Raw genomic sequence first — 72,089 nt, 5'->3', positions numbered from 1 at the left:
TGCAGCAATAACTCGAGGTCCTGCAAATTTAATTACCTTTCACTTTTTAACAGGATGTAGTCCACTTCAGAGTGATTCATCTTATTTGATCTTTCGGCTTATCAAGTGAAAAGCACATTTCCTAATCATCATTGCAATTTCACTTCAGAGTAAGAAAAAAAAAAGTTTCTTCACTGATGATGTAATTACCTGCTCATTTTAGCAGGTGCATGTAGAGTTCTCCACAAACAAAACTATCCCATTCCTCCTAAACCTCTTTATACCCATGGAAGAGGCTGGGATATCCAATTTGTAAGAGAGGTTAAAGATGACTTCCCACTGGCTGGTCCAAGCACAGAACAGGTGTCTCAGTTAATCTGGTGAGCAAAGCCAAGGTAGAGGTGGCTGGCCCCTTCAGTTACAGCTGTGGAAAGGACAAGCAATGAAAGAAGGCACGACTGCAGCTCTGTCGCAGCTAGGTTTGGATGGCAAATGAAGAAGCAGCCTGAATAAAAACATTTTAGGAATTTGTAACGGGAACAGCCAACCACCTCGGAAAGCAACAAGCGCCAATCAAATGTTTTACAACTACCAAAAGCTGATAAGTGTACTTCGGCTTTTACTGCCTCAGTTGACTTTGTTGGGGTTTTTTTTTTCATCTTTTATTTTGCTTGTGCATTTTCTTGTGTGCGCAGAGCAGTGGAACATGATCAGAGCAGTGTGACATGCGTTTCTTCTTCCTCTGTACACCCACATGCATAAAACAGTTGCTCAGTTGACATTACCCAGGAAACCAGTCACGATAAACTCTGCAAATTAAGTATCTGAGCGTACAAATGATTGACAGCCTAATTACAGTGTCTATATATACGGCTCACTGGGACTGAAAAAACAGTCTCTGATCAGACCGGCCGTTATTTATGATGGCTAAATGCATCAGGTGCTCCTGAATTCATACGTAAACAACAAAGGCCTTCAAGAAGTTAAGATACACTTTCATTTGTCTCCTTTTATTTTTTTTCTTCATCTGCACAAACAATTTCCACCGCAACATTCACACTTTAGTATATCCTGGGTTTATGAACACAAACTGAACATGTAGCCCTCCAGCTCCTGGGGGCTCTAGAAATATGAAACAAGTTGTTTTGCATTTCAAAAGTGGAAGGAAATATATTTAAGGCAATTTGAGGGAGTAAGAAAAATATATATTTCCAGGAATTTCAATGATGACAACCCCTGAAAGCAGAGGCAACGTGAAGATTTATGAAAGATGGCTTTTATATGTATTTTTAATATAAGAAAAAAACTCTCTTATAGAGCTTTAGCCACCCATTTCGAGAGTTTCACTGTTGTTTCATCATTTCCAGCGGAGATCTAACCTATCTTTGTAAGCTCCTAACGAGGGCATTCTCAGCAATATTATCTTGATGCAGTGTCGTCATAGCTGAACATGCTCTTGTTCACTAAAAATGTTTTCATCCATCCTTGAAAAGCTCCCCCTTTGGCTATAGCATAATGTTTCATTACTTTAGTGTAATTTTCATTGGAATACGTTGGGCAAAGTATGCAGGCTTAATTCGATGCAGCTATGGTCTCTTTTAGTCTAAAATTGAATTTCACCTACCTTCAAAGACTGCGAACACAATTAAGTTTAGTTCTTTGCCTTGCAAAGGGATTTTATTCTGAAGTGTCTTTGTTTTGAATCTCTATTCCAAGAAGTTAATTGCTTTCTCGGCCAGTATTGTTCAGCAGTTTATAACGGCAAATTATCACACCTAACTTATACTTTCAGCCACCATCCTGCTGCCAAACACCTGACTGGAAGATTAAATTAAAACTTGTATTTTTAGCACTCAGGAGTCTGTGTTAAGAGTAGATTAATTGATAAATGAGATATTCTTTTATTTTGCGACTAAATGTTTCCACTAAACTTTGGAGGCAAAACATTTCAAGGGGTTCTTATATTTGCTCTCCTTTGTAATATTCAAAACTGCTAATTTAAAGTGAAAGACATCCATTAAATAGCAATTAATGATAGTTTTAATTCAACTTTGACTTCTACAATTGTTCTTTAACTCTGAATTTCCTTTTATTACTTACTCATAAAGAGAAAATAGATCCAATTTATATTCCATTTATTCAAGAGCACATACATGAGGAAAATATTGGCTTGCCCTCAGCAAAAGCTTTATTAGATTAAATTTAGGGGTTATCACATTACGGTAGTTCCAATATCATCCAGTTATAATATTGTAGCCTACTGTACCATTGTTACAAGAACAAGTTCTGGTCACTACAAATACGTGGTTAAAGGTTTTTTCCTATTTCCTGACAGCAAACTAGTGTTAAGCCTGTGAGGATTAAGGGTAAAAAACTAAGTAAAACAACGGGGAGTTGATTTTTGTAATTACACAAAACAGCCAAGTGTCCAGCCAGTTGGTCTTTGCAGGCGGAGTGTCCCTCTTCAGCGCCCATCTGTGAGGGATGCAGACAGAATAAGGGATGGGGACCTTGGGAACTCTGGAAATGCTGAATCAAATCTGAACTACCAGCTGCAAGAGAGCATGTGGTGGCCAGGGTGTGAAAGAAACATGTAGTCAGAAAAATCACTCTCATATGCTACTATGCCAAATTTCGCACACATTTCGCATACATGTGTGTGTGGCTGGGACTGGATTATTTTATGCGAAACGCAATAAACTTTATGAAACAGGGCTCTGAGCGAAGGCTGCGCCTGTGTCCTCTAAATTATTGAGTTCAAAACAAAATGTGCATTTTTGCGTTCATTTGCATTCGATTGAGCGACTGAATAGGGGATGACCGATCAAGTGTCTGTGCGTGTGTGTGTGTGTGTGTGTATGTGTGCGTGCGTGCTTGTGTGTGTGTGGGGAGGAAGGAATTGGCTGCTCTATCATCTCCACCCAGACACCACTGGGATTTAGACTGAGAGAAAGTGTAGAGCAATGGAGAGACAAATCACTTCTCTTGACCTTTGAAAGAATAGCTACACACAAAAATAATCCACTGCGGAGTAGGGTGTGTGTGTGTGTGTGTGTGTGTGTGTGTGTGTGTGTGTGTGTGTGTGTGTGTGTGTGTGTGTGTGTGTGTGTGTGTGTGTGTGTGTGTGTGTGTGTGTGTGTGTGTGTGTGTGTGTCTGGGGGGTGGGTGGAGGGTTGGTAGGTGGGGGAATCTGGTGATAATGTGGGGTTTTCCACTTTTGCTGCAGAAAAGTGCTCCTCCACCATACTGCTGGGGGAGATAAGACCAGAGAAATGGCAGCTTGAGCCCTCCTGCCGGGTTCTGCACTTACACTTGATTTGCGTGTGCTTGATCAATTGGTCTTAGAGCTCGGATTATTATGTAAGAAATCATTTATCGCTCCAAACTGACCACAATGCCACAGTGTGCCGCAAACGCTGGAATCAGCTGGAAGATTTGCTCCAGCCGGATCAAAGTCTTCCTCTAAGTGCTTTTGGCTGCAATTTTTTTCTCCAACCTAGCAGTTCATTGAGGTCTTGAACGCTGAGATTTCCACTTTATGTGCCTTCATTAAATTCTAACCAGTGCTATAATTCTTCTGCCTGAAATTCAAAAGCTCTTCTTTGTACTTTTTTCCCTCCCCATCAGTGAACGCGGGGATATAGCCTGCAGTGATGTGCGAGCTGTGTTGCCGTATTATGGGCCCTTAACTTTTTCATCTGCCAGAGTAAAGATGTTAGCGTGATGGACTAGTAACTGGTTGGGCCTGTCATTGTGGTGTGCACGGCGCCCTGATCTACATCTTTCTAGACTTCAAGTACTTTTTCACGCCCTGAGCAATTATGGGCTGCTCCACAACAGTATAGTGTGCCAGGAAGAAAGCTGAAGATGTATTGGCGAGAACAGTACCATTTGTGCCAGTAAATTATTCATCTGACACATTACTGTAGAAATGATTTAGATCTCTGTCTAGATTGCTTGATTCGCTTTCACCTGTAACAGCTAAAATCTGTGCTTTCATGAGCTATTTTTCCCCGATGTGGACTCCCCTGCAGGAGACGACGTCATTAAGAAATGTTCTTTAATTGTTCACATTTAAGTATCAATCTTTTTAGATGCTGTGTCTCAGCCAGTCATCCACCAAATTATTTCTGTCTCCGCCGCTTGTACCCTGCCACTGTGCTCTTTTCTTCCAACTTATAGCTCTGCTGCATCTTTGCACATCGTCCCCTCTCTGCTCCTCCAGTTCATTATGTGGGGAACCCCCTCTGAGTTCTGAAATGGGAATTATTATAACACCCACTGTGTGTTACCGCACACCCGTGGAACACAAGAGAAGCACCCCCGATGGATTTAAGTGGCATCTCATCACACAGAGAAATTAATAACTGGCGCCAAGACTCAAATGATATATGAGGTTGTGAGAGCACGTCATCTTACACAAAGGAGCGGTGTGGCTGCAACTTCAGATTTCAAGGGGAGAGCATATACATGCCACTTTATAATCACAAATAACAAATGAACATTAGGGTGTCTGGTAATGCAGCCAATTTGTCTTTCTGAGGGTCGCTAATGGCGCAAAACACTCTGACTGAAGTCACCAGAAAGAACTTTGGATTTTCTGGCACTTTCCATTAAAAATTGAAATGCAATCAGTGTTGTAATCTTCGGCTGCAACTCTCTGCAGTCAATGGTGCTGAAACAACAGCCAGCCGGTTTAATATCGATCAATCACAAGAGACCGTGTTCGCCGGATGAAACTGCTGAGACAGAGAGATGGAGGCAGGTCCTGCCGGGGGTGTGTGGCACACACAATACTTTATATTCCACACGGAGACAAATGTGGATCGATGGGGGGACTGACTAAATGTCCCCCATAATCTACCTTTACAATTTTAGCTCCAAATATGATCAGACTACTTTGAACTCTACATGACCTATAAGTACTAGACTCCCTCCCATTACACACATATATGCACACGCACACACACACACACAGAGTCATCCCTAATGAATACGATGAATTATTGCACTGATTTTCCAGTGTTTGAAGTGAGGTTAGCAAGAGCCACAGTGAAGCTGTACCTCATGTCCTCTCAAGGCATGCAAGGACAAATACTTTGGGTTTTGTGATATTTCCACACCATGTGTGTGTGTGTGTGTGTGTGTGTGTGCGTGTGCGTGTGCGTGTGCGTGTGCGTGTGCGTGCGTGCGTGCGTGCGTGCGTGCGTGCGTGCGTGCGTGCGTGCGTGTGTGTGTGTGTCTGGGAAAGAGGAAAGCTCTTAGAGACCCGTGCACACATACTGCAGTCCCCCTTCATCCCATGATTCAGTGTCTCGGTAAAGCCCAGATGTTGTAAACAGGATTTATGTCATTTAATTAAGCTTTTGCACAATTACGTTTATTTATAGCCGCATGAAGTAGGCAATTGGGAACTCATGGCCGCATGAGCCGTACAGAGAGGTCATAATTTCAGTCCTTTGCCTCTCATTGTTCCAATGATATGAAAAGGACGTGGAAGAATAGGTGGAGCACGTGTTTTTTGTTTGGCTGACCTGAAGATTTACATGTACATTTATGCTGTAAATTGAAGGCTAATTGTACCTGGTTTGCAGGTCAGTTTTGGATTTTGTCCTGTGTTCAGTTTTAGAGCATGGCTTATTTAAGAAAGTTGTATTGCTGTCACACTAAAAGCTATGGAAATGTGGGTTGCTAGAAATGTCTTCTGATGTGTCATCATCTCATCTTGTTCCACATCTCACATTCTTTGCAGAGGCAACATGAGGCTGATATGTCCCCTAATGGAGATGCGATGTCCTTCCTCCGTCACGTTGCGGTCAGATGTTACAGTGCCATCTATTGGCCTGTCAAAGCAGTCCTCGCTCTGGCTGGTTGGTGCTTATGCAGAAAGGAAATCACAAGTGATTCTGTGTGTGATGCTTGCTTGTTTTAGCAGCAACAAAGGCTCTCTCTGACAGGTGTCCTCATCTCTCTGTCACACCACATGACGGTTTTTGAGTGAGCTACTCAAAAAAATGTTTAACAGTCCCAACAACAATGGAATCGTGATGTAAGATTATCAATATAGATACTTCCTTTGAATTTAACAGCATTTGTCTGTCATTACAATCATTTTTTCCAAATTTAAGAGATTGTAGATGAAGTGTACATGGTGTCATTTCGGTTTCAATTTTAAACAGACAAAGCATGTCCTGTTACAAATTCCGGTTGCAACCTCTGACCAGCAGAGGGAGCTTCAACCACACTTTTCCTCCTTCTGGGGTGCTCAGACATGTATGGAGGTATGCAGACAGGCAAGACAGACTTTACACGTTTCTGCCAGCTGTCTTCATAGCAACATTTGTCAAATAGCGGTCTTAAATATACAACTGAAGTCGGACAGCTGATACGTTTCTCAAACTGTGTCCTGTGCCTGCGAAGGTATCTTGTAGCAATATGTATTTTTCTTCTCGCCACTCTACTTACACTTCTAACATCTATTTGGAACATTTTGACCTTGATCTTATAGCGAATGGCAGAATCAATCTGTCTTTCTCTTCGCACCACGGGCTGTGCCCCAGTGTTCTAAGAATAGCCCTCTGTTTGCCTTTTTTGTTTGTGCCACATGCCCTTTCATCAGCCCTCCTGAATGGGATGGGACATGAAACTCAGTTCAGACATGCAACAGGCCCCCGAGGCGTCAGGATTGAATGCAGAGCTTTACTTCTCATTATTGGACTCCATAAAGAGGCTTTTTGGGTGCCACTGGCCTGTGGATGTCAACACAGAAGAGCAAAGCAAAAAGTAAAGAGAAAGAAAGAAAGCATCTATATCTATTAACTCATTATTTTATATGCAGGACATAAAGTAACTGCAGTTGTATTTGCTCAGGGCTGTTCATCAGTCATCCATGTGGCCGGCCATCAGAGATGTACATCTGTCTCTTGGAGTCTGTTTCGATAGCTTTATTACATCTCTGAGAGAGACATGCAGCCTCTGTATTTTCACAGAATTCAGTATGTTATGAATTCATAAGTTGCCATCATTGCAGATGGTGAAATGGGATAAATAGCAACAAGAGTTTCATTCACTGCACTACAGAAGTCAGTATCAAAAGAATTTCGTTTAGGCTGTTGTGTGAGACAGTGAAAGGAGGGAGCAATAAAAACAGTTCCTGTCTGGCCGGTAATGACAAAACCATACCTCCTCCTGCAAAACATAATCTTAATTTCCTTTGGAAAAAGAAGAGAACAAGATTAGGAACCTTTGGCCAATTCAGTCGTGGGTAAAGCACATATTCTTGTGAATTGTCCTGGACCTATATTTTGGTCTTTAAAGCCCAAGGTGTGCAAAAGGCCAAAGTCATAGTTTCATGTGGAGCAACTGTGCAGCCACAACAACAACTGTCAGAGTCTGTGTGTGTTTGTGAAATCTGCAGCTGGTGGAACCTCAAGCTTCCATCACAAGAGCTTTTTCAGCCACGTGTATTTCACTCTGAGCATCAGAATCAGGATCATCGGTGAGGCTACCTCACATACCACAAGCTCAGTTAACAATTTCAACACTGGCAAAAGACAGGATGAATAGAAGAGCAAAAGCTGCTTTATATAAAATAAAGATGACATATCTTATGGCACTCTCATTTGTTTTACAGACAGAATGAACATCATTTTTGCTCTAATGGCTCGTCCCAGATTTCCTCACCTGCAGTGCCCTTATTTTTCACTGTAGCACCTAATCCGCCATCATTCCTGTGCTTAACACAAAATAAACCCTCCTGCAGTATTGCTTTAGGCAGCCCAAGGGAGCTGCTCTTGCGAGACCTAACTTCATCACTTTATAAGTAACACAGATTTTACACCATCCATTCCAGCAGAAATGTGCATATACTGTATAAAGCAGACGCTCACCTCTCGCCTCTGAGCACTCTGCTGATGTATAATGCAGTCTATATTGTTTTGTATTATTCATGCTTTAAATTCTTAGTTTTGTTTTTTTCCCTCTCCTTTAGAAGGATAATTTCCTCATTATCAAACAGGCTTCAGAAAACAACGGAGGTATCACTTTCGGTTTGATATAGTCCAATGCAGCTGTGGTGATCAAACAGCATGTTGGTGCCAGTTTAGAGAGCCATTGTGTTCATTTATTAAAAGTCCACACTGTGATGTTTTCAACAGTAGCAGAAAATGTCTCTTGATCTGCAAAGGTCTTTTGTTTTGGTTATGCTCTTTCATGTTTTCACACTGATGAAACGTTGCCCTAACGCTGCCTCCACCTTCCATGCTGCATGTATTTCGCAGTCTGTTCCCACTCAAACAGTATAATAAAGGGCCCTTTATGGCAGAGTGCCCTAGCCTAGAGATCCGGACGTACAACTAATAATTTGAAATTTTCTTGGCAGGTATGTCTCGCTACCATCCATTGGAGCTAATTAAATATGCCAAAAAGTCATGGGGAGCCAATTAAATATCCTTGTAGATAATGTCTCTGGGTGGGTTTAACAACACAACGACACCGAGGTAGTGTAATCTGGATGTAAACATTGTAGATGGCTGCAGTTGAGGATTAACAGCTGTTTGAATCATCTTCAGCATTAATTATATTAAAGATTCTGACCTTTTCTTCGAAAATGGAACATAAAACAGCACTTAAATAATTCCTTTGAAATAGATGTACTCGCTGTTTTGCTGACAGATTATGGCAAAAGTTTTATTTATGCTTCTGCACAGCACCCTCTGCAGTTGACTCATTTCTGTCGCTCTGAATACCTCACCTTGTTTGTTTTTCTTTTTGGTTGTGGTGCTAACCAACTGGATGCAAAGGCAGTTTTGATAGGCAGCCGTTGGTGTCGCCCTTTGGATGGGGAGGCCCTATGGATCGTTTTTCAGACAGGGGTCTGATCTGCCAGGCTTAGGAGCCCCTCCACTCTCTTGTAAGTGTACAAGTTACAGTAGTTTTTGAGATAATGTATCAGTTCACCAGGTAAACATCTAAGTGGTGTATTTCTGTATCATTTGCTGACATACCAGACTTGATTCATGGCCCGTGACTCCTTGCATGTCTTCCCTCACTTCTCTCTCTCCAACCATTTTCCATCAATAAAGGCCACTGGAGCCACAAAATCTGAACAAAAAAACATGCTTTTTCCTAAACATAACCAAGTATTTTATTATTCATCTAATCAAGTAGTTTATAACTTAACTCGCAGAAATATGCGATGCCTTGTGAATGATAATAGACTGGTTAGAACAAAATATGACAAAGAAATATGTAAGTCAAATGATCAGATATCAATAGAACACACTCAAGCTCAATCAGAAATGGTGCTGCCTAACCCTAACCCTAGCCCTAACTAAGTAGATGTGATTACCGAACTTATCCAAGCAGCTGGTTTCCTCTTTTTTAGACCCCAGTAACCCAGTTCCTCCAAGTATGACATTGTTGTTTGTTCATAATTAAATTATGAATGATTACATTTGCTGCATTTGCTGAAGTCATAAGAGTATTTCTTAAATACTGTATCACTTTCAAAAATGGTATACATTGTTTCTTTGTTCTTTCTTTCATTTTCTGTTCCTGTGGTGCTCTGGTAAGGGTGAAGCCTGTCTTTCCTTTTGGGGAGGAGGCAGGCTTCACCCTGAACAGGTTGACAGGCCATCAGGACTAACACAGACAAATAAGCATCCATGTTCACTATTAAAATCACCAATTTACCTAACATGCAAAAGTCCATGTGGCATGGGGGGGAAACATGTAAACCCCACTCAAAGATTTGAAATGAGGATTTGCTGATGCATATCAACAGTCCAATCCATCATACCACCCTGTCACACAAAATTAATTTAGTTTATTTCAAAGAAGTCTAAAGGTAGAAAAGTAGTAGGCAGTCTAGTACGCAAGAGGTTTTAACGTTTTTGTTTAGCTTCTTAGTTTAGCTTCTTAGCATTATTTGCATCCATTCACCATCAACACTTTGAGTAAGAGCTTAGTTAAACTGGAGTGGATGCAGATCTGTTGCTCTAATTAGGTTCCACATTTATTTGGGGCCATGTTATAATTTTGTACAGCAAATGGTCTACATAAGACCTTGTTATGCACAACATTAGGATAACAGATCTTCTATTCTCTCATGAAAAAAATCAACATTAATTCATTACAGAAAAGTAAAATAATTCAAGTTATGCCACACACTCAACCATGTTTTTAAAAACATAAGTGAAGGTTGTGCACTTAACATCTTACTTATGTAAATTTGGGTTATGAAAGTGTAATCAGAAAAAAAATGTACTTGAATTATTGAAAGTTCACAGTGCATAATAAATGTCCCTTGTGATTTTTCTGCATTATATCATTCAATCAATTTTACCCATGCATGAATGCAAAATCAAGATTTTACTCTTGTATTTGGTTTAATTGAAGCTCATTTTAAACCTTAATTAATGACAAACTTTCATATTTCTTTTTTTCTTTTTCTTTTGCATACTTTCTACTGTAGAAACTGTTTAGGGTTTGGTGTTAAGTACTCTCATGACGATGCTGGGGATTAGAAAACATGTATTTGTGTGGAGACAGATTAAGTCATATTTACCCGGTGAGGTTGTCATTTTTATCACTCATACATGGAGTATATCGTACCACACAATCAGATGTAGCAGATGCATTTTCCTTTCACTAGTGTCTCCCCACTGAGTTGAAATTAGTGCATGTCAGACTGAAGTGTGGTGTTTAAGTATGCTCATGTAAGACGTGTCTCAAATGGAGAAAACTAGTGAGATGGAAAAAAATTTGAACAAATCAACATAGGAAATCTCATGGGAATAACAACCAAGAAACAGTCCATGTGTTTATTGATCCATGTGACCGTAAGTTATGAAATCTGCGTTGTATTCTTGATTAGACACTTTCTTTTGTAAAACGTCATACTTCACAAAATAAGAAAACATTGTTTTTTATCTTACTACATTCTGTGACAGCTTCAGTCACATCCGTATTTAACAACTACAGTAAATGTGTACTTTTGTTTTCTAAACCCATCACAACAGAGAGAATAGCCGTTCGCTCTCAGCATCTTGAACCCAGGGTCACACGCATACATGAAGACAGCCTCTAAGTTCTACCAGCAGAGAACACTTCATGGAAAGTTTTGCATCACAGTAACGTCAAAAGTCTGGCATGCAAAGAAAACATTTTTAAAAACATGTTCTTGTGGACAAGTCTATCACCCGAGTGTGCAGATATTGGTATCCCAGGTGCAAAATAAATGGATAATGTGTGTGAGAACGGTTCCTTGTTAGACACCGAGGAACTCTGCATGGGTGGAGAGGCTTAGGGCCCTCTCTCTATCTTCTCACACAAATCAATATAACTTTAGTGAACATGGGAATTGAAACCACGACACGACACGATTGGTCCTTTTAACTGCAGTGACACCCACACAGACATCTACCCTGACGTTGACTGGCAGATAACACAGCAGGAAGTCCCAAAGGGTGGAACCTTTTGGAAAGAAGTTGTGGCAGTGGGAAATCAGCAAAATTACTCAAAGAGGTACAAATGCCTATATCTGGGATGCGTGACATGCCATAAACACAATTCACACTTTCTTTTTTTTTTAAGCCCAACCACAATCTTAAATTTAAATTATTAAATCTTTTGAACCTTAACCAGATAATTTTGGTGGCTTAACCTAACCAGTAAAATGTGTTTCTGAAACCTCAGGAGCTACTATGCACTACTACTTACACCACATCTCCTACTGCAAATTTGGCTTGTAAAAAAACAATTGAATGGACTCTGGGAAAGTCCTAATATGTGATGCTTTGTGAATGACAATGGAGCAGTAAGAATGAAAGAAGGAAATAAATAGTTAGATCAAGTTCTGTAAAACATGGATAGAAGAACCTGAAAATATCCCTTTTCTGCACACATGGGTAACAGTGTAGTTCTTACCTGGACAAGAAAATCTTGATCTTTTCGTCCTCCTAAGGTGAGCATCTCCTGTATTACACTGTTATCATGTCTTCCTCGTTGGAAATCATAACCTTGCAAGATGTCCTGAATTTGACCATGGACAAATTCCACAGTTAGTGATGTTGTCGCAGACGACAGAAGGCAAATTACAAACACAACTTAAATTTAGTTTGCGCAGCTTTACTATTCCACCAATGCTGAATAACCTGCACAGATCCGTTTTTTTATTTTTTTTATTTTTGTACACAGAAAAAAAAATACCCTAAAGCCAGATGTCTGAGTCAGACAACGTCACCCATGATGTGTTTGAAGATTTGTTCAGCTAGACTATGTGTGACAAGCAGGTCACCAGTAAGCCTTGAAGACTGGCCTCTGAGAATTCCCGCTTAAACAGTACGCACTGTTTTTCTTTCTTTTTTTCATATTTAGCCATGCAATAAAGTTGACCTTTTTCATTATGTTACTTTTAAATTATATTGAGAAAGAAAAGAAAAGAAAATCGGGACATTTCCTGGTGATAAAACTGTAAATATTTTAGCATTAAGCATTTAACATTAAGCTCGTCACAACCTGCTTTTATGAGGGATATTGAAAAGCAGCAAATAAAAAATATCACGGATTATTAACAAAAAATTTAATTAGTTTAACAGTTCAATTCCCATATGGGTTATCTGGGAGGTTACATGCAGCTCATGCTACTGGCAGTTTTATAACCAAAGTTTCTGGTCACCATATGCACAAAAATAATGTTATGAGCATGATAACACAAACTGTTGTCCTATCTTCTCCATGGGAGCACATAGTGCACTACTGTGACAGTCTCCATTGAACATGTCTTTGGGGATGCTCCATTATTTACAGTGTGCCTTCCTGTGGCCCCGATGAGACATGACAGGACCACAGGAAGCTCATGAATTAAACAGAAGGGCCTAAAAGCACAAGGGGAGGGTACGGGGTGATGGGGAGGCCTGAGGACACAGAAGAGCACCGGAGCTGCAGATTGCGGTGCACATGTCGAGGCAGCCTGGGGGGGATGGAAGGAGACAGCACGGGCAGTCAGGAAGAGGGACACAGTGATAGAAAGGGATGAGAGAGAAGATGAGAAGTAGTCCAAAAACAGAAAAACTGAGATGGGATTGAAGGGATTTTATCAGGCAAACAGAGGAAACACCTAAAAGAGCAAAAGCAGAGTTAATCTAGTCAGCGAAACGCTACTGCATGTAAAATAGAGGAGTAAAGATGATGTCATGCATTCAGTGGACAGTTATTGGGGTGTGTGATGTCTCAGCTGTTGATAAAGTAGTCTGGGCAGTGAGCAGCTTCTGGCTTCTGCCTGCATGTTCAGATGGATGGGATAACCTCATTTAGTCAGTGACTCATCACCTGATGCGGCCAACCAATACGCAACGGCTGAGGGCTATAAAATACCCCACCATGCACTTTATTGCAATACCCATTTTATTTTAGTGAGGTGATAAAATTAATCTAATAGACAATTGAAGTTAAGGGCACGAATGTTGAATTTTGAAGTTTAATTCCAGACATTATTTAGAGTTTATCTAAATCCCCACTGTGCTTATTCTGTGTACATAATAACACTAAAGGCTAACACCTGTCTCAGGATTAAGCCATGACGATACAAGTTTGCGCGTGTTCAGGTTGTGAATGCAATGGCCACTTGCCAAAGAGTACCACTCTATTATGCCTTTCTCTCACACACCAGTGTGTTTTATAGATCTGACATTTGTAAGGAACTTTTTACAGGAAGTGCCTTTAATGACAAGCCTTTTTATTGGCCACCAAGGAGCTGCTGTCCATCTCTCATGACATCCCCAGACGGAAAAAGGAACCGCCCAAACCACTGGTGCCAGGGTGATATCATCTAAAAATCAACCTCAAGAACGGGCGCCGAGCCACACGGTGCATTTTCATACAGTGAAAGGTTTTCATCGCTCACTTTGCCTTTTATGCTCTGTACTTTTATTTCGCCTGCATGTATTGATCTTGCAGAACAAGCTAAATTGACTTGTCATATAAACAGAGATGTTGTAAGCATTGTATGTATGTATGTATATATATATATATATATATATATATATATATATATATATATATATATATATATATATATATATATATATATATATATATATATATATATATATATATATGTATATATATATGTATACATATATATATATATAATATAAGACGCTACACGTGCACTTTATTCTTACACAACCACTTGAATTACTCCTGAATCAACATAAATATTCACAAATATGTGACAACATATTGACTACCGGTATATCAATTATATTAAGATATAATTACATTAAAAGGGAAAATCTAGAAAAAGCATATGCATATTACAGCAGTGATCAAATAAAACCATATCTTTTTCTTAATCCTTTATAGATGTCACAGACTCTATAGCAGTGGCATCCACAGGATGCTGTGGTAAGTGTTGGTTTAGAAAAAAAAAAGAACAGATTCTGCTCAAGTAGTCACATGTAGCAATAATCACTTTGCAAACTCCACTCCTACCAAGTCTCTTTTGTTGAAGAGGCTGTTACATTTTAATATGAGAAGATGTACAGAGTTCCCCTTTTTCTCTGGACATCCCACGCTTAAAGTATGACTGAGAGGGCCATGTGCTCTCTGTCCACCCACCCCCTTCTAACCACCACTCAACCCATATGTGCATTCGAGTAGCAGCTGCAAAATCCCCCACTTGCCCTCTGAAAAGAGAACACGACGAGCAGCCCACTACACTTCAGCAAGAGAAGCACGGGTCAGCCTGAGTCTGGCAGCTACTGTGGGTGTCAAAGAGAAAACAAGGGAAAGGGCTTTTGATATGTGTTGTTGTAAAAAACAGTAAACTGATCACCTGCAATCAAAATTTATGTCACATGGAAATTCACACTCTTTTCAGATTAAGTAGTTGCATCAATCACGTGTTTGTGTAGTTACTTATTAGGAAGCACGACAGTGGCCCTCCTTCTACAACTCCTCCACTGCAGTGCAACGTGAACATAGGCACATATTTAGCAGACGCCAGAGGAAGTCGCAAGCAGCACCTGCTAGTTTATTGTTGCACAGTTATACCTCTCTTTCACACTGTATGTTTGCATACACCACAATCATTTGGTGAGTGTCAATTTATAAATACGCACTGAATCTAAGATCAAGACCAGTTGCTTCTTTTGGTTTAATCCATATTGCACAAAAAAAAAAAAACTTAAGTTAGTTAATTAAGTGGACCACATAAAAAAGGGCAAAAAAAACATCTAAATTCAGAGTCTAGTTTAAATTTTTGTTGGGAATGTTAAGTTGACATCACTGACTAAAACCTAATGATAGATAACACAAATTATACTCCAAAACATAACTTATGATTTGTGCAGAGTCCTGTTCATGTTACCCAGAGGAATTTTATGCAATTTTGATGCATAAATACTAATGTGTTCACATTAATAGCAAATACTACAGTGTTTTTTTTAACTTTCTTTTCATCATCTTGAAGTATGAGCCGTTAAACCTTAAGCACATGATCAACATTGGCAATGTGATGGCAACCTCTCCCAAATCCCATGAAAGCAATGATAGCAAATCATCTGCCAAACATGCTATCAAGCCATGTGATACTCATTTTTTTTTACTCTATGTTAACCTAGTGAATTATTCATTTGAGTCTGAAGTGACTACAAGTATCTTTTAATTGAGAGGGCTTGACCGAGAAGGCAAGTAGGCTTATCTTATGCACTGCACTAATTCAGGAATTTAGAGCCACTGTTGCCAGATTTAGTGACAGAAACAACCAAAGAAAAAAAGAAAAAAAAAAGCCAGTGAGTTAAAAAGAAAAAAAGCCACAAACCACTTGAGCTTATAGGTCACTAGCTAAGAGAAATAAACCACCAGAGCTATTATTATTTATGGGCATCAACAATCACAAAAGAGGTCATCATTGATTAAAATTAATAAAATGATATTTTCCTAGCTGTATGAGGTCACGTGGAGCACTGAACAGCAAGAGAAATGTTAAGATTTAGTAGTAATATTTTCTGCAATATACTTTATCTTGTTCGGGGAAGCAAAGGGCTGAACTGATCCCCTGGCAGTGGGTGAGTCATGAGATACAACCTGAATACCTGTCTATATGCAGAATATAAGTAAATATTGATTCAATTATTCAATTTTCATTCCTCTGAAGCAGCAGGAGGAGCTTGTCAATTATCTGTTAAAGAGTTGGGTAATTTATTGTAGCCAGATAGTCTTTTAACAGAGTCTTTGCTGCATATCATCCACATTTCTAAGTCGTCACCAATGTTAGCAAAGTTGCTATAGACACTCCTTCAGTCTCATTACTGTTTATCTATTTCTCACATTGACAAAAGGTGGGAATTAGAGGAGAAAGGGGGGTGAAACTGGGGCAGAAATTAACACACGGTCTAAAACTACTAGGGCTAATTTTGGTTGTTTAAAAAGGCAAAAAGATTCTGAAGAGACAAACAATAATGCCCCCAAAAAACAACAAACAAGAAATCCCCCACAAAACACAACCCATGAGTTCTGATATTTGTGACTCTTGAAAATTGTGGGCCTGCAAATAACACACGCATAATCTAATGAACGGATTAGATGAAGGAAGTCGACATGCATGTGACCTTATTCATTGCTGTTAAACGGTTGCTTAAAAGTTTTCATATGATGGCACTTATTTAGGACACAACCACACAGGATGAATAAGTGGCCCAAACCTAAACCACTGTTGCTGCCTCACTCTGACCACATTGCTATGAAGTTGAATAAAATAGTACACCATTTGTATTTATCTTTTTATTTCACCCGAATGTTGTCAGACCCTTGAATGGTCATTACTATCTTTCGTTTCTTCACAATTGTCATTCTGGATTTGCTGTTACCGTAGCAACTTTAAGAATGAGGAGATCTTTGAAAAAAAGACAGAAAAAATCTATTGTCATTAAAGAAATTCAAGGGAGGACATTTTTCCATTTTGCGGTCTTTAAGGGCAATGCAATGTTACAATACCAAAAACATTAATATGGATGAGATCCCAGTCAGCCTACCGTGGTACTCAAATCATGACTCATTCTCATATCTGGCATTACTGTTATGGTGAAACAGAGCAGAACAGCCCGGGTGCCCTAACGTTCTCCTTCACACTCTCTTCCTCCTCTTGGCACTCTGTCAGTGCCAGCCCCCTCTCATGCTCTAACATGCATGCAGCGATGCAAAGAAGACAAAGACATGAAGGTGCACACAGGGGTAGATAAAACAATAATATACACTTTGCAAGTATGAAGGAACTCTTGAATTCAGGTTTGGACTAAATGATTGAACCTCGACATTTATAAACTCTGGTTTGTCATACTCTGTTACTTATAGGTAAAGGGTCAGTTCAATTCAGATATGGCCAAGAATAACTGATCGACTGATGAGCAGGTATACAGCTCGTCTTCTTATATCATTTGTCTGCCAGGGGAAAACGATTAGCTTCATCCTGTCTGTAATCGCATTACATTCAGTCTGGGAGGATCCACAGGACACGGTTACACCGCCATGCAGAGATAGAGGACAATCACAGTTCCCCAGTCCTCCAGATAACAACACCATATAAGGCCAAACAAGGACTGGGAACTACTGAACCTAGAGGCAATGAAGCTTGAATCGTGTCCTTACAGTAAATGTAGAGGCAATGATGAAAAAAGGCCGGGCTCTTGAAACACTTAACTCACACTGTCAAGCACTACTTATTAAGTGTTTGGCTAGTGTTAGTGGAGCATGTTTTTTGCACATTTATCTATTCATTTAAGGTAGAGACTGTGTTATGATCTTTCAAATCAATGTCAGCCTTTAGATTTCACACATCAGTGACCTCCAGTGTCAGAGGATTAAGGGAACCCTGTACTTTAGTGGAGAACACAAGGTCAGTGTGCTTCTTACATCCACGCAAACCAGTAATTAAGAAGCGAATGCTCAGGAAACAGTGAAAAAGAGGAGGAAGAGAGGGGAACTCGCTAGTTGATGCTCATTTTCGAATTAACTATAGACTATAGAGAAAGCAAAGTAAAGGAATTACCGGTACATATGGGCAACCTAATGCCCTTTCCATAGAGGAAGTGAAATAAAGCTCTCTTTTTATTACAGTACCAATTGCTTAGAAATGGACAAGAAGGTTGAATGGTGAGGCCCCTGGCCTGATGGCATGGCTGGAGATGGGTAGGTACTGAATAATAGTTACCCCTGGCTGAAGGACTGGAGGTGGGAAATTAACTTTCTACTAAAGCCACTGTGCTTGAAAAAATTCTATAACGCAGCATCTTGAGATCAGGTGTTAATCACCTCATTACCTTGACTCTTCTCATTTTCTTGGGTTAATTAATTTACTATTAAGTAATTACAGTAAAAAAACAAACAAAACAAAACAAACAAATGAAAGAATTTCCACACATGAATGTCAAGAAAAGAGTGTCTGCTGTGACAACAGCAGCAAACAACAATGACAGGAACTAAGAGCTCAGTTGCGGATCTTCATCAAGATCTGTTACAATGATACTGAGATGAGGATTAATCTCATCTCAAGAAAAAACAAGGCTCACCTTTCAAGATAATGACATAAGATGCCACATTATCAGATGAAAACAAACTTAGAAAGGAAAACAGCCAAAACCATGGAAAAAATCTACTGTGGTGTCCAGGTCTTAGAAAATCGGTAAATAAAACCTCAGATGAATAGAGGTAAGACATATTACATATCACCTTCATTTATTTAACAAAAACTAAGCCAAAATGCAGAAACAGTGAGTGGTGAGCTCCAGATCATTGTCCTGTTGCATGATATGCCATTTCGAACAAAGTTTAGCTGTTACACTTATTGCTTCACATTTAACTGTGCAATATTTTGGTAAAAAGGCAGCCAGTTGTAAGCATGATATATATATATATATATATATATATATATATATATATATATATATATATATATATATATATATATATATATATATATATATATATATATATATATATATATATATATATATATATATATATATATGGACTGATTAACTAGAATCAATTACAAATGTTAAATCTCACTGATATAAGAGGCTGCACGTGCACTTTATTCTTACACAACCACTTGAATTACTCCTGAATCAACATAAATATTCACAAATATGTGACAACATATTGAGTATAGCAATTAAAAAGGAAAATCTAGAAAAAGCATATGTCAAATCGGGTGATATTACAGCAGTGATCAAATAAAACCATGTATTTTCTTAATCCTTTATAGATGTCACAGACTCTATAGCAGTGGCATCAACAGCATGCTGTGGTAAGTGTTGGTTTAGAAAAAAAAGAAAAAAGATTACGCTCAAGCATGTAGCAATTATCACTTTGGTATAAAAGGGGACCTCAAGATAAAATCAGTGACCCACGTTCATGTGGCTGCAAAACAAACTCAAATCACTACCCCTCTGCCACTGTTGACATAATTGACGGAGGGTGTTTGAGCTGTTGTGTCTGGTCTTCCCATACTGTATATTGTTGTTAATCAACTTTCCAAAACTGGGCTGTGCTGGCAGTGAAGAGCCTTTTGTGCGAAGAGGCTTTCTCCTGCAGACCAACCAGACGTTTTTGTTGTTGTGTTTTGAACTGTAAAACTCTCAAACTAAATAGACGGTATACCGTCTCTTTTACATGACTTTACCTCAACTGCACAGAGCGTGACAACGAAAGTATGGTCAGCTTGGACAAAATGTGCTTGAACTTTAGCAGGAACATCTATCCTTGGACCATGTTACACCGATCATGAAATCACTATACTGGCTTCCAGTGAATCAAAAAATAGAGTTTAAAATCTTAACTGCTGGTCTACAAAGACCTGAATGGTCTTGGACCAAAACACATGCTTGATCTGTTAGTTCCTATGAAGCTCCCAGACCCCTGAGGTTCATCTGGATCTGGTTTGTTGTGGTTCCCAAGAACAAGAACCAAGCAAGGTGAGGCAGCGTTCAGTTATTCTGCTCCTCACCGGTGGAACAAACTTCCTGTAGACCTGAGGTCTGCTCCAACTGTCAGCTCCTTTAAATCAGGCCTAAAAACATTACTGTTTACTGAAGCGTACTCTCAAATTAAATACTTACCTGCGGTACTTTACTGCCCTTACTTTTTAACAACTTGTGCTTTTTATTATTTTACCTCTTTTCTTATCATTTTATTTCATTTTATACTGTTTAATTGTGTCTTTCCGCTTTTAATGTTGATGTAAAGCATTTTGAATTGTGTTGGATTGTGCAACACAAATAAACTTGCCTTGCCTTGCCTTCTTTGATAAAGATGTCATGGATTTATTTATTTTTGAACAATAGCACAGCAAACTTTAAAAGGTGAAGACATGGACAGAAACTATCAGTTCTCCTGAACAACTAAACAAGCAAAACAGTGTTTGTGTCAGTGCTTTAAAGTAGTTGATCTAATTGATTCATAATAATAATAATGCACCATTTAAGCGTGGATCACACACAAACAATGACTCTTACATACTTATTAGGATGAATGTGAAAATACAGTATGGTATTATTATTATTATTATGAATATTTAAAGACGAGTGAATTTTTTTTTCTTCTTTATTGAACACAATAAAACAACATAGAACAGTAATTAAACATCTTCTCGTAAGGATGATAGTATACTTAGTAGACAAAATATGAGATGCTGTCAAATATAGAGCTATATAGAAAAAAAAAACAATTAACTATATATTGAAATAAAAGACAAACAGGGGTTTTTATAAATTGTAAACTATAAAAGTATCACAGTATTTAAAATCAGGCAAACAAAAGTGCCAAAAAGAGGAGCAAGGACTGAGGCATGCATCAAAAAAGCAGAAAACAAGATATATCGTCACAAATCTTTTTAGCCATTTTGTTGGAGTCTAATTTTCTTAGGGATAAGAAGAATAATTTCAAATAATTTAAAAACCAATCAAAGGAGGGTTTGCTATTCCTCCACTTACTACAATGAATATGATATTTAACCATGAGAATAACTATATTTATTATGTCGGATACATTCGAGTTATCTATATAGAAAAAAATATGAGAGATATTAAAGGCTGGTATTTCCTCTATTCTAAGTAGTATCCAGTTTCTTAATTCTAACCAGAAGTTTCTGGACACAGGACACAGGAAAAACACATGTTCTAAACTTTAGTTTCATCTGCTACATTACAGAAAGCACATTGATCAACTTCGAACTTGAATCTTTTTTTAAGGAATTCTGCAACCGGGTACACTTTATACAATATTTTAAAGTGGGTTTCCTTAATCTTTGGGGAAATGGCCTAATAGGACTGTCTCAGAAAATTTGAATATTGTGATAAAGTTCTTTATTTTCTTGTAATGCAATTAAAAAAACAAAAATGTCATAAATTCTGGATTCATTACAAATCAACTTAAATATTGCAAGCCTTTTATTATTTTAATATTGCTGATTATGGATTACAGTTTAAGATTAAGATTCCCAGAATATTCTAATTTTTTGAGATAGGATATTTGAGTTTTCTTAAACTGTAAGCTATGATCAGAAATATTAAAATAATAAAAGGCTTGCAATATTTCAGTTGATTTGTAATGAATCCAGAATGTATGAATTTTTGCATTACAGAAAATAAAGGACTTTATCACAATATTCTAATTTTCTGAGACAGTCCTGTAGAACGAGCTTTTATCAAAGACGAGTGAAGATGTGATGGATTGAATCAGCGCTCTGCGCTCACGTAGTCATGTCTGCTGAGTGAAGCCTGAATTATGGTTCCGCGTTAATTCGACGCAGAGCCTACGCCGTAGGGTACGGCGTAGGTTCGTGCGTTGGTGTAACGCGGGAGCATAAATTAGCCTTAAGCGGCTGCGGGAGAGCAGAGGAGGGAGGGCAGCAGCCACAAATATCACTAACTCAGCTTGTATACACGAGAAATGTGGACTTTTCCTCCCGGGATGTTTATTACCAGAGAACAATACACCGGTCTGGGGATTTAAGTCGTTCGTGGACTGTACTTGAAGACGACTTCGAACTCGAAAGGAAAGAAAAACAACACTGGGGGAAAGAAAACGGGTATCACACACAACAGTGACAATAAAACAAGTGCCGAGCCTGGTGGCGAGGTGAGCTCCGGCTACAACACCCGCACACCTCGGGCACATTGTTCAGAATATATGTGTATGTAGCTTCCCAAAAGAGTGTTTAGTGTGTGAACTTTAAACTCAGGAAACAATGGAGCCGTAGCGAGCAGGATCATCAAGTGTCGAGGCTGATAGCCGCCCGGATAGCTAGCTCGGTTAGCGGCGGCCGAGCCCAAACTTTCTGCCTCGTTTCCCCCCGGAGCCCAAAACACTGAAGCCCGTTTGTGAGGACGGAGGGGAAGGGCGGGCTCCCTTCTGGACGGGTTCCCCTCTACGTGTGTGTGTAACATGATGGCTGCGGAGGTGAGCAGCGAGGATGCGGGCTCGGCCGGGGGAGGCCCGGACCTGGACCCTTACTACCCCGACCAGAGCCCCGGCCAGCACCAGGACACCTCCCCGGAGACGGTGCTCTACTCCCCGCCCGGCGGCGACGCGCCGGGGCCGGGGGTGCCTGGACCTGGAGCTGCAGCTCCACATGCAGCTGCACATGCAGCTCTCCACGGGACACTCTCAGGGACGGCGGCCGGCACGTGTCACTCCCCCACCGGGGACAGCAACGCCGCCAGCCGGTTCTCACCCACATCCAAAGGCCCGGACAGCCCCACCGTGTTCCCCCCGCTGCCGCCGCCGCCCACCCCCCCTTCAGGTGGCGGGGGGCTCGGCCTCACCATGGATGAAAACGACATGCAGGATGGGACGGAGTACGAGGAAGAAGAGGTGGAGTTTCCTCTATCTGCACCTCCCCCGAACCAGTGAGTGTACTACTTACTACTGGCGTTACCTGTGGAATTGATGCTTGGGAATTAACATTTTAAAGCTTAGTTTAGTTTTAGTTTATTGTTTTGCACAGTTTTTAAAAAAATATACAGGACATATCAACAGTACTCGAGTTGCTACTCGAAAGTACTCGAAAAAAAAAAATCAGGGGGGATGGTGGATTTTATCATATGGGGACAGATAATTTGTGCTGATTACAAATAATATAATATATTACAAATAATAGCACTGACCAAAACACCTGCAGAAATACTGCAGGAATGACATAGCAGCAGTTAAATGCAGCCTTCTGTAAGCTTTAAATATCCACTGGGCTTACATCAAATACATCAAAACACAACAATAAAAAACAGTTTTCTGAACTTATCAATATGACTCTGTCCTTCACAGGATAAGTAACATGGATCACTGCAAAAACTCACAATCTTAACAAGAATATTTGTCTTATTTCTAGTTAAAATGTCTCATTTTAGTAAAAAAAATCTCATTACACTTAAAACAAGACTCATCGCTGGAAAAAACAACAATTTTCTCCTGTTTCAAGTAGATTTTCACTTAAAATAAGTAGAATCTGCATGTGGAACAAGATTGTATTGCTAAATCTTGTCCCATTGGAAGATTTTTCCTACTTATTTCAATTGAAAATTTACTTGAAACAGGTGAAAATTGTCAAATAAGTTATTTTTCTGGTGATAACTAAATGTTGAAATAGCAGTAAAACCACATTCATTAATGAAATGACATAAGAGATGGAAAGGGGGGATGATTTTGACCGTTTTTATTTCAGGGGGGATGCCATCCCCCCTCATCCCCCCTCAACTCGAGTACTGCATATCAATGATAAACACTATAGATGCAGGAAGAGGCAAAAAACCCAATGGGCTTATTTGAAGCCTCCACCGAAGATATTAAAATTTCATGTCAAGATTAACATACAAAAAAACAGAAAGTAAAACTACCCAAAAGTGATGGCAAACTAATAATGCAATATATAAATAATAAAGAATAAAGACAAAAAATAAGTGTGTGTGAGTGTGCATGGGATATTGTTTTTACAACTTATATTATATTGACTCCTAAGCAAATAAGACTGTACATGTCACTATGAGTGAAACACAAAAAAAAAAAAAAAAGAACAAAAGAGCAGTCAAGTGGTCCTTCAAACGTCTTTTGTAATATTTCAGAGAGGACGAGCTCTTTGCCAAGTTGGAAAAATCATTCCACAATTTAGTGCCCCTAAATCTCACTGAAAATTGACCTCTGCAAGTGAGAAATTTAGGCAGTGGTCCTCAACCTTTTCTGTGAAATATTTTTTCAGCCAAGTACCCCCTAACCAGCGCAAAGCACTTTTGGTTGTAAAAAAAAAACCTAAAACAGAGCACTGTGCCATCAGTAACTGATTTATTAAACATAAAAATATTGCTGCTATGCTTCAACCACGACTCCATTGTTGGTCCAAGTGATTGACAGGTGAAGCCAGGTGGCATTTGACAGGTTAGGTGGAACCATCCTGGTGTGGGGGATACTCTGCGGTTTTAGGATAATAAGTTGAATAGCCTACTCCTGAAGATAAAATTCATTTTATGAATTTAGACTTATATTTTCCTCAATTATTTGTGAAATATTTATTTTTAAAGGTTTTTTGCATGGATGCTACTTTTTAAATATGTATATTTTAAAAGTAGTGACTTCACGTACCCCCATTTGAGAACCACTGTTTTAAGGCATCCTGTAGCTTTTTTTTTTGTGGGGTTCACTTACTTATACTATACTATAATATACAATAGGGCTGGGCGATATGGTCTTTTATTATGTCACGATACACAATATATATCTCGATATTTTGCCTTAGCCTTGAATTAACACTTTGATGCTACAATCACACCAGTATGATGATTCTACATTAAAACATTCTTGTTCATACTGCATTAATATATGCTCATTTTAAACTTTCATGCAAAAAGGGGGAAATCACAACTAAGTCAAATTTACCAAAACTGTATTTATTCAACAGTTACTAAGCAGTGAGTGGCACAAACATAAAAAGGGTCATTTCAAAACAGAAAGTGCACATTGCATCTCTCTGACTCCCCGTCTGAAGAACATCTGCTAAGAACATGTTCTGGTCCCAGTTTTACCTGGGATGACCTGCTCTCGAGCAGGAGGGGCCTTTAGAGCACCTTTATATTAAGACTAATTGTAGGTGTAGGGACTGCAATGTTTCATCCTCTCCTCCTTTACTTTGCATCACTTTCACTTACTTTTAGAAATATGACGTCATATAGTCTTGTTTGACTTTGTTTCGATGATGGTGATTGATTTCATGTGGCCACATTTAAGCAACACTAGGTGATGTTTCTCAGCTCTGGAAGAGAGAGGCTCGGCGGCACACAGACGCGTGTCGCACTGAGCAGATAGTTGGAGCTTGGAGTTGGAGCATCAGCGCGGCGTACGAGGAGAAAACATCCCCTCCCGTCTTTACTAAACCGTCCCAGTGTGGTTTGAAAAGAGTCCGTCGCGCGGATGAACTCACGGCGCAAACAGGCCGAGTTTGGGAAAGTTAGGTGGAACTCGCTGGCGGTCCCGGACAGCAGCATAGACATATATACGTATATATGTATATACTCGATATATCGCTCAGCCCTAATATACAATATACTATCGTGTTTATATTTTGTAATTATATATTTTTTTACTTTTTTTTTTTTTTTTTTTTACCCTTTCCCAGCATGTGTGTGTTGAGTGTACTGCTGCTGCACAAAGCGACTTCCCCCATTGAGGGAGAAATCTAATCTACTTTCTAGTAGCATATACTGTACTCTAGAGCAGGGGTCTTCAACCCTGGTCCTGAAAATCACCTATCCCGCATGTTTTCGATGGCTCCTTGCATCAACACACCTGATTCAAATTAATGGTCATCACCAGCTTGTGATCAAGGTCTGGACAGTTCTGTTGTTGACACAGCTCCTTGTATCACGGTGTGCTGAAGCAGGGATAGGTGGAAGCTGGATAGGTGATTTTTTTATTTATTTTTTTCTTCAAACGGTAGGTTGTTTACATCAGAGAGTATTGGTTTCTGTAATTTAGGACACTTTTTTTTGGACAACAAAAAGCAGCATGCAAGTTCTTATATCAAGTAGAAAGATGATTTGGATGTTGCTAGTTTACATATAAGCCCATAGTCATGTATTACTAGGGTTAATTTTGTGTGCTGTTAAGGTAATAATTGTACAATTCAATAAGTTAGGTTGTTTATTAAAAAGTCCTTAGTGACATGCAGAATTATTATAGTTAACAAAAAATAATCCCATTAACTCGCATAAAAATAAAAGCTAAAGAAATGTATAAAACTAAAACTACTTGAAAACTAAAATTGGCAATGCAAAACTAACAAACTAAATAGAATTGCAGGTGAAATTGACTTTTTCATAATCATTTTGTGTCTTTTTTTTGTGGTTGTTGTTTCATTTTTTTTTATCAATTATTTTTTTACCAGTTGTAATTAATTTCTCAAAATAAAGAATAAGGGATTTTGTACTGTATGACATTGTTGATAGGATTCTTTTATCCTAGATTTCTTCCTGCCAATATCTGCAAGTGAATACGTAAAAAACTAAAACTAAACTAAAACGATCCCATTTTTCCAAACTAAAACCACTGATGCGTTTTGTTAAACTAACTAAAAATAAACAAAAATAATCGAACAAGCGGAAAATGAAATAGAAATAAAAACTTTTAAGAAATTCAAAACTATTATAACTCTGGTGATATTCCCTTTTTTAAGTCCAATGCAGTTTATGCAATAACTTTATTCTTTTTGCGTTTTGTTTTGTATAAAAAACATGTTTTATAATGCTTATTTCATGGTCATTGATCATTAATAATCTACTGGGAACACACGTATGAACATAATTTAATATTTGGGGATGTAAAAAGAAATATTGTCCTACCATCTGGATTAGTATTGTTTTATAGTCTTAAGTTACTCAGATGCCAATTTTGATGAAGTAATTAGATTAAATGTTTGTAAGGATATCTTCCCCAGACTTGGGGTTATATTCTTTATATACAATTTCATTGTTTATTTTCTTTCTTCGGCAGACTTGCATTTGGATTTGACCCCAACTTTTATCATGGGATCGGTGTTGCTTATTTGGAGGTATAAATCCAATCATATAGGGACTCAAAAATGTGGTTCTGTGTGTATCTGCTTTTCATGCAGCATGGGAAGTATTACGGTTTTGAAGAAGAATTGTATATTTATGCTTTGCTGACTTAAATACAGTTAATTTTATCCCAGAAATATTAAAATTTTCTTTGCAATTAGCGCTAACCGTAAACATTTTTTTTTAAATTGCAGCATACTTGACGCAGCCATGGGTTTATGTGATTATAGGATTTCTATGAATTCATCAAGGATCCAAACAAGCACATGTATGTGCTAGTATTGTCAGAATTCAACCTTCCCATAAGAGAAATGCTGAGCTTTGTTATTTCTTGCCCTCATACTGTGACATATGGAAGTGACTGGGCCTAGAATGTGGATTCAGCTCTTATTTTAGGAGCCACCCTATATCTCGCTGTCATAGGGAAGGGAAGTTCAGTGTTTCAGCAATCCTGCCTGTTGTTGGTAATGGATAGCCCAAAACAAATTTAAACTCTACTCAAATCAAGTTGGTTAAGTATACTACTACAGTAGAGGTAGTAGTTTTACCACAAGTCTGAAACTTCTCTTGAGGTTTACATGTTTTTTATGTATTGAAAGATTATTTTTTTTGATACCAGGACGTAACATTATGAAAATACAGCCTCAGATGAGCAACAATGCACGATACATTACACTGCATCATTATTTATTGAAATAAAAATGTTCCATTATGTGGAAGCAGTATGTGGTGGGGAAAACTAAGTACACCCTTACTGCTTCCACATGAATGAGGTCAAGTCACAGCCAGATGCAAATAATCAAACGCAATTAATTGATCATCATTAAGTGTTACTGCTTCTGTAAAAGCAGACGCTTTGACAGTTTGCTGGTCAAAAGTGTGCACAAAATCAGCTCATGCAGCAAGACAATGATAACGGGCACACCAGCAAAACTAAAGCAGAATGTCCAGGGGATGAAAAAGCAACCAGCAAAGGAATGGCCCATTTAAAGTCCAGACCTCAACCTGATTGAAATACTGTGATGGGACATAAAGAGAGCTGTTATTAAACTAATGCCCACAAACCTCAATGAATTGAAACAACATTGTGAGGAAGACCAAAATTCCTTCACAACACAAACTGATTATGCTGTGCAGTAAATGCTTATGAAAGTTAATACTGTCAAATTTGGTTGTACAAGCTTTTGAATCATGGCATTCGGTTAGTTTTTCATGCAGTATTTTAACATTTTGGTTTAGTTAAATGACACCGTCATATGCCATCTCTTGTTTTCACCTAATGTTGTATTTACTTAATCTTAAGACCTGGTAAGGATGTGACTATTTTTCATTAAATAGATGGAGAGAGTGATATATACTTTATTAATGATGCCTGGGAAATTCCTTTGTCACAGCAGCAAGACTGTAATCATTTAAGAAGAAAATAATATAAATGAACAATGAATACAAGTTAAAAATTGCGGGGGGAAAAAAACTTAAAGGAGCAACTAACAAAAATATAAATGGTGGTTTTAAATCAAGAGAAAATGGAACATAAAAGACGGGGGTTTAGAATGCAAAAGTGTGAATTAACAGTGTGAAAATAGCAGTTTATCAAAGGCAAAACTACAGAACTTAGAGCTTGCAGTCTGTCTGAGGCTGAGCTATCATGTTATGTCTTGTTAGAACATTCAAAGTGAAACACTGTTTTTTTTCTTGTCTGTGCAGCTCAAGGTTCTTGAGGTTTTATTGCGAACTGGTTGTAGTGGTGATGAAATAACTTGTGATGAACCATATTTCTTTCAAGTTTCGGTTTATAATTCGGGTAGTAAAAGTCTGTTTACTATTATAGCCAATGTGGACATTGATTTAAATTGGAATGGTTCATACTTCAATTTGATGAGTTAAGTTTTATTTCAAAGATATATCCACACTGTTCTTCATTAATGTTTTCCATTATTAGCACCGGTGCTCATAACATTTCAGAAGCATCACAACAAATTAAGAAGTAGCACGTAAATTGACTTCAACGCCACACTCATATTTTCTCCATCTTTAAATATATCTATATATTGTGTCACATTATTATGTTTACTGGTTGATGCATTGCACATGCACATGTTGTTCTTCCTGTAAGTGAAATCAGTACATTTCCTTATTCTGTGAAGAATTTGCCCAAATATGACGCTCAAAGAGCGTCATACAATGAGTTGTATGTATGTCATAGCACAGCCTCTGTAAAATAGAGCAGAAGTTTCTCAATATGCCTACTTGTCCGTACTTGCATTCTTGAGTACTTGTTGAATGCCATTAATAGCAACCAAAGTACTGTTTCAAGTCAACGTCTGTATCTGAATTAGTGTGGTTGAAATCCTCTGTGTTCTTGTACCACCCATTTTATTGAAGATGCATCCAATGGAGATTTGTGTAGACTTCAGATGGCATAGTATCAAAGAATCCATTTCACATCAACAATCAGAAGTCATAGCGGAGGAGGGAACATCTTAAAACTAACGGAACGTAGCTTTAATTTAATATAGTTCTTCTATGTTCAAACTTGTGGTATGGTTATACAGATGGAGCCCATTTCAACATTTCTGGCTGCTAAAATACAAAAAATGTAAATTCATTAAAATACTCCATATAAAGCAACAGTTATAAACACTTTTGCCAGATAAGTTGTCCTTTCCGAGTCATATTAATGTTCTCTGCTTATTTTATACTAAGTTAAATAGTTTACTTTTTTCAAGTATGTTAGCCTGCTAACTGGGCTGTAGTGCCTTGGAGTACACAAGTACATGGCTGTTCCATTTGCAGAAAGACTGACCTGGATTCTATTTGATCTGTTAATAAATGGGAATAGTTGGAATTAGGGCTGGGCGATATGGACCAAAAGTCACATCTCGAAATTTTCTAGCTGAATGGCGATACTCGATATATATCTCGATATTTTTTCTGTGCCATAATTGGGGTTTCCCCCAAAGCATTATAGCATAGCATCTCTGTTAGCTTCATTTTTTTCTGAGGCAAACCCTTAAAAAAACAGTCAGTTTTAATACAAAGCCTCGTGCCAAATGTCACACAGGTACATTTATTAACAGAGGTCTGCACAATATCAAAATGTATAAAACAAATGAAATAAAAATAAACTGCCTGCATATATAGAATAAAAATGCTTCTTGGATAAAATAAAACAAATATCCCTTTCCTGCACAACAATTAAATTAAAATACACTGTACAATAACAGGCAGACTTTTCAACTGAGGTTGATAGTTGTGCAAATAACAAAACATTTGTGCAAATCTCAAATAAAACATTCAAGTCAATTTGTCACAAAATAAGCTATATCAAAATCATTAAAAAAAAAATTACTTTTTTTTTTTTTTTTTTTTAATCGATATAAACGATTTTTTCTCGTACCATATCGCGTTTGAAAATATATTGATATATATTAAAATCTCGATATATCGCCCAGCCCTAGTTGGAATAGATATTTTGACGTCTGATTTCAGCACTGAAGTGCATGGACCTTTTTGAAAGGGTTGTCCTTTCAAAAACAAGAAATGGAGCAACCACCAAAAAGCATCAATGTTTATTCCACTTCTTGTATGCATCACACTTGCCCAATCAACTAGTTGGTAACTGGTAGCAGGTAGTTGGTGTCTAGGTTAAACACTAGGTGATAATTGTTGCTGCATCCCTCTAGAAAATATTTCCAACACTGTAAGTCACAACAAATGTTTTAAGGTAGCTATGGAGAACTAATAACAGCAGCCGTTCCCCCTGTTAGTAAAGCAATTTAATGGATAGGTACTGAGTACCAGTAATTTCTGGCACTATAATTGGGTCAGTACTGGAGTACCAATAAGCTACAAGAAAAATGGTGCTGTTATTGGTATGAATGTTTTATACATTGTGTAAGCTTTTGCTCCATATTCACCGCCCTTGAATGATAACGTGGCATGCATGTCCGATATCTGGCATACATATGTTTTTTTGTATCCACGCCCATGTAAACAGTCCGTCATGGCTGAATGGGTGAGATGTTCAACGGTGTGGGCATAGGGTACTAAACATTATGAGACTTATGTTAAATGTAACAAATGCCAAAATATCATCACACTCAAAGGACGATAATACCAACAGCATCATAAAACACCTGCAAGTAATATACAGTATCAATGTAAAGCAGTGTGGTGTCTTTAACTGCTTTTGGCAAGCTACCGGGTCTTCATCCCAGCCTCCTTGCTCCAACTCAGTTGGCTTGGTCTTGTCAATTGAAAATATACCCCTCGTTATGAAATTAAGTTTTTAGTTATAAATTGACAACACTGCATTGCTATGAATTTTTAACAGTAAAAATGATTAATACCCTCACAGTAAAAGCCAGGCAGGCTGCAGCTGTGGTGGTGAACAACTAGTGACAGAAATTGATGTAGGAAGAAAAAAACAACAGAATATCACAGGGCCGTGGCCAAAATCATCATAAAAGATATACTGCCCTTCACTTTGGTTGAATTAGTTAACATGTTGATTTTCTTAAATAAAACTCTGTTTTGTTTTTTGGGGGGATGGGCCAAAGGAAACACAAGAGAAAGAAGTAAGATACCACAATAGTCAATTACGTTCCAATATATCATCACATTCATGTATATGTATTTGTGGTTGTCATCAGAGAATGCTTATTTTTCTCTCTCCCTCTTGCTCTGAATACATAATCAGAATTGTAACTACTACTTTTATTAATCTTAGAACACATAGAAGTTTGTGCAGAAGTTCTCGGGGCAGCAGATTTTAAATAGTTTTTTTAATAACTTAAAGGGTTGTTTATTTCCCCCTTTTAATATTAAGGACAGTTTTTTTTACAGCAAAGGGGAAGAGAGAATGGAGCTCAGTCAGACTGATTGTTACTATGGTTTATCAACATCCTAAGAAATTACTTCATTGAGGTTTTGTTGAGGAGTTAAGCTGTGTGCTTTGCAATAACCAAAACCTAAACTGCTCATATGTGTAGAGTGTGTCAGATTAAAGATATTTGCACATTAGCGTACACTGATTTGCACATTGTCTTTTAAAAAAACATCTAACTTTTAATATGTTTCACATCGATGACAGCTTAACAAAGAAGCAAACGTGGTGATGTCAACAGTATGTGTTTCTGCTACATTCAGAGACATGTGGACCTGTGCCTGAGCTTAAACAAACACCACATTGGGAAACCAGTTGCTGATTCTCATTTTCCACGAAGATTAGAAGGGATTTCAAGTCACAAAGGGTTTCCCTGAGGTAGTGGTGGCATGAGGAACTAAAAAGGAGTAAAAAATAGTTGGATTTGAAGATCAGGGGCTGTATGAATGAGTTTATCAGATTTAGCAGTTGGCAGTGCATACTTTGCTGTAACTATATTGATTTAGCATCAGCACAACATAATTGCCCTCGGTTAAAAGTGTTACAGACAGTGTAAAAGGACTGTGTTTTAATACTTCAGTTATTCTCCAATAGTGTTTTTCCCAGTAGTCAAAATGTTTCAGAACTTATAAGTTGTTCTATTTTTTTTTTTCTAATTTTTTTAAATTTCTTTTTATTAAATTACCCCTTTTTCCAGAGTCTTAAGACCAGCAAATTGTTTTAATACTTACATACTTTGAGCTTGAATGTTATTTAGACCCATCCTGATTGATATAAACCAACTTTGATAGTTGACATAGACTTTTATGTTCATACTGTCTGAAACTTTTGTGGCCCCCCGTCTTCTGTATCAATATAGCAAAGGAGGCAAATTTAATTTGGCTTCTGTCTAGCTCACTTGGAACTGAAATTATGATGGCATGTTAATGTTCAGGCTAAACCTGTCTGAGAATCCTCAGATGCCCCTTCCCCATCTCTTTACGTATGATTTGGATCTGCCTCAGCACACCTTCACCATCTTTCCTTGCATCAAGTAGTGTATTTTTCCAAATCCTAGTTATTTTAGTAACAAGTTTTATGTTTTTAATTTCATTGGGTGCAAAAAAAACAAACATAAATAAGATTAAAAACACAGTGGGTCATTGTCTACACTTGCAAAATTGCTGGACAATTATAGACTAACACAGAGACAAGTAAAATACTGCTTAGTGTGATCTTAATTGCAAGACTTTCTTAAGCCAAAGGATAGCAACATACTCTGGGTAAGTTGAACTTGTTTCCTGTAGTCCCTGGTTTGCCATATTGTCAACAGAGATGAGAACATGAGTCACAAGGTCTTTTTTTGTTGTATTTTTTTGTGTCAGAAATAGGGCTGGGCGATATGGACCAAAAGTCATATCTCAATATTTTCTAGCTGAATGGCGATACTCGATATATATCGATATTTTTTCTGTGCCATAATTGGGGTTTCCCCCATAGCATTATAGCATAGCATCTCTGTTAGCTTCATTTTTTTCTGAGGCAAACCCTTAAAAAAAACAGTCAGTTTTAATACAAAGCCTCGTGCCAAATGTCACACAGGTACCTTTATTAACAGAGGTCTGCACAATATCAAAATGTATAAAACAAATTAAATAAAAACAAACTGCCTGCATATATAGAATAAAAATGCTTCTTGAATAAAATAAAACAAATATGCCTTTCCTGCATATTTTTTTTTTAATAATCGATATAAACGATAATGTCTCGTACCATATCGCGTTTGAAAATATATCGATATTAAAATCTCGATATATCGCCCAGCCCTAGTCAGAAAGAGGCATACTTAGGAAACATTAAACTTCTAATTTGTTGGCAGTGAAATGTGACTAATTAGTTTATTTTACAAATTTGCAGATAAACAGTGAATGGTACCACTATTAGAAGCTTTCTAGTTATCAGTTGTTACTCATCATCCTCAGCTTTATACATTCACTTTATATGTTTTGGAAACATGCACATAGACAAATGTATAAGTAAAAAAATAAAGGGGTGATGGGATTGGCTGTGAAGTTTTTTTTTTTTTTTTAGCTGCATGATAACGGCATAACCACAAACAATGTTTATACTCAAAGATCTGACATTTGCTCACTGATTGTTAAGCTGTCAAAATGAGAATCGTTTGATGTGGTCATTGTGTATAAGCGTTGTATACTACCAGTCAAAAGTTTGGACACAATTCATTTGAATGGTAAAGTGTGTCCAAACATTTGACTGGTAGTATATGGTTAATCATTTTTGAACATTTATTGAAACTACTCTGTGAGGCCAGCAAAGGTCACAAGCTTGCTCTGGTTGTTTTCATTATGCTTGACTGTCAAATTTAATTTTCATTCACGGTACATAAATGTGTATTCTTACATTTGTGAGTCTCTCTGGAAATATGCCACACCCTATCCTTGCGTCCCTGTGCTTGAGAAACCAATAGGCAGCATTCTCAGAATCCCTGGTTTTGAGAAAGAGGAGAGGGAGTCAGAGCAGGATGAAGTGGGAGCAAAGAAGACTATAGTCTGCTTCAGCAGCTGAAAAATACATTTTACAGCAGCCTTTAAAGGATAACAGAAACCTATTACAATCATGGAATTTAAACCAAATTAGTTTTTCAGCTAATAGTATAGGTATTGATTTGCATCTTTTCTGTTCACTGCTCTGTGGATGTTGCTCATTGACCTTAGCTTTAAGAAATGACTGTATCAGGACTGCAGCTAGGGAACTTCATAATGCCTTGTACAGATTCAGAGCTGCCTTTGCTCTTTTTTCTACATTGGAGCTTGCACTTTTTGCTAGACCGGCGGCAGCATCAGTGGAGTGGGTGCACCTTGTGAGATTACAGGACGCAGAGAGAGATGCAGCAAAGAGTGAACTCGGCGTAAGTGAAGCATCTGTTTACCCTGCAACTCTTAACTCTGCGTTCTCCATAGTGAGCCAGTTGAAACAACTCCTTAATGTGATGTTTTGCTTTAGAAATCCAGTATTTATTTATTTTAAACATATTGTTTAAAGTAATAAAAGCATCTTTTTTAGAAAGAAATGGAGTTCACCATTTGGTCATAATCATTTTGACTTTGCTTTAGATCTTATAAATTGCAAACTTTCCTTTCAAAGAAGTCAAGGAAGCATACAGTTTTTGAGAGGAGCTTGTGAAACACATTTTTTCTGTGAACTAAAACAGTCCACCTATGTGAGCACACTTTTTTTTCCAGTAATTTCTTGATTAAGAACGGAAAAGTCAAAAGTCTTAACAAAGGCTTCTTACTATTGAACTCGTACATAAAGTGTTCAGCCATTGGTTTTACTAGCCTGCTTTCTCGGTTTGAAACGATAGAGACACTCAGTCTACTCCTGTTTTACAATGGATTTAAGGTGTTATTAGTGTTTACATTGTGAACAATATTTCGGTGAATTTTTTCGGTGTAAGACAGCAGCCCTGAACACCGTTTCCCCTCTGATTTAGGAAACCACTACCATAAAGTTTTGTCCACAGAACTTTGCAATCAAATGTCAGACCTCATGAGGAACTGTCACTGATGTACTCCAGTAAAATGTCATCTATGCAAACAATGCTCACACTGTACAACCCTAGTTATTTTGGTAGACAACCGGATCATTGTGAGATTTGTGTGATCAAAATATTTTATGCTATTTCATTCTAAGATTAGATATGTTTGTTGCTGCAACATAATGGGCAAACATATACTGGTAACTACATGTGGTTAATGTGTTGTGACGGTCAACAACAGCAGTACCTAGTTGTTAACCATTTTCATGTGTAACTTGTGGCTCATCTAATTGGTGGAAGTTTGTTTGTGTCTTTACTATAATAGAACCATGCGTCATCTAAACAAATATTTTTTTTAAGTATTAAAGATTTCTGTGCAGGAATCCCGCGTCCAACAAAACCATCTGCCATGCCAGGCAAGTCCTGCAGAGGTTGTATGTTTTTGACCTACAAATGTTTCTCAGGGGCACGGAACCGTGCTTTCCAAATGTTTTCTTCACTTGGCAGTCATGTGACCATAAATGATTGGTCATATGGTTCAAATGAGCAGAACAGATGTAAGCATTCAGTTGTTTTTATATTAATATTTGTGTACTGGACACACTTAACATCAAGTATGCACAATTTTCGTGCGTGCGTGCGTGCGTGCGTGCGTGCGTGCGTGCATGCGTGTAAATTCAATTTTATTTATATAGTGTCTATTACAACACAAGTTGTCTTTAGGTGCTTTCCGCACACCCAGAACACGAGCAAAAGAGAAAAAGAGTTTTCTAGATGGTAGGATATCTGTGGAGATTAATTGCAATTAATGTATATGGGATTGTGAAGTGTATATGGGATTTAAAAATGTTAGTGTTATTATTACTGGGTTTTACATTTATGTGTAGAAAATAGGTTTTTCTAAGTGCTCTGCGCAGAAAGCCCCATTTCAGTGAGGTGCACTGCTAATGTACAGTAATGCAGTGTTTCATTACTCTTTGACACTGATGCAGACTGACAGTACGTCTGTTCAGATGTTTAAGTACAGATGCACCCATCAAGACAGAAGATGATGAAATGAGAGTTTAATGAGAGGCAGACAGGCAGGCTGACAGAGAGGATGTCTGAGTCACTCAAATCACAGAAATCTGAGTGCCTGATTTGTCTTTTTGCCCTTTAAAGATGGATCTTTAACAAACAGAAGAAAAATCACTGAGAGATTCCTTGTACACATGTAGCAAGATGCAGGCTTTTGGAGAAAAACAAATGTTTATATATGCAGTACAATAATATTTATAGCTTTTTGAGTCTCCGGGTTATGAACACCACTAAAAGATACGGCAAGCTAAGCTAGGATCATTTTTGTATGTAGAAATACATATTGACAGTTTTGATGCTGAAGAGATAAAAACAAAAAAAATTAATATGGGCATGACAGACAACACCCTTATGATAAGGAGCCTGAAAAACAAAGAGACCAAGAGAGGACAATATTAAGAGAAATAAATTAAATGTTGTTGTAAGAACCAATGAACTGGGCTGGTTAGTTAACCAGTGTTGGGTCACAATTGCAACAGTTGTTTTCACAGTACTGTTTACCACAAGAAAAAGGTGGTGGGTTATTAGTCATTTTAAACATTATATAACAAAGCAATGTTTCCTTTTTTCTGTTTAGAAATATCAGAACGGCAGAAAGGAAATGCATGACTAAAGAAATGGAAGATGAACTGCTAAAGTAGAACAGATAACATCCAGTGTTTCTTCAAATTATTGAAACTCACCCAAATTATTTCATATTGGTATATTTATTTATTGGGAGGAGACCCCGGGGAAGACCCAGGACACGCTGGAGAGACTATGTCTCTCTGCTGGCCTGGGAATGTCTCGTACTCCCCTTGGAAGAGCTGGAGGAAGTGTCTGGGGGAGGAAAGTCTGGGCATCTCGGCTAAGAATGTTGACCCCACGACCTGGTAACGGATACGCTTTTCCTGGGTCTTCCCCGGGGTCTCCTCCCGGTGGGACATGCCTGGAACACCAGGGAGGCGTCCAGGAGGCATCCGATACAGATGCACAAGCCACCTCAGCTGACTCCTCCCAACGTGAAGGAGCAACGGCTTGACAACGAGCTCCTCCCAAGTGACTGAGCTTCTCACCCTATCTCTAAGGGAGCGTCCAGCCACCGTATGGAGGAAACTCATCTTGGCTGCTTGTATCCTTGATCTTGTCCCATCGGTCATTACCCAAAGGTCATGACCATGAGTGAGGGTGAGGGTGGGAGCGTAGATTGACTGGTAAATTGAGAGCTTCGCCTTTCGACTCAGCTCTTTCTTCACCACAATCGCATAAGTGCAGACAGTGCACCAATCTGTCTGTCAATCACACGCTCCATCTTTCCCTTCCTCGTGAAAAAGATCCTTGGATACTTGAACTCCTCCACTTGAGGCAGGACTTCTCCACCCACCTCGATAAGCCACCTCACCACTTTCCCGGTAGAGAACCATGGCCTCGGTTTTGGAGGTGTTGATTGTCATCCTCGCCGCATTGCACCCGGCTTCAAACCGCCCCAGCACATGCTGAAGGTCCTGGCTTGATGAAGCCAACAGGACAACATTATCTGCAAATAGCAGAGATGAAATCCTGTGGTTCCCAAACCGGATCCCCTCCGGTCCCTGGCTACACCTAGAAATCCTGTCCATAAAGATTATGAACAGAACGGGTGACAAAGGGCAGCCCTGCCGAATTCAAACATGCAGTCTCTGCTTCCTCAATGGAAAGCATGTCAGTCGGATTGAGGAGATCCTCGAAGTATTCCTTCCACCGTCCGACAATGTCCCCAGTTGAGGTCAACAGCTCCCTACCTGCACCGTTAACTGTGTCGGCAGAGTACTGCTTCCCCTTTCTTAGTTGCCGAACAGTTCACCAGAATTTCTTCTGGGCTGACAGAAAGTCTTCCTCCATGGCCTCACCGAACTCCCAGAACTGACTTTTTGCCTCCAGGACTGCCCAAGCTGCGGCTTGCTTGGCCTGCAGGTACCTATCTACTGCGTCAGGAGTCTCACAGGCTAACCTGGCCTGGTAGGACTCCTCCTTCAGCATCCCTTACTTCCGGTGTCCACCACCGGGTTCTGGGGTTGCCGCCACTAACAGGCGTCAATGTCCCCCAGCCTCCCTCGGAAGTTCTCTCAGAGTTGAAGACTTCCCTGACAGAGGGCTCAGTCAGACGTTCCCAACGTCTTTACCCGAGTGTCCAAGACACATGGCCGAAGATCAGATGAAATGACAACAAAGTCCATAATTGACCTCCGGCCTAGGGTCTCCTGGTGCCACATGCTCTGATGGACACCCTTATGCTTGAACATGGTGTTCGTGAACTGTAACTGGCACAGAAGTCTAATAACAGAGCACACACTTAAAATCTGCAATAGTACCTGAAAAACTTGCCTAAATTAGCTGCTCATTGCCTTTTGGAATTTAACAAACAAGGCAGACAAAAAAAACCTGCCCGAAGAGTCTGATAATGAATGAATTAATGATACGGTGGTTCTTTAGCCTCACGAATTGGAAACTAAGATCGACATCATGGGTCGTGTTGTTGCTATATTTAGTGGGTTTTTGACCCCTCTGACAACTTTTTGTTTGTGTTTGGTTATACTATATCCCAACCCTGTCATGGATTGTGTTCGTGTGATTATCTTACCACCCTAATTGTCAATTTGGTCCAGTTTAATCTCTCTCTCTCTCTCTCTCTCTCTCTCTCTCTCTCTCTCTCTCTCTCTCTCTCTCTCTCTCTCTCTCTCTCTCTCTCTCTCTCTCTCTCTCTCTCTCTCTCTCTCTCTCTCTCTCTCTCTCTCTCTCTCTCTCTCTCTCTCTCTCTCTCTCTCTCTCTCTCTCTCTCTCTCTCTCTCTCTCTCTCTCTCTCTCTCTCTCTATACACACATGCATGCAATTATCACTACACTGGGTGGGTTAAAAGGAAAGAGAGGGGTAAAATATATATATTTGGCTTACCTTTTTAGATTTTTGTTGTTGATGTGTCCATTTAATGCATAAAACGGATTAGCACTTGTTAGACCCTTTTTTATTTCACTTAAGCCTGTCTCACACAAACACTGTAGTCATTAAATTTTCTGGAGATGTTCCCAGGGGGTGGCATATGAGAACGCAGATGGCCTCTGCATTAATTTCAGACTTCTTGTGGGGATTTTCCAGCCACCTCCCTAGTAATATCTTTAAAATATCAGTGGTTGCGACAATGCGCAAGTGTTGACATCTGATGTTGGTTTCCATCATCCTTCAATATTTTACATTTGTGGAATTTCTGGAATCGATCCCCATCCACCATTCATGACATTTTGTAAACAAAATGCAGTAATTTGCACAGTATTGCCAGTCTTGGAGGATGTTTATTCACCTGCTCTGTAGAAAAGATAAATTATAACACAAAATATTTTTATTTAACTGCTGAACATTCTGGCTCTGTAAAACAGACCTTTTAAAATAAAATAGTTATAGATTTGTTTTTTTTTTTTTTTTTCCAGATCAATTGGGGAAAAGTAAAAGTAAATTTGTAATTTGCAAATTTCTAAAACTAGAGATGCACCAATGCATTATTTTTTGTGTGAATGCCTGAATCTGATAGATAAACCTCCTGTTAAACGATACTGCCTTCGTTAGAAAAAGGGGAGTGTTCTTGTTGTCATTTGATGCTTTCAAATGGAATATTTTGCAATAAAAGTGTTAAGATAATATAGATGTTAAGTTAACATCTATATTATCTAACCCTTCAAACAGTGCTTCACCTGACCAGAATACATTAAGTAGGGCTATTTCAGCAGCAACAACCTAGAAGTTTTTTGTTTTTATTATTATTATTATTATTATTATTATGATGATAATCATTATTATCATCATTATCATTATTCCCAATTATTGAATTATATTAGAACTTCTCCTCAAATTAATATTGGGTAGGTTCATCCATGTCTTAAATCCCTTTTCATCTTTTTCAAAATGTTAAAAAATCATATAATAACTTCTAGTCTCAGAAGGACTATACGTCTTATGGCTAGGTGATGCTCCCTGAAAATCAGACATAGCAGCGGTACATGTTACATATCAGAACTGTTGATAAATATTTATATCTCTAATACTTAAAATTGTATGCAATAATCATAAGTATTTGAATTCTGACATGGACATGTTGACAAGCATTAGCTGATTTAAAAAAATATGGTATAGTCTAATTAGAAATTACCTTTAATACAGTCTATGTTTTGTCCTCAATGAACCTGAATATTAATGAGCTTTAAAAAAATCAGCACCATCTGCAACTTGTAGTTGGGCTGCAGCTGGGTCAATATAGGAGTGAGAGCTTGACCTCACTGAGGAGTTCTTTGGGTGGGGTAGAAAGAGGAGAAATGCACATTGTAGCAACTTTATAGGAGAAATACACAGTGGCAAATTATATTGATATAAACTGTGTTAATTTTGAATCCCATTTAGAAATATTTTGATTGAAATTGAAAATGTGTATCTTGCCTAGCCCTTGATACATTTATAGAGACATACAGGTGAGCTGATGCAGCATGATTGGTGGTATTCTCAGGCCTTAAGAGCCGACTGACCGGACTAAGCTTTTCAGAGCGGAGGATGAATACATAAATTTGCTTAAGCAAATAGCATGGTTTCATGGGAATTTTAATAGCACAGAAATAGCAAACTGATGCAGTGGCTATTGCAACAGCCCTACCATATGGCTGTATTTGCAGTAGGTTGTCAGCAATGGGCATAACCTCTGGTTAATGACTATTAATCAGCATTTTGTTGTTTTATTGTTTTATTTGTTTTGTTTTATTTATTCGCACATACAAGTTAAAAACAAAAAGATACATACATGTTAATATTGTGCAGGAGAAGTTGGAAGCCAGAAGGCTTATCAGGAACTTCTCCCAAAAGAACACACATCAAAATACCAGTTGTAGATTCACATGTTTAGATGCAAATATACCAGTACATACACACAGTACAGATTATTACAATACATATAATAATAACCTCTTATTGAACTTAATATGATTGAGTGACCTTACATTATTCTACTGCAAAAGCATTTTTTTGTAGTTTGTTTTGAAAGCTAGCAGAGATGGTGATGTTTTTAGCCAAGGATCAGTAGCATTCCAAAGAATGGACCCTCGATGTCTTATTGAGAACTGCCTAAGAGAAGTACGACTATAGGGTATGTGCAGGTTCTTGGCTTGCCGAGTGGGATATGGATGAATATCGGAATTCAAAGAAAAAAAACACTTAAAACCAATTGGAAGGTTGTGACAGTTGTAAATACATTTGTACACAAACAAACATATCTGCAAGGAATTCACCTCAGAGACAGACAAAATGTTTAGCTTCTTGAAGAGAAAACGTTATCTGTAAGTGTGAAGTTTATCATAAAGACTGAACCACAGTGTTAATGAAAGAAGACCATAAAGCAGTTTCATAAATTAACCGTGCTACATTATGAATATGAGCAAAGCTGAATTGTATTTAATTAATCACTGACACATGCTGTTTTTGCATTCATCAGAAGCCTTTCCAGTTGGTTAAGTTACATCAGAAATGCGGTTAAGAATTGCAAATTGAGAAAGAAACCAGTAGAGTAAAAAAAAAGCTTCTTCTCATCAATTATGTTACATGTAGTGTGCTGTTGGCGTCCACATATTAATTGCCAAGATTAGCTTAAAGCAGAAGAAATATTTTTTTTTCCTTTTTTTTTTTTTAAATGTAGCATTGTCTTGAAGAACTTGTGGGTTGAGTAATTTGGTGAGTCCTTCTTGGTGTAGCGGAATTAAATTGAAGTTTGCAAGTTTGTAGGGACTCACAATTTTGCTTTTTGGCAGTCTTTTTTCACACTTACCCTTATCTGTTTTGTTAAAATGTAGTTATCCTTTTTCAACCATGTAAGAGTCCCTTGGGTCTACTTTCCAGCTCCTCTCTTCCTCTCCTCCTCGCTTTTCTTATCGCAACCCCCAGCAACTGGTCCCATCTCCTCATTGAGTTTTCTTCGGTGTACTGTACAAGGGCAGATTTCCTCACATTTTCTTTACAAGCAGAGTCCTGTCCCCATTAAACCAGATGGAAGCAATATACAGTAGGTTTTCTTTGAAAGTAGCTGCTGCTGCACATCACTAATCCTTTCACCACTGGATGTTTTTCCAGTCCCTGCTATCAGTTTTAGAGCCAAGAGTGGCCTACATTTTCAAAACCATGTTAAATTTTTTACCCCAGCTGGCAAAGCCTTGTCAAGTATAGTTTCCCTTGCTAAAATTTTAATGAATGGTGTTGAGGGTTCTTATAAGTCAAAGAAGCATGATTTAAATACTCATTTTTGGAAACTCAATAATAAAGTTTTTGCATTCTTGTTCTTAACTGGTTTTCTTTTTATATTTGTATCGTGAAAACATTTTCATGTTAACATTTATAGAAGCGTCATGCAGGACTCCAAACTGCATCTATTTAGTGTAGTAGTTTTCAAAATGTAGGATGTGGTCCACCAGGGCTGTGGTCCACCAGGGCTGTGGTCCACCAGGGCTGTGGTTTCATGACAAAGGGGAAGTTTTTTTTGGGACTACGTCATCGAGCGAGTCGATGTCAGATCTGGTAGTATGTGACCTTCGTTCGCCGATCAATCCATAATGTGAACAGGGATATGCCAAGGAGCTGCGTAATATAAACATACCAGCATTCTAAAAAATATGAAAATTGTTGAGTCTCCACCATGCAGTCCACTGTACCTCTTGAGTTTCATTGTTCTTACGGGTGATTGTGTTGTAAAGCAGTGCGCAGTTATCGCAAAAGACTCAGATTGTTGAGATTCTTTGCCAGGTTAGAGCTAGACACTGCCTCACAAAAATAATCAAATACTCCTTCATATGAACTATAAACATTTTAACATGGGGGAAAAAAAACATTTGGAATTTTGACTGGGACACTAAGCCTGCAGCCATGTCCTGAAAGATGGCCAGTACAGAGTCGATCCACTCCAGAAACCAATAATGATAAGAATGATAGAGGCTTCACCTTTTTTGTCAAGTACCTGCACTGTTCTGTTGATGAAAGACATATAGGCACAAAAATACTGATATTACTCATAAACCTTTAAAGTGCCTCTTCATCAGTCCCTCTCTCCTGTGTGCCACTTTTGGCAATCGCAACTAATGACAAGACATCAGAGGGCATTCTTATTGGTTCCCCAAATGTTGATCCTATTGTTTCTAGTCTTAGCAATCTTAAAGATGATATTACATAAACTCATAGAAATCTAGGACTAATATTTGACTCACCTTGGTGTTGATGCTTAGGTCAAACATGTAGTTCAGTCTTGCTTTTCCAGCTTAAGACAAAAGCTAAAATCAGGTGCATTTATGCATGCTTTTTTGTACTTTTGCCTGGACTACTGTACGTAATTATATTCAGGTATCGGTCAGCGTTTCTTCTGTCGCCTCCAATTAATTCAAAATGCTGCAGCAAGACTCATTACCAGTACAAAAAGTATGAGCACATCTCCCCTGTACTTGCGTCCCTTTACTGGCTTCCTGTTTAGTTTCGTATTTATTTTAAAATCTTACTGATCAGTTTCAAAGCCTTATATGATCTTGCCCCATCTTACATCTCGGACCTGTCAACCTGGTTCGTGCCCTGGCCACCTCTGAGATCTACAGATAGTGCCCTTCTAACGATCCCCAGATCACAGTTTGTCATAAAGGGAGATCAGGCTTTTTCCATTGGAGCCTCACCTCATGAAAAACTTTACCTGGGGCACTCAGGCACACAACTTCAGTTGACTTTTAAATCTATTCTTAACCCGATAAATGTCCTGGAAAGTTCCTTACACATATAGTCCACTTTGTCTGTGTTATGCACCCCATATTTTCTTCTTCAAGTAGAAATGGGTTTGGGTTCTTATGGGTTAGAAATCTCCTTTTTCGTTAGTCCTTTGCTATTCTCTGATGAATATTCTAAAAGTTGGATGCTGTTCTGTTGTAGTTGCTGTTGTCTTCTCTTTCCTATCTTCTCAATCTCCAACTGAGCTTGGCTGATGGCCTCCCTTATTGACTAATTTGGAGTTTAGTTCTTTTTTGAGTGCCGGATTGTTCTGTAATTCATTATTTTTATAATGTAAATATTTTCATGTATTCTTCTGTTTTTGCACCCATGCCACTCATGCAGAAGCTTCACGCACCATAAAACAATGTTCCCATTTTAATGGTTTCCTCATTGCTTTCTCTTAGGTGGTACCATGGCAAATTAGACCGAACCATCGCAGAGGAGCGTCTGCGCCAGGCCCGAAACCCTGGTAGCTACCTCATCAGGGAGAGTGACCGCCGGCCCGGTTCCTTTGTCCTGTCTTTCCTCAGTCTGAACAATATGGTCAACCATTTCAGGTACGAAAAAGTGCATCTAACACATAAGTAAATTACTGAAATAGTCCCAGGATTAATCTGTTTTAATCTTAAAAGAGAATCACATTATGACCCTTTTTTTTGCGAACATATAATCTGTATCATGATCCGAGGTAGCATACACAACACCGAAATTTCCATCCAATGTATTGTACTATATATAGAAACTGTGTCCTCACTTGTAGCGTGTCCTAAATGTAGCTGGTGGCTGACTGTCACAGATGCTACACTGATGGGGCAGACAGGATCAACATTACCTTGCATTATATGGATCTTTACTTTTACTTCTCAGACATGCTGAACAACATTCAGATTCGTCAAGTCAGATTTTTTAATTTTAAAAGACATTTAAATCTTGTTCTTTGTTTGCTTTTCTTACATTTTATTAATTTTATTTTATTAATTCTTATTTTTTTGGATACTAATGCCCCGATAAGTAATCCACAGTAAATCAGGGACGCAAAAAACACAATGGCCTTCAAGTCTAACAGGGAATGGTAACTGTTTAATTTGACCAAACTGCACAAATATTTATTTGATATAAACTATAACTCCGCTGACCTGCTGTGTTCCACCCTGAACACAAGCTTTCCTTCTTTCTCCCTTTATACTTTTTAAAAGGTACTGTCATTTGGCTTTGCATCTTTATCATGGACAGGTCATATGCAACCCTTTTATAGGTGTTTCAAGTTTTGTTCTGAAGCTAAGTTAAAGTAAAAAGAGGAGATGAGGGAAGGTAAAAACAAGGAATGCATGTATAAGGAAAAGGGAAAACAAAATGTATACATTTCTTTGTGAAAATACACGTTTAAGGAAAACAAAATATACATATTTCTGCTTTTATTTTTTAACTACCGGTATGTTAGTTTTGGTCCTCCATAACAAATCATATATCATATATTTTTGCCTTCAAAGATCTCTTGAATACTTTTCTGTTCCAAGAACACTTACACTCTTAATGCTTAACATCCTGGCACACAAAGCCTGCAATGACACACTTATTCTACTTGTGCTGTCGGGTAAATAGGTTTAGCACTTAAAGCTTATACCAAGGTGTCTGATGTTGCTGAAGTTTTTTTTTCTTATGGTATTCCTATTGTAATTGGCTTCCCTTTTGAATCTAAGATCTTATTTTTGTGCACCAAGTGGACGTGGATATTGAAGTTACTTTTTTGTATTCATGACTGCTAGACTCCTTTTCTGTCATCAGGGCTTTAAAATGTTGCATAAAAAGTTCATGTCAAGTGTTTCTATACGTTTTTTTTAAATCCTTTTTAATGTAGATATGAATTTGAGCTGTGTAGTTTGGTGAGTTTGATAAACCGCACATTTAAACAGTGTACGTATGGCAAAACTGAAAGGAAATCATATATATTTTATTTTAGTTTTAGTTTTAATAGTGAAAAAGAATCAACATCCAAATCTGTAAAAGGGAACAGTAACCAGCTTAGGCTGCCAGGATACATGTAAGTTGATACATCCTGACACAAAATGAAACACCTTTGCATCACTGAAAATCTGGAGTTAAACTTGTTACTTCTCTAAGCCACTGAACTTGCTTTTAATACAAAGCACATTTCGTGGTTGTGCCCATATGAGCCTGCAATTTCTAGAATAGCATTCTAGGACAAGTAATCAGAGATACAATTGATACTGTTTACATTTAACTCGACTAAAACCAGCCTGCTCAGTTAGGTCAAGACGTATCTGACCCTTAGTTTTATTTTCCCTTTTATACATCAACACAGTGGATTTGAAATCATAAAATCAAATTTAATCAAGATGTGATCAAAGTGTAGACCTTCAGTTTTAATTTAAGAGGTTTCAAAAAGTCAGATTTGTACTATAGGCATGTATAGCTGCCAGTAACTCCTGGCAGGAGTAGCAAGATGCATTCTGAGGTGTAGGACTAAACATCTCTGCTCACTGCTACAAACATGACTGGATAATGCTGGAAAAAAGCCCTCTTCCTCTTTGCCCATCATTTCTCTTATGCCCAACATCCTTGACCTCACCTTTGCTGTATAAAAGCTCAGTAAAATATAAGAACTTGACAGAACAACTGCAGCAGAACAACTGCAACAGGCTGCAATTTGGGTGGTGCCACTCAAAGTGAATAATGTCCCTGAGCATACACCAAAAGCAGCTCAAGACCCTTTGAAGGCAAGAAATTTAACAGTTTTCAATGGCTGAGTCAATCGCCTGATCTCAAGGAGAATTTTTCCAATTTGCTGCCACTTTAGATGAAGATTTATTTGATGTGCAGTGTCAAGGCCCATTTATGCTTGATTTAAAAGACTGATATGCAGACGGACGGACACTTTTGTCCAGCTCCTGCATCGTTTACGTGCGTAATTTGGTCCGTTTTCAGGGCCCTTGCAGATCCGTCGCTTGAAACAACAAACTGAGCAATACCACCAGAAACCACAAGAGCAGTGTTGAGCCGTGTAACCACAAAAGAAGAATAGGAACTTGCCGTCCACATGCCACGATATATTTAATAGTCAAACAGACCACCACCTTCGACTGCACTCCCTCTTTTTCTAAGACCGTGTGTTATCATGATCTCCTCATCTATCGCCATGTTTGCTGAAACTGCTTCTTCTTCACCTTTTTCTTTTTCTTCTTCTTCTAGTGTTTTTGGGCAGTTGCAAACAACTTTGTAGTGATACATTTTCACCCCTAACCAGTGTCTGAGACTGATGTCAAAACGTGAAAGTGAAAGGGCACTTGGCACTGCCCACTAGTAGATGAATTGATAAAGATGAAGGCAACGTAAAAGACACATGGAAGTATGAGGGCGGCAACGTACGTTACGGAGCTGTGCTAACAAGTTGAAAGTAGGCCTTGTCACCACCTATTATGGTGGTGTGTGACATACTTGGGGCAAAGACAATACTCCAATTAAGTGGCCTGGTTGAGCTACAGCTGCAGCTTGACTAAACTCTGAACTAGGGCTGTTCGATTTTGCCCAAAAATAAAATCTCGATTTTTTTTCTCTCAAAATCCGATTTTCGATTACGATTATTTTGTGAATTGACAAAAGGTAAAGAAGTTATTTCAAATATGCTGTTTTTTTTATTGAACATTTGCCCCATTGGGCTTTAAGTGCAAACTTTGCTCTTATTAAACCAAAAATGAATGAATAATGTGCAAAACTCTGTAAAATAAGTTGAAAAAAAGTTTTAAAAAATATAATAAAATATAAAGTTTTATCTCTGAAAAAAAAAATCTGCAAATCAGCACTTGCAAACATACAGTAAGTTATATTTCCAATTAAATAAAACAAGATATTTTCTAATAAACTAAACTGGGTCTTTGCATGCTAAATAATAATGCAACCCATGAAGGAGGTAGAGGTGTGTAATGTCAGTCATTACATTTGCTGTTCACATTTGCAAGTTTTTTGCAAGGAACACGAGCCGGTCTCCCGCATCTGACTTGAGGGATGCCCGGTGGCATGTTACAACGCCCCCTCCTACACTAAAGAGCCTTTCCGATGGGGCACTTGTCGCAGGTATTGAGAGGTATTTCCATCAATCATTAATATGATCATTAATATGTGTGCAGACAAGGTAAAAAAAAAAAAAAAAAAGTGAAAAATCGATTTTACGGGTTTCACGTTTTAACATCGTTCTAATTACATAATCGCGATTACGATTTAAAATCGATTAATCGAACAGCCCTACTCTGAACAGAATCTGAGTAGCAAAAGTAAAGATGGCGAGATTGCAGTTCTAGTTAGCAACAAGTGGCTTCCCAGTAACATGTCCTGGTGTAACTCATGGCATGTAACTATGAAAGACTTCCTCTGCACCCCAGACTTTGAACTGGTAGCTGTCAATCCACTTTATCAAAAGAGTTCACCTGTGTTATTTTTGGTAGTGGCATATATCCTGCCGTCAGCTGCCGCTGACACTGCATGTGACATCATTGGCTCAGTTTCCACATGCCTATCTCGCTGAATGTCCAAGCTTCCAGCTGTGCTCTGCCCTGCTCTGCCAGAGAACATGAAACATTGGTTTTACTATATTCAAATGTTAGAGATGGGCTCCTACAATTCACTGTGACATGGGACAGTAACACAGTTAAAATAAATAGTGTAATGTGTTTTTAATAAAAAAAAAAATGTAATGCTGAGAAACATTTAACAAAAAACACTTTTACCTATTTGACCACAAATTTAAAACATAAAAGGCAACAACAGTGAGAGAGTCTGGAACCATGCCTGCCTGTCCGAGGTTTAAAAACAGAGAGAGGACATCCTCTTGGCATAGATGTTTGTTCTCTGACATTTAGGGGTCTTGTCTAACTTGGTTTATGTTAATGTGGACTATGTTTCTTTTGCAGTTCCGGAGCAGTGATAGAAAAACCATGTTTAATAAAGAGTTCCTTTTAGATAATTATACTGTCAACTGAATGAAAACTTAGTATCCTCTGTTGTTCTTCAATACAACTGAAATGAATGTAAGGCTTTTGACATCTTGTTTTAGATTAGTGTGGTCTGTTCTGTGCTGGTAAGTCAATACTGCAGTAAAAAGTGTGATCACAAAAAAAAATACTTTGTTTACCATTTTTTTGTTCTCTCTTAACAGGATCATTGCCATGTGTGGGGACTATTACATAGGTGGGCGGCGGTTCTCTTCTTTATCTGACCTAATTGGTTACTACAGCTATGTGTCTTGCCTACTAAAAGGAGAGAAACTGCTATCACCTGTGGCACCTCCAGAGGTGAGACTCACTCCATGGCTTAAAGTATAGTTGATTTCAAAATACCATGTCTGTAAGAATAAACTCTAGGATTTGCTGATCAGAATAATGTCCCATTTTAAAATCTTATCATGGGGGTAGTTTCACCATCCCTCGTCCACCCCTCCATCCCCCGTCAGGCAGACCCAATGATCTTTGTTGCAGTGAGGGTAGTGATGCACTGGTTATATGTCTTGTAGTGTTAATGATGTTGAATTTGTTTCTTTGAAAGTTGAAATCAGTATAGGTTAATAATAGATTTTGATGCAGCAAAGCGTGATTTGAATCATAAATCATAAATGTAGTTGTTCCACAGAACAAGGATAATGTGATATGGGACTAAAAAAAACCAGAAAAGCTGGAGAGACCTAAAACTTCAGACCTTTTTATAGCTGCTTTAAGTATGTAAAATCTGTCAAAAGAAGCCTAATCTCTTGAAAGCTAATCACTTGAAAATGTCCATCAATAATGTTGTCTAGTTCTCTAGTTTGTTTTGTGTGGTTTAAGGATAGATTAAAATCTGTTCTTTTCTCAGGATAATTCAGAGTTAACTTTGATTCCTTCTTTCCCCCACTTGCTTTATTGTACAAAGACGTATTTCCACATCCCTTTGTTCTCTCTTTTTCTTTTGCCTTCAGGCAGTATCAAGATCATGTTAAGGAAAAGCTCAAGCTAATGCTAATTATATTTTGTAACCTGTCCCAGTGGGAATTGTAGTCGAACACTTGATTTTGTAAAATAATTGGGGATTTAGCATGAATATGATTCTTGAAGGTCACAGCTTGAGATTAAGCTTTTATAACATATTTGCATGTTTCCACAGCCTGTAGAAGATAGGAGGAGAGTGAGGGCCATACTGCCATACACCAAAGTGCCAGATACTGATGAGATCAGGTAAGACAAACATGGAAAAAATCGCTTTTGTTCTGTCTATTCAGAGAATAGTATCTTCTGATCCGATCTACTGTGCTATTAAAGGTAACTCCATGAACATGATTTAGTCTTTCGGACACTGGCAAGCACTGAAGATATCCCAGACCGGTTTCCTTTTGATTTTATGGAATATTGTAGTAGCCTGGAGGGCACATTTTCTGACTTAGTGAAAAGGTCTAATCTCTGTTATTAAGCTGCAGTAGGCATACTTTACTGATTACCCATGATTCTGTAAATCTGATAAACATCTGTCTAGGGTCAACCTCAAGGCTGAGTCTGCCAGTAAACCACAAGCATATAGACATAAATGTAATACTTACCGTGAATGTTATAAGTCAGAGGAGACACCTGCTGGCAGTCCTGCGGTATTAAACTCTACAGTAAAAAATACATTCCTGTTATATTAGGATCAGGATAATGGTCAGAGCAACAATTTGATTGGAAGATATTGTGTTTATTTTTGTTATATAATCTAAATTATGCTGGCATTAAATGTTTTTTCTCCCATGACATAATTTGAACTGATTGGATCTCTTTAGCTTCCTGAAAGGGGACATGTTTATTGTTCACAATGAACTGGAGGATGGCTGGATGTGGGTAACCAATGTTCGCACAGAGGAGCAAGGGCTCATTGTGGAGGATCTGGTGCAGGCGGTGGTAAGTAAATTAGCATAAGGACGTCATGTCAAAGAGTGTTGGAGAAAGTAAAACAAAATACATTAATGTTGGCTATATGCACAATAAAGTTGGTGCAGATGGTACCAGTTCTGTACCAAAGTGGTAACAGGATTACACCCTTGATTGTAATTTGTTATACCATATGAATGATAAAACTGAATTATTTGTGGTTGGTTTGTGTTTGTGTTTTGTGTTAATTTTACAGGGCCGGGAGGAGGATCCACATGAGGGAAAAATGTAAGCCACGTTGCTCAGGGGGGGTTTTCTCCACCTTATCAGCTGGAACATTTAAAAAAAACATTATCACTTATTTTTGCATACAAATATAAAGCCAAATGTACATTTTTCTCAAGACATAATATAATTAAAAATATATAATTTAGCAGGTTTAACGGCATCAGCCTTTTTTAACGCCTTGTTTGCTTTTTTTTTTGTTAGTGATTGCAGTGGGTGCTAGTGAATGTTTGTATTGGGTTTATTGATTTTATTTCAATGCTGTTCCCTCTTTTCCTGATCTTTTCACTTTGGTTTTGTTGGTTCATCCTCAGCTGGTATCATGGAAAGATCACCAAGCAAGAAGCTTACAACCTTCTGATGACGGGTACCTTCTCCTTTGCTGCTCATGATGTCGAAATTGCGAATCAAAGCAGACATTAACATTGGTTTTTCTTTTTGTCAAAAATATGTCAACGTTAAACACAGAAAGCCATTTTATCAAAACCTGAATTCTTCCTCTGTTGCTCTTTCTAATTCACCAGTTGGCCAGGTGTGCAGTTTTTTAGTGAGACCATCTGATAACACACCTGGAGACTACTCCCTTTTCTTTCGTACCGGTGAAAACATCCAGAGGTTTAAGATCTGCCCCACGCCAAACAACCAGTACATGATGGGGGGGAGGTACTACAACAGGTATGTCTGCCAGTGGACGCGCCAGTAATAAGACATCAGTGGAACAAAACATTGTAGATTCAAGTGGAAGAGTATCTTTTTTCTGTTGTACTTCTGTAATGTTTCTTTTTGGTGTGTATACCTTATAGAGTCTATTGTATATTTTGATTCGAAGTCATTGATTTGCAGCATCTGGTTTGCTTTACTTTGCCAGTGTTGATGACATCATCGACCATTACAAGAAAGAACAGATTGTAGAGCGTTACACTCTGAAAGATCCAGTTTCGGTCCAGGTGGGTGCAACTGCATACACGCATTATTGTGCATATTTGATGGAGATTTCTTTGGCTTAATAGAAGGACCTTTGCCGGTGCAAACAGCTAATTATTGCTGATGTCCTCACAGGCGTAGTATCTTAATTTTTATGTTAGAACGTTCCTGTTTTGATAAATATAATTACCATTTTAAAATGTTTTACAGAGGAAGTCAGGTCTTATTGTATTGCAAATCTGAATTCTACAGCAGAAGAGAAGGCTTTTAATTTAAAATCCCTTGAAGAAATGTGTTTTTCATTTGTACTTTGATGTAAAGGCGTGTTCTGTATTTGCTGCAGCAGCAAGAGCAAGTACTTAGTGACACAGTGGATGGGAAAGAAATTTATAACACTATAAGACGGAAACCAAAAGATGCTTTCTACAAAAACATAGTCAAGAAAGGCTACCTCCTGTTCTACAAAGGTATCTATGACGCGTGTCTTGTCTACCACTTTTTGTAAAGATTTTGAGTAGCTTTTTGTTGACAATAAATTGTATTATATCAGTCATTTAGTCAGGTCAGTCGGGATCTCAACGTTTCTGTCTCACCTTCAGGCAAAGGCAAAAGGTGGAAGAATCTTTATTTCATCCTGGAGGGTAACGATGCACAGCTCATTTATTTTGAAAGTGAGAAGAGAGCCACCAAACCCAAAGGGCTGATTGACCTAAGCGTGTGCTCTGTGTATTGCGTGCACGACAGCCTGTTTGGCAGGTAGGACATCAAAAGTTGACTGAAAAGTGCATTCAATTCTGCAATTTTTTGAAACACCAGCTTCATGGACACCACAAATTTAAAACCTTTTTTCTTTTTTTTCCCCCCCTCAGGTCAAACTGTTTCCAGATTGTTGTCCAGCACTTTAGTGAGGAACAGTACATATTCTACTTTGCAGGAGAAACCCAGGAGCAGGCACAGGTAATAAGAGAAAAAAGATAGACATGCAACATTTATATCACCTCTTGTATTTATAAGAAGCCTCAGTTAGTTATCTCCGATCATTGGGGACTTTTTGTAACCTTTTAGTTATGTATTTATTTTTTGCCACTCTTTGCTCCTCTTTCTTTTTTCTGTTCTGTTTGAAAAAATTTTTTTTCTCTGTATTTTTTTGGAAGATATTTATTACTGTAATTTGGTTTCTAATTATCAGATGGACAAAACGGCATTTGTTTTTACTTGATGTGAAAACTGTTTCAAAATGTATGGCAGCGGTGCAGTTGACCAATTTGACCACATGATGGCAGTGTTTCTTCATGGATATTTTGACAAAGTTTAGATGCAACAGTGGTTCATATAGAGAGCAGTTTCCTCATTATGACAAGTCAACAAAGAGTAGAATTGCTTCTTTTCCTCTGTCAATAGCAGAATGTGGACATTTACTCTATTTTCAAAGTAAAATAATTTCTTTTTTGTTTTCTTTAAAAAAGTTGAATAAAATGTCTGAAAGGGCATCAGATGTTGCAACAAAAGTGCTCAGCATTAGAAAACAGTGAGATTTTCCTTTGCACAAGATCACTTCTTGATCTGGGGAGGATTCACACCTATATATTACTGTTGTTTAAAATATACATGTTGCAGATACAGAGGGTTGTTAGATACATATGTAATCAGAACTGTGACACCAGTTATGTAACTTTTTTTTCTTCTTAAATGAAGTACACATAAAATAGAGGGTTCAGTGTTTTACAAGGAGCGACCTATACTGTGTTTTGGAATGTGACCATGTTTCATTTTTGCAGGACTGGATGAAATGCCTTCAAACCTTCTGTAGTAACTTAAGAAAAACCACTGCACCTGCCTCCAACAAGAGGCTTAGACAGGTATGCATACCTTTAGCTTGTGTTGTTATGTGGACACACTTGGCTAACTGATAAGTTTTTGCATTATTAAGAGTTGTCTTGTTTATTTTCACGATTTTTTTAAGTTGTTTTTTTATTATTTTTATATTGTTAACCAAGAGTATAATTTTATGCTCTATAGTGACTTTACGACTGTATCATCCATGGCTATGCAGTACACTTTTGCTGTTTGTCAAAGCTAATAATGATTTACAACCCATCACTTTGTGCATTTTTTGTTGTGTGTGTCTAAATGTAAACATGTGATCTCAGGTGAGCAGCCTGGTACTGAATGTGGAGGAGGCCCATAAGCTGCCAGTGAAGCATTTCACCAACCCCTACTGCAACATCTACCTAAACAGTGTTCAGGTTGCTAAGACGCACCCGCGGGAGGGACAGAATCCCGTCTTCACTGAAGAATTCATCTTTGAGTGAGTCTGTTGTACTTGCTTTTTGCTTTTATGTGCTTTCATGTTTTTTTTTTCTTCGTGCTACAGCAATATCTCATAATTGACATTTTCTGTCAATGTTTGCAGACTTGCAAAATGTTTCTGTTTGTCATTTCAGTGACTTGTCTAGTGAAATTAACAGATTTGAAATCAGCCTAAGCAACAAAACAAAAAAGAGCAAAGAAAGTGATATCTGTAAGTACACCTGTGAACTTTAAAATTAGATTTAGGTCTATTCTTGTTGGATGTTACAATCCATGTTTTCACATTTCACCATCTTTCCCTCTTCAGTGTTCATGCGTTGCCAGCTAAACCGTCTGCAGAAGGGCCAGATGATCGACGAATGGTTTCCTCTCAGCTCTCACATTCCTCTGAAGGGCATCGAGCCTGGCTCCTTGCGTGTGCGTGCTCGCTACTCCATGGAGAAAATCATGCCTGAGGAGGAGTACAGCGAATTTAAGGAGGTCTGGTCCACTCATGAGCTGTTTTAATGGTGTTGCTTTTCAACTTTCCACCTTGGTGTTGAAGTTAAATGAGATCACTCTTGCATGTCCTCTACAGATGATCTTGGCAAAGGATTTTTATGTCATCTATGCTTTAGCCCACGTGTGTGGTCAGGACCGCACTTTACTGGCAAGCCTCCTCCTACGGATCTTCAGACATGAGAAAGCTGAAGCCCCACTACTTAGAACCCTCAATGACAGAGAGATTAGCGTGGAGGGTAAGTCTTTATCGTGTTCAAGTTTCCTTATTTAATCATGGAGGTCATCTTAAAAACGCTGCACGCATGTATTTGGATAACCTTCTGTCATCCGTGCACTGTTGCCAGATGAAGCTACAACGTTGTTCAGAGCGACGACACTGGCCAGCACACTGATGGAGCAATACATGAAGGCCACAGCCACACCCTTTGTCCTCCACGCTCTCAAAGACACTATCCTCAAGATCATGGAGAGCAAACAGTCCTGTGAGGTACAGGTTTAAAATCCTACAAACAAGCATTTATAAAGTTCACGCATAGACTGAAAATTAAGTGCTGCGTGTGCAAGTTATTAAGTCAAATGTGACAAATGCAACAAATGGATTCAACAACTGCTGATATTTGTTTTCAGTTGAACCCCTCCAAACTGGAAAAGAATGAAGATGTGAATATGAATCTGACTCATCTCCTCAACATTCTGTCTGAGCTGGTAGAGAAGATCTTCCTGGCTGCTGAGATCCTACCGCCGTAAGCTGCTAAACCTCTTCTGTTTGCGTTGTCCAGTTTTGTGCATCCCCTACATTAAATGTACCCACACTTGAAAGTTGAAGAGACTAAAATAATCAATCCTGTGTGTTTGGTGACAGCACGTTGAGGTACATCTATGGCTGCCTGCAGAAGTCCGTGCTACTGAAGTGGCCCACCAACACCACCATGCGGACAAGAGTTGTAAGGTAAGTGAATATGGAGAACAGATGTAAAAACCAGTTAGAATATTATTTTTTTATGGTCTTACTTTTATTTATATCAGTGCTTTCACTTCAGGCCAACTTAACTTCTTACTTTTTGTCCCTTTTCTTTTCTAGCGGCTTTGTCTTTCTCAGACTGATCTGCCCTGCCATCCTCAACCCCCGAATGTTCAATATCATTGATGGTGAGCTGCTGTTGAAAAGCACAAAGTTCCCACTTTGCCACATGAGACATTTTATCATGTTTCCCCCCTTTTGTGTGTGTGTGTGTGTGTGTGTGTCTTTGGTAGACCCTCCATCAACAACAGCAGGCAGGACCCTCATACTGGTCGCCAAGTCTGTCCAGAATCTGGCCAACCTGGTTGAATTTGGTGCTAAGGTGTAAACCACTGATCCATAGCATTCAGCTGAAACACTGTTTTCATAATGAAGGTCTTGATTAACTTTTTTTCCCTTGAACAGGAGCCCTACATGGAAGGTGTAAACCCTTTTATCAAAAACAACAAACAGCGGATGATCATGTTTCTGGATGAGTTAGGGGTGAGTCCTTTTCCTTTTTTTCTCATTACACTTTACAAAACTGAAGAGAAGCTGATATCAAAGCTCAAGTGTAGTCACGTGTTGTATTCAAGCTGCGCTGTCACCTGTTTGTAGAATGTTCCTGACATGCCTGACATCACAGAGTACTTTAGGACAGACCTGTCCAGGGACCTAGCAGCACTGCATGAGGTCTGTGTTGCACACTCAGATGAGCTTCGCACCTTGAGCAATGAGAGGGGCACACAGCAGGTGAGAGGCCCGCCATTATAGCCAGTACTCGAGTTGAGGGGGGATGAGGGGGGATGGCATCCCCCCCTGAAATAAAAACAGTCAAAATCATCCCCCCCTTTGACAATTTTCACCTGTTTCAAGTAAATTTTCACTTGAAATAAGTAGAAAAATCTGCCAGTGGGACAAGATTTATCTTCTCATTACAAGCAAAAAAATCTTGTTCGCCTGGCAGATTTTCCTACTTATTTCAAGTGAAAATCTACTTGAAACAGGTGAAAATTGTTGTTTTTTCCAGTTATGAGTCTTGTTTTAAGTGTACTGAGATTTTTTTTACTAAAATAAGACATTTTAACTATAAATAAGACAAATATTCTTGTTAAGATTTTGAGTTTTTGCAGTGATCCATTTTACTTATCCTGTGAAGGACAGAGTCATATTGATAAGTTCAGAAAAGTGTTTTTTATTGTTGTGTTTTGATGTATTTGATGTAAGCCCAGTGGATATTTAAAGCTTACAGAAGGCTGCATTTAACTGCTGCTATGTCATTCCTGCAGGTGTTTTGGTCACTGCTATTATTTGTAATATATTATATTATTTGTAATCAGCACAAATTATCTGTCCCCATATGATAAAATCCACCATCCCCCCTAATTTGTTTTTACAACTCGAGTACTGATTATAGCTTTTCACGTGCAGGAATATGTCAACTCTGAAGTGTTTGTCCCATTCCAGGAATCTTTCTAAACTCCTGTTTCTTTTACACAGCATGTGTTGAAAAAGCTGCTGGCCATCACAGAGCTCCTCCAGCAGAAGCAGGCTCAGTATGCCATGTCCAACAGTAACAGGTAGTACTGCACTCCTCCTCTCCTCCCATCTCCCCATTCCTTGCGCCAAGTCACCTTCCCCGGAGTGCAGCCCAGAGGAGACCTGCATGCTCAACCCTCATCACCATGGCAACCCATCCACCTCTCCATCATATCTTCTGATAGCCCGCCCATCCCCACCTACCATCTTGTCTCGTTCACCACAAGAGCGCTATGCAACAGCAGCAGCTGAGTACAACAAGCCATGCAGTACTTAAAAACAGAAAAGGAAAAAAAAAAATGCAACAACTGACAGCTTTATGCACAAGAAAAGTATCTTTCCCTCATGGAATGTAACTGACTTGGGTAGACTTCATTCCCTTCAACATGAGGGCCAAATGTTAAGATTTCAAGAGGTTTCTGTGTGCACATTGTTTCATTAGCACAGGCTGCCAAAGTGTGTGCCCGCCCCACTTCTCCCCCTCCTCCTCAGTGAGTAAACTGACGTGAAGAAGCTAATTGTCTCAGCCCCCTTCCCCTTTAATGGTAACTGGATTCTGAGCGATAATGCTTTTTATACTGTAATTAGTGACTGATTAATTTTAAAGTTGTGACAATATCTGCAAAGTGCTAAAAAGCATTTCTGTCTGTTCTTTTCTTTGTTTTCTAGATTGGAACAAAGTCTTTGGGAAAAATATGGTTATTTTATATGAATAAATTCTCTTGCTGGAATCATGAGTATATAAGCGAGATGCGCTTTTTTCCCTTCCTCATAATTGTATCAGCTACTTTGATTATTTGGTTGAAGCTTTTTTTTTTTTTTTTTTAACTTTTTCAAAGTCAGACAGGACACATAATCAGAGAAACCAAGTAAAATAAGTGTTTACAACAGTAATTATTTTTATTTTGGAAATAGTACAGACTGTATCAGACATGCATGCACTTATTAAACTGTTTTTGTAAAGTAGATTATGGAGTCATTTATTGTCCCCTGACAAAGGTGGAGAAATGGATGCAAACATCACATGGCACTTTTAAGGATTATGTTTTACAGAAATATGTAGAAAAATAGCTTTATTTGCAGAAAAAAAAAATCAAATTTGGATTTTATATACATTTTCAAGTATTTATTAAAACCTCTTAATCTTAATAGTTGGAGACAGTCACATGAAGCTCATAGGAGGTCTTCATCAGTCCATTCCTGAAATGAAAGAGAAGTTATGAGTTTGGAGGAATTCTGGGAAAAGAAAAATACTGTACGTACTAGAAACTAAATGAGAAAATGGTCTCACCTCTTCATTCAAACGGGCTTCTTTGGAAACATGGCCATCTTCTTCATATCCTCTCTTTCGTTTACTGGAATACAGAAACAATTTTAGCTTTAAGAGTAAATCACTATGACTTTTGCAAGCCATATCTGCTGGTGAACTGTGTGTCTTTCAGTGTTAATGCCACCAACCCCCCCTTGGTGTCTTGTGAGAACATTTAGTGACTAGTGAAGTCCACATCACCTTCATGACCACCATCAGTAGTTGCCTAGTTTCCTTTTGGGTATTTACATTCATTTAGTTTACCTAAAACTAGAGGAATAGCCCTGCTATCAGAAGCCTTTTAATACACAGCAAAACCTAGAGATTTGTTAGCATATGTCTTTCACGAACATGTCCACTTTATCTTCCAGGACAGAGTGCACCATCATGTCTCTGGCTGCTGCCATTCAGGTAATGTGAGTTTGACAGATTTCCACCCGAGAATGCGGCGTGCAGACCGCACAGCCAGCCTGCCAAAGTGAGGCCTCTTTCATGAGGTACACGACCGAAGACTAAAGTGAGCATGTGGCCTCGATTCCTGGTGGTCCAAATGCAATATGACTCTTCTCCATGGAAAACCACTTGCTGCATATCTGACTACTGTCCTTCCAAAGCCCTTTCCAAAATTGGTTCTACACTTAACTGTGTACTGAGCTTTTAACTGAAGACGCTGAAGGTGACTTCTCTGAAGATCTTAGCTGAATTTACTACAGAAAATGCCTGAACTACTTTTTTTTTTTTCTTGGGATTTTGACCACATCCTCAAGTCTGACTGGTATTTGTCGATTATTATCATGGAGCCTGAAAAAGGGGGAAAATAAGGGGGCTTCCTGTTGGGCCACTCCTCTCATTGGACAATATAACTTGGTTACACGATATTAGAGGGGAGATGATCCAAAGCAATGAAGTAGCGTTTTTCTGCTGTCATCAGGGAATTTTAAACATAGCACCTCTTTCCAAGACGACACGAGCCTTAACTCCCTTTTTACTCACCATCCTGTCACCTGTGTCACCTGATTTTATGATAAGCCTCCATTGTCTTGGTGCATAAACCTCCATGCAGCACGAAAACCACTTGTTACATTTTTATATGCTGCTCTTGTTTGCCATCATTTACCTGGGCTTTTAAATAGATGCAGTTTTTATGTATGACATAGCTGAACAGAGCTGAGCGATAGAGTTTGTAGGCGATACCTGTAGCGTGTCCTGTGCATGTGTTGAACCTAAACCGATCATGTTATAGTGTCTGGGCCTACATATATGCTGCTTTAATAACCACCACCTGAACTCCCTCTATGCCTTTTGGATGTTAATGAAAGCTTTGGTGCATTGCATTCCCTCCCGGTCCTCCGCCATCACCGATGTCTCCTCCGTACATCTGACTGTTTTCTTACAGATCCAGCCTGAGCGCTCATGCCACGCACAGATATGTCAACTTCAAAGTCATGCGGGTTGGCGACTGTATGTCCAAATCTGTGCCTGTCATAGCTCAACTTTACCAGACTGTTTACTGTAGTTGCACTTAAGATACCACAGACCTCACCAAATGTTAACGGACAACCGGCGAAGGATGAGACAACTAATGAGCATAAGAGTCTCATTAGCTACACCGAGTATCAGACTTGCTCTGGATGATGTAGGTAGCAGTGAGGCATGCAGTTGTACATCCTTTCTGTATTTCTTACAGCTGATATGTTCCTTTTTATTTTTCTACCCAATTCTGAACCTTGACCTTTTGCATCTTAGATAAAACCTGGCTGAAATAAAACCGGTTACTAAATATGACTCTGGATTCCTTGGGTTGATCATTTGGGTTTGGTGGGTAGACAGGACAACTATTATTACCGATGTCAGAACTAATGTGCTGCAATGCTACAGTACGTACAGTAAAGTTGGTATAATACTGAAACAATGTCACACTGCTCTTTCAACTTAATGTTTTCAGGGTTTCCGCAGGGTTTAAAAAAAGTATTAAAAAGTGATAAATGAAAATTGCCAAATTTAAGGCCATTAAAAGTGTTAAATTCACTGTCAGGTATTATTATTTTTTAAATTGGTATTTTTTACCTTTTACATTTTAAGCAGTCTATTTTATTGTCATTCACAGAGTGAAATAAATGTGAAACATCTGGTCAATATCAATGAGTATAAATCTGTTCTGTATAGTGTTCTATAGGTCAAAATCTGTTAATGTTGAAAGGTCCGTGATTAACACTTAATGTTGTGACAGTTTTTTTTTTTTTTTTAAATCTGAAGGTAGTGAAAAAGGTATTAAATTGGTATTAAATTTAACATAAGTATTGCTGTATAAACCCTGGTTTTACAAATCTTATATTCTGATTTAATAACTTGCAGTGATTTCCTATTTCACACAGATAATAGATATCTTCATCTCCTTACTTGCTTGAACTGGCAAATTCAGCATGAATCCTCTCCAACTTCTGTTTGTAAATGTTCACCTCCTCCGATTTGGGAAGTTCATACTTCTTAAGGATGGTTTTCATTCCTGAGCAGAAAAAATAAGTAAAAAAGGTTAGGGGGTGAAGCTCAAAGACAACAAACTGAGCACTGCCATCTAGTGGTGTTAAATTGAAGGACGAGTTTACTCACGTCGCATTATGTCATACATGTTTGAAAGAGTCTCTTTGTCCCCTTTCAGTCCAACGCATTCAGTCAAGTAGCTGCTTGAAAGATTCTGTTTCAGTTATTACTTTTAGGCATTTAAATTCTGCACAAATAAGGAAGTGCTGAGGGTGTTGCAGTTGATGTTTTAACCTAACGTGTGTTGTTTGCTTGTTATCTGGGAACAAGTTACCCACCTCTCCATGTTGAGACCAGCTCTGGAGGCGCTGTTCAGAATAGCAGTCAGAGCGATCTGGGACGGGGAAAACAGCAGTCCTGCGTCTGTCATCGCTGCCTGGTTCAGAAAGTCATCAGCACTCTTCCTCAGTGACTCTGGGTTCTCCAGGGTGGGATACCGGGTCTGGGGAGGGGGTGGAGGACCAGACCAATGATGTAATAAACTCCAAATTAGAGTTGGGACAGACTGAGAGGTTTCCATTCCCCCTCCTGTCAGGAGATGGCCTACCTTGAGATCGATGAGCAGACCCTCCATAGGTCTGTACGGGTTGTGGATCACCAGGTGAAAATTGAGCTGTTGGATTAGCAGCAGCTCGTACTCTAATATCTGCTCCAGGACTCTCTCTTGTCCCGCTGGCGTCTCCTGCACAAGGTTGCCAACAAACTGGGTGCTGGACACGTTAAACTCGTCCACTTTACAGGAGAGGTAGGCGCATGTCAGCCTGAAACAAAGAGAAGACTTTCAAACAGGTTGGGTCAGGCAAACAATATGTTGTGATGCACATGTTGCATTATTTATTCATTACTGAATTAAGTGTGATGTTGGGTATTCATTTCAAAAAGCAGTGTCAGTGTTAACAGATTTTAACAGTAACACTTTGTGGCTAGAGCAGATGCTGACATTTGACAAAATACTCTTAGAACATCACATATACACACCAATTGTGACTGTTTCCACTATGAACACCAACAACTAGAAAGCAAGATAACTGATACTTGTATCTAGATCTGCTTCGATCATCAGTCTTTCCCTGTTACATTCAGCTGCGCTCATTCAAGCATTACCAAATCGGCCCATGTAGTGAACAAAGTGTTTCGTCACGTTACTTTGTCAGATGTGCTGCGTGGTGTGTAACATAATTACAGCCTCGACAACTTACAATGTGCATTATTTCAAATTACCACATTCATTCACTTGATCAACTGTTTAGCTCTAATAGACATGGTGTGGCAAATATGTTTTATATGTAGTGCTCCTAGTGTGTTTATATACTGTATATTCACTGCTCAAAAAATATATATATATATAGAGGGAACACAAAAATAAAGTATCAAATCATTCAAATTTCCCACCCATGGAGGTCTGGATTTGGAGTTGCACTCAAACTTAAAAGTTAGAAAAAAAACCACCACACTACAGGCTGATCCAACTTGGATGTAATGTCCTTAAAACACATCAAACTGAGGTTCAGTAGTGTGTGTGGCCTCCACGTGCCTGTATGACCTCCCTACAACACCTGGGCATGCTCTTGAGGAGGAGGTGGATGGTCTCCTGGGGGATCTCCTCCCAGACCTGGACTCAAGCATCCCCCAACTCCTGGACCGTCTGTGGTGGATGGAGGACACATGATGTCCCAGATGTGCTCAGTTGGATTCAGGTCTGGGGAACAGGCGGGCCAGTCCAGAGCATCAATGCCCTTGTCTTGCAGAAACTACTGACGGACCCCAGCCACATGAGGTCTAGCCTTTTGCATTGGGAGGAACCCAGGGGCAACCGCACCAGCATATGGTCTCACCAGGGTTCTGAGGATCTCATCTCCGTACCTAATGTCAGGAACCTACGCCGAGCACATGAAGGGCTGTGTAGCCCCCCAATGAAATGCCACCCCACACCATTACTGCCCCACTGCCAAACCGGTCATGCTGGAGGATGTTGCAGGCAGCAGAACGTTCTCCATGGCGTCTCCAGACTCTGTCACATGTGCTCAATGTGAACCTGCTTTCACCCGTGAAAAGCACAAGGCGCCAGTGGCAAAATTGCCAATCCTGGTGTTTTCTGGCAAATGGCAAACCCTCCTACACGGTGTTGGGCTGTAGGCACAACCCCTAGCTGTGGACGTCGGGTCCTCATGCCACCCTCATGGAGTCTGTTTTCTGACCGTTTGAGCAGACACTAGGAATGGGTGATATTTTACCGTTCACGATAAACCGTCAAAAAAATTCCCCACGGTAAGAATTTGTCATCTCGTGGTAAAAACGATAAATTCCAGTTGATGACATTTTTGTGTAAAGCCGGATTTATGGTTCTGTGTTAAATCGACGCACAACGTACGTGAAGGAAGGAAGATATGAGCCAGAAAGAAAGAAAGAAAGAAAGAAAGAAAGAAAGAAAGAATCGAGCCAGAAAGAAAGAATCGAGCCAGAAAGAAAGAAAAAGAATCGAGCCTGAAAAAAAGAAAAAGAATCGAGCCAGAAAGAAAGAAAGAAAAAGAATCGAGCCAGAAAGAAAGAAAGAAAGAATCGAGCCAGAAAGAAAGAAAGAAAGAATCGAGCCAGAAAGAAAGAAAGAAAGAAAGAAAGAATCGAGCCAGAAAGAAAGAAAGAAAGAAAGAAATGAGCCTGAAAAAAAGAAAAAGAATCGAGCCTGAAAGAAAGAAAGAAAGAAAGAAAGAAAGAAAGAATCGAGCCTGAAAGAAAGAAAGAAAGAATCGAGCCTGAAAGAAAGAAAGAAAGAAAGAAACGATAGTATGCTTTTAGAGCAGTGATTTGGCTCCAAAGACTGAATGTGGTGATAGATTTATAGTTACAAAGGTGGAGTTGAATTGGTATTTTTTTTATCGTCATTTTTATCGTTATCAGGATAAATGCCAGAAATTATTGTGATAAATTTTTTAGTCCATACCGCCCATCCCTAGCAGACACATGCACTTTTGTGGCCTGGTGGGGGTCATTTTGCCGGGCTCTGCAAGTGCTCCTCCTGCTCCTCCTCGCACAAAGGCAGAGGTAGCGGGCTCGCTGCTGGATAGTTGCCATCTTACAGGCCAGTACATATTGTGATGTACCGGCCTGTCTCCTGGTAGCGCCTCCATGCTCTGGACGCCACTGCTGTGCCATCCTGGATGAGCTGCACTATCTGAGCCTCCTGCAGACTCCGTTTCATGCTACCACCAGAATGAGATTCAAAAGTGACCAAAAACATCAGACAGAAATCATTGGTACTTGATTTCACAGCAATGTGATTGTCATTTAAGCGTTCCCTTTATTTTTTTTGGAGCAGTGCATAATAAATAGCATTACTCACATGATAATCCTGGGGTGATACTCCATAACAGAGTTGGTCAGGTAAAATCTTCTGAAGAACATGAGGGCTGTTCCCTGTAAAAGGTGACACGTATCTCGGTGGGTCATCTCGAGACACGAAGGTCACGTCATTTGGAGGAAAACAAAAGAAAGCACCAACGCACCACGACAGACTTGGGCATTGCAGGTTTAAACGCGTTGCAGAGGTCCAGCAGCCTCCTCTCGTAGTGTCGAAACAGAACCAGCTCCTCATGGCGCTTCAGGAAGGCGGACTCGCTCACACCTGGCTGATTCAGAGATTCAAGTAAGGAAAGGAAAGTTTATTTATAGAGCACAATTCAACACAAGGTCATTCAAAGTGCTTTACATCAACATTAAAAGCGGCAAGACACAATTAAACAGTAAATAACAAATAAAATGAAATAAAATTATGAGAAAAGGTAAAATAATAAAAAGCACAAGTAGTCCATGGGCCAGACCAGATATCAGTACCACTCAAAGTCACAAAACTTGCTTATAATTTTTGAAAAGATCCATGTCTATAGATAATATTTTGGTATGATAACCCTTCCTGAGTGGCAGCTGTATCATCCTGTATTTGCATGATAAAGACCAGTTTGAGACATTATCCTAGTGGCTGTTATAGTTTCATAGGAGCCTAATGAGGCTCTTCTAGTTTAAGGCTCACAATGACCTGCAACAATGATATAGTATGGGGTATATTATACATTTACTGAATCCTTATGGTCCTGTGAGTATTCCAGTTTTTGTATTTTGTGTCTCTGTTGTTCCTAGATGACACAGGGCTAAAAGATATATATCTTTTAGGCGAAAATTGTGTAAAAATGTGTGTTGTATATTAGGAATGGGTGATATTTTACCGTTCACGATAAACCGTCAAAAAAATTCCCCACGGTAAGAATTTGTCATCTTGCGGTAAAAACGATAAATTCCCGTTGATGACGTTTTTGTGTAAAGCTGATGAGTCATTCCAGTTTTGCAGGTGTAACTCATTTAATTGGTTTTTATCAATTGGTGTAGATTAGTAGCATTTAGTATTCTTTTAGAGCAGTGATTTGGGGGCTCCAAAGACTGAATGTGGTGATAGATTTATAGTTACAAAGATGGAGTTGAATTGGTATTTTTTTTATCGTCATTTTTATCATTATCGGGATAAATGCCAGAAATTATCTTGATACATTTTTTAGTCCATACCGCCCATCCCTATTGTATAGTTTAAAGAGCTGCAGTGACCTCTATGTTGGTCAGAAAGATTCACATCTTAGCTTGAATGAATGCTTCAAAGGCCCCCTTTAAAATGATACCAAACACAATATTGTGAAACATTGACATATATCCTACATGAGTCTAAACTAGGATATGCATCAGCATCTATAGTGTAATTTTCTGAAGGGGGTGGGTGACTTCATGAGCTGATAACTATGATACAGCTGCAGACATGGATATTTTCAAAAGTCACAAGTAAGTTTGGTCACCTTGAGTGGTACTGACAAGTGAAATTTTGGGTTCTGGCCCACGGACTAAAGTTGCTGAAAACTAAGGGCAGTAGAGTCCAGCAGGTGCACATCTCATTCAGAAAGTATTTAATTTAAGAGTATGCTTAAATACCAAATAAATGCAATAAAATGATAAGAAAAGAGTTAAAATAATAAAAAGCACAAGTTGTTAACACTAAATTAAACGGGACACATAGGGATGAGTGGTGAAGCTGCAGGTGTTCAGGTGTGTTTGTGCTGCCTACCTTTCCACTCTCCACGCTCTTCTTACGAAACTTTTCATTGGCCTTATACCTCATCTGCTCCACTTCATCCTCACTTTTAAAAATCCAGTATTTTCTTTGTGAGCTGTTGTGGAACATGGCGGCTTCTACAACAACAAAACTGTCCAAAATAAAGTAAAGATACAAGTAGAAATACACAGAAAAGGGCAGAGCTACCGTTAGCTGGCGGACAGCGTGCAGACACGCACCAGCATCCAATAACTCACGTTTTTACTTTCTAAATGCGTGTTAACCCATCAACGACTGTAGTGTGTATCGGAAATAAACATTCCTGTGAAACAGCGGGTTGGATTTGTTCTTGAAACTTCGAAATGACTGTTTTTAAGTAGCAGAGGAAGCTAGAATAGCAGAAACAACCACAACAGACGGAAGACGCGCCTCCTCGTTGGACGTGATGACGTTTAAAGACGTCTACCGTAACCCAGGAAGTAGAGCGCACGCTAATGCCGCGTTCCATTTGTCCTCGGAAGTCGGAATTTCTTAGTTCCCAGTCGTAATTTTCAACTGGAACGCCCCTCGAAGTGGGATTTCCTACTGGGAAAGTGGGAGACGCTTCACCACCCCCGAGTTACCATTCAAAGATGGCTGCCATTCCCAGTTCCCAGTTCCGATTTCCGAGGTAAATGGAACGCGGCATGAATTGTCTTCATTTTTCCGTCTTTCAAAGCCAAAGTCCAAGTTACTGTATGTTTGGCGACTATTACGATACGAAATCACCGAAAAGGCTAATTTAAGTTAATTTCTTAGATTTAATGTAAGCAATTGTTTCTTGTTAATTAGAAAATTAGAGATTCACTACAGCATGCCTCCTTTTTTCTCTCTGAATTCAACTCGATATTTCATTTCCTTAATTTACACTGAAGCTACAAAAGACCAGAGTTTTTTTCAATCATGTTACAAATAGGTTTGATAAAACCACGTGCCATAAAACTACTTTTCTACTGTTTTCTACCTTTTCTACCATTTTTCTATTTGTAGCCAATCTCTTATTTTTAATGAAATTATTTTCAGTTGAAAGTATCTAGCGTTATTACTTGGAGAGAGCAGATTATATTCAGTTGAATTTGATCGTACACTACTTTTAAATGCATATGACAATAAACATGATTTGTTAATTTAGTTTTTAACTTTAAATTACATTTAATTTTGTAATTCTGATAACTCAAAGTTAAATAACTAATATTAACAAACCAATATATCCACAATTATTGTTCACTATGAAAAAAAAAATCCCAAATCCACCTGAATCAAAAGTTCAGACTAACCAACTAGTTTATGAGCATGACGGCCAAATGCTTGGATCTGGAGCATTATAGATAGAAGGACCCAAAGGAAATTGAATTTCTCGGTATGTTTTACGCAGAGCCACTCTACCCATGAGTGTTTCCGTATACCGTAATTTGCATAAACATGAGTAATTTATGAATAATAAATGCAGTTGCAGATTCGGGCATCGGAGCTGTTAATTTGCATAAGAGCGCAGCCCTATGCGGTGTTACCGTGAAGCCCTTACTTCCATCCCGCACAAACCACAATCAAAGAAACTGCGGTGAACAGGTATGTGCTGCAAACTGTTTCCTAACCTTAATGTGCTTCTCCACAGACAGCAAGGATGAGTCGTGTGTCTGAGCTCCCTATGTGACAGCTTTGTAACAGAGTGAGCCAGGCTTCCTCCTCATCCGCGGTCCGGGTTTGCCCTGCGCATTGCATAAACATGAAGAGGGATGCATTATTGATGAGAGCGCTGCAACGTTTACTGTATTTTCGCGCACTGTCAGCACGCATGCAGACGTGCCAGTGCGCACGCATGACTGATGATAGCCGGCGTGCGCGTGTGAGTTGACAGCCGATAACACCTTTGCACCTGCTTTTTCCCATATTTCTCACCGTGTGATGACTTATTTCTGGCTTTCATTCTCGTGTTATACAATCTTGATTTTGAGTTTTCTTCATTTACAGAGAAGACGCAGGAATCCTTAGGGGAAACTGCGCAAGGAGTGGTTTGCAACCAGGGGCGTCAATTGGGTATGGCAAAGTATGGCAGCCGCCACACCTTGGCTTCAAGGGTTAAATGTAAATGTTTGTTTTTTTAATACATTTATGGAATTACTCTGTGTCTATTTGTATTGATTATTCTATTACTTAATACATATAGAATAACTACAAATGCAAATCAGAACAACATGACCGATTTCACTAGTTATTTTACACTGCAAAAACTCAAAATCTTAACAAGAATATTTGTCTTATTTCTAGTTAAAATGTTTCATTTTTAGTAAAAAAAAATCTCATTACATTTAAGACAAGACTCAAAAACAACCATTTTCACCTGTTTCAAGTAGAATTTCACTTAAAATAAGTAGAAAAATCTGCCAATGGAACAAGATTTTTTTTTCTTGTAATGAGAAGATAAATCTTGTCCCACTGGCAGATTTTTCTACTTATTTCAAGTGAAAATGTACTTGAAACAGGTGAAAATGGTCAAATAACAAGTTACTTTTCTGGTAATTACTCTTGTTTTAAGTGTAATGAGATTTTTTGACTAAAAATGAGACATTTTAACTAGAAATAAGACAAATATTCCTGGTAAGATCTTGAGTTTTTACAGTGAGTGAGACTGCATTTGAAAAAGTTCCAATTTTCTTGACCACACAGATAAGCTACATAAACTTCTGTGATGAGTATTTGCTGGACGTGTTGATTGATACTCTAGTTAAGTTCTGTGACTCGTAACCTTGACATACCTTAGCTTCCACTGAATTGACGCCACTGTTTGCAACTGAACTATTTCCTGTCAGGAATGTGTGTTGTTCCTATAAGTAAAGTTTGTCCCTATATAATAAGACAAGCAGTGTTTTATGGGAAATCTGACTAGGATGCTTTTGTGGCATTGCGGGATCAACAGAATCATCTGTAAGCCTCCCTGATCAGGTTAGCCTCATCCCCCTCAGAGCCAGGTCTGCACTCCTGTCTGTTATTCTGCAGTGGGATATGCAAACCTTTCCAGGCATGCTCGACTGCCGTATGTGGATACAAAGTCAGCTAAAATTCAGCTGTTGACATAGTGTGAAGCATCAGTCTGGCTGCTTACAGCTGTGTAAACTATTCATGATGGTGATAATGCTCTATGGAAAGGAGGGGGGGGGGGGGCAACATCCACATCCATCCATGAAGTTTTTCTTCTAATGTTTTTCATTTTAACTCGGAAAGTTCGATAAGTCAGAGGTTTCAGCTGGGATGCCTCCTGAAGCCGGAGTTCCTGCTTGGAAAGTGAGAAACCTCACCTACAGAAACAAACATGGCTGCTGCTCGCATCAGCAATGTTATCATTATAAATAACACAATACATTTTCTTTTTTTTACAGTTATTCTAATTTATTTTATCAGTGGACAGTTTGCAATGTTCATATGTGCTAAATGTTGCCGACGGCATTGTTGAGAATTAGTATTGCTGACATTAGCTTGCATCAGCAAAGGCTAGTCCAACTTGTGAAGGTTCACTTTCCAGCTTTGCAACTTTGCAATTCTTCAACGACATAACTTGGCTAAAACTTTGACAAAGGTGGCAGAAATTTCTCCCACCAATTACTTCATATAATCCTTTGGCCCCAGGCCCGCAGAGTTTTTAAATTTGTCCCATTTATACCCAGAAATCTGAATAGATATTTGGGTTGAAACATGAATTTGGAGCGTCACAACCATATTTGGTCAGAACCAAATATGGCTGCTGCCTTCATCGTCAAAGGAAAAACTCATAGTGCTGTTTGTTTTTTATCAGTGGACTTGTTGCTAGGCTGTGTGCTAAATGCTGCACACAGTGTTGTTATAAATGAGCATTGCTAGCGATGGTGAGCAGCAGCGAGAGCAAGTCTGACGTTTAGAAAGATTTTTTTTAACGACTTTGCAACTGGAAGGCGCTGAGCTGGGGTATGAAGGGTTAGAGTTAGGCTTAGTGAATGCAGTTTTTCCTACGAAAGGAAATAATTTGGCAAAAACATCCATAAAGATGAAAATAACTTAAAAAACAAACAAGTTTATTTCATCATTCGTCTCCATTTCAGCATCCGAAATATGTCAGCTACGCAATCAACAATTACATCAGGATTAAAACTCCCGATGTGCCCATTTCTGCTCTCCGCCAACCCCCTGAAAGTGGTACTGTGGTTGTCATGACAACTAATGGGGGCAGTGCTGATGTTGGGGACTCCACCAAGGACACCCAGGCACCAGGACAGGTGGTCTGCTGCTGCTGGGCATCAACTCAAATCCCAGAAAACAATGGCCGCTATCCTCCCCCTCCTGCTTTTTCCTTTCTCGCTGCATGCGGGAGTGTGTCTTTGAGCTTTAAACGGAGATCAGCGGTCTGTTTGAAGAGTCTAGAACATGTCCCTACATTGGTTTTGCTCAGGTTGGCATTAAGCAGTCAGGCAAGGCTTTTCCTTTCCCCTCCCCCGCCCCATCCAGACACTCGGCGCTCCCCCACCGTCTCTTTCTCTCCCTGTCTCTAATTGAGCTTTGCGTCTACCTCCATCTCCATTCAAATCCCAGCTCATTTGCATACTGCCACTGCGTGCTGGATGGCTCCCCAGCTGTACAGTACAGAACTAAATGAGGAACACAGACCCACTTTACGTGATGTGAATACTAAGCAGCCAGGATAGTCATTTTTCTGCTTCATGAAAATACAGCTACCTGAGAGATGAGGGGTAAATAGGAAGGAGTGGGGTTGTATCAAATCAGCTGCATACAGGGAAAACAGGCATTAGCCTACCAGGCTGAAAGGAGATGCTGATACAGAGTCAGTGTCTATTATTTTTGATAAAACGGGACAGGAAGAAGTATTGTATACTCTAATATGGCATTAAGGTTGCCAGATGTGCTGTGATGTACCCAATAATTTGCAAATAACAGGTTTAAGTTCATGCTAGTATCCAAGGTTTGTATCACAAATACTCTACGATAAAATACCAAATCCAAAGAGCTTTTTTGGCCAGTTTAGACCGTGTTTTTGCAGGATTAATTTGGACCCCTCAGTCTTGAGCTTTGTTTTTCTCCTTTCAGTCTCGCCAAGGCCTGGTTCTTAGCTCGTCAACGAGACTCATACTGCATTCAAAAATCTCAGGGTATATTTTTCAAGGGTGCTTGCCGACGTAAACACACGTCGTATCTTAGATGACTCCTACCACACTTAGCGGAATGTGTTTAACACACTCTTAATAGGAGCCTTAAAACCCCAAGGCCAATTTGCATTTTTAGCATTTTGGTAAGGCTTTGTGACATTTCAACTA

General features: G+C 38.9%; 2 protein-coding genes across 3 annotated transcripts; one reads left to right on the top strand and one right to left on the bottom strand.

Moving 5' to 3' along the window:
* The first annotated feature begins 21,867 nt into the window (after positions 1–21,867).
* Positions 21,868–60,902, top strand: LOC133450401 (ras GTPase-activating protein 1-like). 2 transcript variants are annotated; one of them, XM_061729014.1, is made up of 26 exons: positions 21,868–22,892; positions 44,773–44,925; positions 49,539–49,674; positions 50,516–50,586; positions 51,165–51,282; positions 51,509–51,540; positions 51,852–51,904; positions 52,062–52,212; positions 52,406–52,484; positions 52,808–52,928; positions 53,061–53,217; positions 53,331–53,418; positions 54,240–54,320; positions 54,612–54,769; positions 54,906–54,982; positions 55,079–55,251; positions 55,349–55,508; positions 55,617–55,759; positions 55,900–56,015; positions 56,135–56,221; positions 56,354–56,421; positions 56,527–56,615; positions 56,699–56,776; positions 56,891–57,025; positions 57,773–57,852; positions 59,492–60,902. In XM_061729014.1, the coding sequence occupies exons 1-26, from the start codon at positions 22,429–22,431 to the stop codon at positions 59,538–59,540; spliced, it is 3,117 nt and encodes a 1,038-aa protein (XP_061584998.1). In that variant the 5' UTR covers positions 21,868–22,428; the 3' UTR covers positions 59,541–60,902. The 2 variants fall into 2 exon arrangements, with proteins under 2 accessions (XP_061584998.1, XP_061584996.1); XM_061729012.1 differs by having other exon boundaries at positions 52,805–52,928.
* ccnh (cyclin H) lies at positions 58,700–67,187 on the bottom strand. The gene is made up of 10 exons (XM_061729015.1): positions 67,008–67,187; positions 66,763–66,901; positions 65,165–65,287; positions 65,002–65,075; positions 62,209–62,422; positions 61,940–62,103; positions 61,731–61,801; positions 61,521–61,626; positions 59,103–59,166; positions 58,700–59,011 (listed from the first exon to the last, which is right to left on the bottom strand). The coding sequence occupies exons 2-10, from the start codon at positions 66,877–66,879 to the stop codon at positions 58,985–58,987; spliced, it is 960 nt and encodes a 319-aa protein (XP_061584999.1). The 5' UTR covers positions 66,880–66,901; positions 67,008–67,187; the 3' UTR covers positions 58,700–58,984.
* Between the last annotated feature and the right edge of the window lie 4,902 nt (positions 67,188–72,089).

The sequence above is a fragment of the Cololabis saira genome, chromosome 9, assembly GCF_033807715.1.
Source record: "Cololabis saira isolate AMF1-May2022 chromosome 9, fColSai1.1, whole genome shotgun sequence".
NCBI lineage: Eukaryota > Metazoa > Chordata > Actinopteri > Beloniformes > Belonidae > Cololabis > Cololabis saira.
Note: the sequence above shows the minus strand (reverse complement) of the source record. Positions and strands in the feature narration are given on the sequence as shown.

Bases quoted from the DNA above. Each gene is read 5' to 3' on its own strand.
- ccnh (XM_061729015.1), bottom strand. From the start codon at position 66,879: ATGTTCCACAACAGCTCACAAAGAAAATACTGGATTTTTAAAAGTGAG. The intron at 61,802-61,939 runs GTGGGTAACTTG...TCTTTCAAGCAG, and splicing joins GCTGGTCTCAACATGGAGAG to CTACTTGACTGAATGCGTTG. The intron at 61,627-61,730 runs GTGAGTAAACTC...TTTTCTGCTCAG, and splicing joins CATGTATGACATAATGCGAC to GAATGAAAACCATCCTTAAG.
- LOC133450401 (XM_061729012.1), top strand. From the start codon at position 22,429: ATGATGGCTGCGGAGGTGAGCAGCGAGGATGCGGGCTCGGCCGGGGGA. The intron at 52,213-52,405 runs GTATGTCTGCCA...TTACTTTGCCAG, and splicing joins GGGGGGAGGTACTACAACAG to TGTTGATGACATCATCGACC. The intron at 55,252-55,348 runs GTCTGGTCCACT...TGTCCTCTACAG, and splicing joins AGTACAGCGAATTTAAGGAG to ATGATCTTGGCAAAGGATTT.